Here is a 72,089-nt window from a genome sequence, read left to right on the forward strand (position 1 = left end):
AAAAGAGAAGACACAAAAGAGAGAGAGAGAAAGAGAGGAGGAGGGTTGTGTTTCCTTCCTCCTCTTGCCAAAGCAGATGTTTACCCGGCGATTAGCTAGTAACTCTGAAAAATGCAGATGTGCTCTAAAGTAGATCAACAGTAGCCCAAATGTCACAGGCATTTCTATAAATATCCTCCAGTGAAAATGAGCTTTAGGACAGGTGAAGGTGCGCATATCTGTGTCTGAATTTGCCTGGTCTTGGAACGTACTGAATGTTTCAGCCCCTCTATTATAGTTCCTTTCTCTCTCAACCTTTGTTCCTTCAAGCTCCTGAAGGCTACACACACTGCCTCGTCTGTGAAGGCAGGACTGAATTTGTATGTTCTGCTAGGTGACAACTCATTGTTCAGGCTCTCACCTTGGGTACGAATCAAGAGTGATTATCCCAACATGTTGCACAGCGAAGGAGTAAACGAGGTGAACGCTGCTCACACATCAACACAGACATGACTCAGCAGAGTCCATCTCATTGGTTTATGACAATCAAATGTAAATTGTATTTTCAACAAGGCTCCACTTATCAACAATAGCAGCTCACTCACATGGTAATGTCAGAGGGTACAGGGGACCACACTGGCTGGACTTGGTACTTTGGAAACTGTCATGTCATCCCACTCTGCTGCAATCTATGTTCCATTTTGCATTAGAGAAGGAGGTGACGTAAATGTCATCACTCTTGGAATCTTTTCATTTAGCCATATAATTAACCTCTCAGAACCTTTTAGTCATGCTGCTACTGTGCTGTCATTTCTTCAGTACCTTCAGTACTGGGGCTATTTTTACTCTCTGGAGGATTTTTGGATTTGACGTGTTTTGGGTGCTCGAGTTTCTATGGATGGTATCATAAATGACTGCATCTACTTCAGAAGGCCGTTTATCTGGTCAGCAGACTGTGAAATGGATTGCATTAAATAAAGGACTGAGGAAATCGGGTGCGGCTAAAATAACATTCAATCTCAGTGCTGGATTTGGGAGGTTTCACAGCCAGGTTCCCCCACCCGCACTGCCCATGTTTCATTTCACCATCCTCTCTCCCCTTCGACCGTGCTCGCAACCTGGAAAAAAAACAGAGAGTGCCGTGTAACACTGAATCATGAGGTGTGAAAGAACGATGTGTGGCCTTCGAGGCCTCTCCTCTCCACGAGGCTGAGAAGGTGTTAACAGTCTCTCCAGGGGTGCACGCGTTACACAGACTCCAAACCAACGACCCACTCCTGTCCACACAGTGCCTCCCTAATTACCACTTACTCCCCTGTGCCGTTCAAGGCAAAAGACACACAGAATTCACACAGAAAGCCAGAACTGGGTTTATTACTTTTCTCCCCTGCCCCCTCTCTATTCTTGTCATCTGCCACAGTGAAAGCAAAACAAACGTACACAGCTGGCCATATGCTAAGTCTGGGCATAGCATTTATCCAACCGCATGGACCCTAAGACACAGTGGAGGCATTTATTAAAAGTCAATAGATGGTGCATTAAAGTGGACATGGAGCGCAGGAGTTGTGTTTTCTGTATGTACACTGCAGCTGGAAATGTAACCAGCCCTTTAGCTAGATTTATGGATTTGAAGAGCACACTTTAAATTGGATAGGACTTGCACTTATAAAATGTATGATTTATGTATACCTGGTTTATTCTCAAACTGTACAGAATTACCCATAGAGAAAATATATATACAAACATAGTATGCTATGGCTAGCACATTGTAATACAGTTAGGAAATCTTCTTAATAACAACTGTAGTCTTCAAGTTAAATTCCTGGGTTGGGTTTTCAAAAACATCATAAAACAAAGAGCAAGTGGTACACTGAACACACTGATTTAAGATGATCTTAACACTACAGTGATTTGGGGGAAACATGGCCCAGATTAGGCACTCAGTACAGAAGATGCAGTTTGAAAGCATAATGTGGTGTTAATTAGCTCCAAATGCCTCTCACGATGTAAATCTTGTCCCCAGAGGGTATAGATGATGAAGCTGCTAGGTTTGGGCTCTGTTAGGTTTGGGCTCTGTTACTACTCTAGACGGGTCAGTGAAGTTGACAGAGTCAAAGTCACACTGAGGTCATGTCTGTTTTTGCTGTTTTTCTTTTTCCTTGTGCCACATTAGGTACAAATATCAAGGTGGACTACACCAAAATGGCCATCAAAACTCCAACTCACAATGGCAAAAAATTAATCGCTTAACAAAACAAAAACACAAACAAGTTTTACCTGGAACCCTCACTGTCCAAAAACAAGACCTAAATGAAAATGGCACCCAAGCCTACAAGGTGACTGACTTAGCCCCGAGTGAGTTAGCTAACATTAACAATGCAAGTTTAACATAGATTTGCTCTAGGCATGTGAAACAGCTAGCTTCCCTAGAGACACCAGCTAACACAATTACAGAAATATAATACAGAGAGCCACTGTGGAAGAGAGCCTTCTTAATTTCTACCTTGACACTGGTTAAATGGTGTGACCAACCATAGCTCAGCCAATCATGTTTCAATTTCCTCATGAGTTCGCAGCACCTCTCCACAGCTGATGCACATCAGAGAGAGAGAGAGAGAGAGAGAGAGAGAGAGAGAGAGAGAGAGAGAGAGAGAGAGAGAGAGAGAGAGAGAGAGCACAATGCTAAATGCTTGAATGTGCAACAAAAACATGACACATTCAGAACTCTTATGCTGTGCCTCCTAGGCCTTCACTGCACTAGTCTTTGGATAATGCATGCAAGGGAGCTATGCTGCAAGAGCAGGCTGAAAACAAGAACTCAGAAAAATAATCAAACTGATGCCAGTTGAAAACTGTTAGACTGATAATCGTGGATCGTCAATACCAGCACAGCATCTTGTATCAACACATCCAGTCCCAGTTCCCATGTGACGTCTGGAGCAGCAAGGAGTTAGAAGCCTGTTGACAGACGTCTGGATGAGAGAACAAACAAAGCTAAGATCAGTTTAAAGAGACAAAACGAGTAAAAGTGCAACAAACCTATAATATCCCAGCATGCCTAAAAAAGTGCTTTATGGTAGACACCGGAAACTCCTGAAAAACAACCACTGTGGCATTTACCAGGCAAACTTGGCCTTGTTAAACAAAATGACTGTAGCTTTGTCAAATTAATCTTTGAATGCGACGTGCAGTTTTTTTTATACCAAAATCAATAGCAGAATATTAGAATTGGGGTTATATAGCAGAAGTATCACAAGCTCAAGGGGTCAAAGGCACATGCCAGTAACTCAAATCCAAATTTTGCTGATCTGACACTATCAACACAATTTTCATTTCAAAATGGGTAAATTTTCATTTAGTTGGATCAAGTATAAGCACTCTTAGTTTTAGAAATGCAATGCAGTGCAAACTCAAAGGACTAGAGCTAGTTTTGGCCAAGTTGTTGTCAAGTAGGTGCTTAACTTCTAACTTCTAAAGTGTGTATTTCACAGACTCTCACTCTATGTTGATCAACAGTCCTATGGTCTTCTACATCTGTTTATTGTTCAGTAACACAAGTTTGTCCAGTAACATAAAAAATGGTCCGTGTGGTCAAGTGTATTGTCCTCTGTTTGTCAAAGGGAAGATGAGAAAGAAAGATGAGAACATGGTAAAAAATGATGACAAATCAGATAAAATGTCAGTAGATAAGTACGTGAGCAGAAAGTGCAGGGTCTAGGCGCATTTCCAAACCAACCTTCCTCACAACTTGAAGACCGGACGGACTAAGGAATGTCTTCAGGGAGACTAGAGCAAGACATAAAACACATGCATCTGCCATCATTAAGCCAAGACTCAACCCGATAAGACCTGGAGAATTTAGCCTGCAAAGTTGAAAGTTGGGGGGTTGGGGGGGGGGGGGGGTGGTGTGTGTCAAATGTATGTATTATATGTTTCCTCTATTCCTCTGCTAAAACTCCCCCACTTCCTACTCATTTCCAGAATCAATACAGTAGATCTGATGCATTCATGTAAAAGTCTGGAAGAACCTCTCTACACCCTCAAGAGGCTCAAGGTAACCAGCACTTTGGTTCACTTAGTACTATAAAAACCTGCCTGAATATTTTAGACATAATATTTAAATGTTGTGTCTCAACATACTTAGGAAGCAAGAACATGGAACAAAATCTCAACAAAAGCCTTAGTTTTGAGTATGGAATAGCCTCTAGGGAATGATGTGGAGCACCCCATGGTCAACACAAACTCCATCAGAAGTATTAGAAGTGAAGGTGCTAGATAATGGTTTGATTTAGGTTCTTGGCAAAAACAAGTGTGTCAAGCTTTACGGTGTGTCACAACATTTGATTTTAATCTTGTTCAAAAGAAATGGAGCATACGGTTGTGAGACTTGGTAAAGCCAAGATGTCCTGGCAAACAATGGTAATGAGCTCATCTCAAAACATGCTGTCTGTACTCTCTAGGAAACAATATGGTTAACAGCATTCTGTTCCATCTCAGCAGTTGCGGAAATTAATTTTGTGGAGCATCGTAGAAATAAGCAATGGGCTTCTCAGAAACTAAAAGTATGTCAGCAGTGCCCCTCTGCACTTAGCTTGCTGATGAATGTATGTTTCAGGTCCCAGTAATTGTTCTTGACTGACTATATGCTTCAATCCAAGAACAGCTGTATTCATATTACAGTAAAACACATTACCGTCAGTGTCATTACCACTGCTAAAATCTAGCTGGGCATAGACAGGACATACAGGTTCATCTACAAGTTTGAAAACTATTCGCAAAACTGAACAAAACTACTGGTACATATAATTATTCTGAAACTTGACCATACTGTAGGCTATACTGAGATGAAATCTGACTATAAGTAAATGGAATGTAAAGGTATTGGAAGACCACGATAAACTGAGGGTTTGGAGGGTGATTTATCACAATACGCTGGGTCATTTCACTATTTCACTAATAAATCAATCTGAAAGAAAATGCAAACAAATCTTACCCAAACTCTAATTAACCAAAGACAAGCCCTAAAAGAAAATGGAACCTTACCCTACAAAATGGTTGACTTGCTGACCTAGCTATAGAAATATTACACAGAGAGCCGCTATGGAGTCGGGCTTCCTCAATTCCTGCCTTGAGACAGATAGTGGGCCCAACCACAGCTCAGACAATCAGGTTCCACGTTCCTTACCAATCCATCTCTCCACTCCACACCACACGCGATCACGTCAGAGAAAGAGAGAGAGAAAGGAAGGAAGAGAGCACAGCTGGCCCCCAGGGATGTAAGAGCTGTGTGACTAGTTTTACCAGGCAGCAGAGAGAGAAACAATACCTGTGTGTCTCTTTATATGAAAGCGTGCCTGATCATTCTGACTGTCTGTGTGTGTTTGCACACCCACAATATATATATATATATATATATATATATATATATATATATATATATATATATATATATATATATATATATATATATATAGGCATATGTATTCATGTTATTGAGAGGAAGAACGACCATAATAATGTGTTTCAGAGAAGAGTTTGTGTGTGTGCGTCCCCATCAAGTGAATGAATGCGTGTATGTGTTTTGAGACACTAGCACTGATCCCCTTGCCTGGAGGTGCCGTTGTGTGCGTGCTGGTGCACATGTCATGCATGCTATTCAGCGTGCTGTCTGTCTGAGCGCACCTCCCCGTAAAGCCAGACGATACCTGGCGACGTGCCCGTTCCTGTCAACCCCACGCGGGACTGCACGCCGCCCTACCTGTGCGAGCCGTGTGCCCACAAAAACAACACCACTTCACTTTGCATGCCAGAAACCAGAAACCACAGCTGACACGCAACTTGTCTGAATTTCTTGAGGTCTTGTGTCTAGCTGGTTTTAGCTTCTAACAAACACAAGTGCTCTATGCGAGTGTCGGCACTTATAGGGTGGCATAGAAGTTCCTTTAAACTCTTCTGGGCTGTGTCTGGCTTTCAGACTTCCAGTTTGCTGATTAGGCATTTATGTTTGGTATTCCTACATAACGCCCCCATTATGCTACGATGCTCTCACACAGCAGAGTAAATTAAAGCATCAAGGATGGATAAATAAGCATCCCACAGCTGTGAATTATACAGTAAATCAGCAGTTAAAATGAAAGCTAAAATGGCTGGAAGGAACATGATTTATTGTATGGTAAAATTATTTAAAGGAATTTGATGGATTAGCCTGTTTACTTTTCTTTCAAATACTTGTGATTCACTAGTTTACAGTATGTGTTCCAGGATTAATAATTGTCTGTTAAACTGGCACAATGTCCTATAATTTCTAAGATTTTTCTGTTTGGTAATTTTTAGAGTTTAGGAATATCCTATATCCCATGTTAATGTCCAAATTCAAATAACAGCCTCAGTGATGTCTAAAATCCATATCACTCTGGCCTTCTGCAATCCCTTGAACTGCTGTAAATGACTGAAAATCTCATAGCTCATTAGCATTTTTTAAATTTCAGTTTTCTGACTTGGTCTCCATAAAGCTCGGGATTTTTTCCTCCTCTTTATCTTCTCATAGCCCAACATTTTCTGGGATTTATTTTTTTTCAGTGCCTCTCATGGTGCCTGTAGACCCCTGAGTCGTCTGTATTTACTTCGCCATTGGAGTGCAGTTCAGTAAGTTCAGTGGGTGGAGCGACAGGTTATTTATTTGATGACTGATGGCATTGTCCTGGAGTTTTTGTTATGATTTGTCTCCCCAGAGGTTCAGTAAGCACACTTAAAGTGAATCACAGCTCAACCGAGCTCCATGAGCCTTCCTGACGTGGATGACTTCTTCAGCTGTTAGTACTGAACTTGTATGCTCTGTGCAAACCCAACATGACACGTTCTAAATTCCTCTCCGATTAACATGAGCGCAGTCATTTGTAATAATCCTTCTGAGCTTGTACATAATGTCTGAATAGCTAGATTGATAAGTAAAGAAAGCAAAAGAATGAAACCCTTGATTTCAGCTGCAAGAGACTTCACGTATGACACTCCTGCTAGTTTCCTAAGAGCACTACTCCCTCTGTTGACAAAGCTCAAATCGTGTTACACTTTGATTGAGTCACACAGCAGATTTGGGCTCCAGGTGCACGGCAGGCAGGCAATCAGACCACTGCACTAAATAACCACTCCATCCTGGGCCTGTTTTCTCAGCTGGACAGCTGTAGTGTAATTTAAACCAAATGCACCTGTGTCGAGAAATAAGTACCATAACAAGACCATATTGTCTGATGGCGACGGTACATCGAATGGGGAGGAGCAGAACAGCTTTTCCCCGTGAATGTACTCCTGAAAGTGATATTCATGACCATCTGCTCCACTGAGTCCAATTTTACTTTCTCAGTAGGGGGAGATTACATATTCTTGGAGTGTGCAATCGGACCTGGGACGGTCCTGATTTTCCAATAAGAGGCTAAGTGCTGTTAAGCCCTCAGGTTAATGAACTGCTCTATAAATACGAAGAGAACCCTCCCCGGGCATAATGAAAAAATAATGTGGAGTATGAGAAGAGAAGGGAGCACAGAGAGAGAGAGAGAGAGAGAGAGAGAGAGAGAGAGAGTAGAGAGAGGAGGTGAGAGAGAAGAGAGGAGGAGGAGAGACAGAGAGAAGAGAGGAGGACGAGAGAGAAGAGAGAGAGAGAGAGAGAGAGAAAGAGATATAAGGAGATGTTGTCAATGATGAATCACGATATTTGGCAACGCTGACAACCGCCTGTTCAGGTGTGCACTGCCTCCCACGTTGCTCTCATCTATAACAAGGCTGATCATAGTTAACTTTGGCTGACAGAAGCACGCTGACACAAATTCACTGCCGACCCTCCACTTACATTTGATTGAAGTTGTGCCGCAAAGTGTGAGTGATTCGTTTTGATATGAATCAAGATAATATCACACCAGGAATATGTAGAAAAGGCAAGAACTAAGAGACACGGGCTTGCAACACGGTTGGTCTTGGCACTAATAGGTTACACAAAAGATAATTTGTAATGGTTAAGTAAAAAAACGACTACAATAAAACCAAGTTATCCGTTTGGCTAGCCAGGATGTAAGTGTCGCTTAATGTGAAGCCATATAACAAGGAGAAAACCAAATTCCCTCCATCCTTTTTTCCCAAAATGTCCACTTTTTTATATACTTTATATACTTTTATATAAATAGAGTACCTCTTTTTTTGTTTATTTTGTAGAAGAGCCTAATAATATTTTAATAACCCTTGTAAAAGAGAGCAGAAACAGGAAATGGATTAACCTGACATTTACAAGCTCTGGAAGAGGGCATACATATGTGGCACTCCCTACTGTAAATGACCGTTTAGTTGGGAGTGTTAGATTTAGAGCTATCATATCCACGGCTTACTAAGGAATGCCTGCTCTCTAAAACATTCCCAGACCTTTTCACAATCATTCCGCAAAAGATTTTAATGGAAGAGAGAGAGAGAGAGAGAGAGAAGACTGATTTCAGGCATGTAGATTGAGACCAAGCTCAGTTTTGTTTAATTCTACTATTGGTTTTACAGGAAGGTTGCAGCTGTTAATAATGGCTTAAAATTTTGAGCTAAAAAACTGGAAACCACATTCAGAGCTGCACACCCACTTTGACAGACAAAGCAGGACTCTGCAGCAACTTAGGTAGCAGTTGTTCCACGATGATATCACAATTCCCAGAGCGTGTACCTCTGATTGAGAGGTCAGGTCAGAGGTCAGAGGTCAGAAGCAGGCTGTGACAGGTGCAGGGTTGAACCAGCAAAATGGCAGCTAACTGTGAAGAAACTGAATAACTTGCCATGATGCTTGGGATTATGTTACACCAGCTGGAGTATTGCTGAAAAAAGGTGCATCGTTTTTTACATATACTTTGCTTTAAATTATTTTAAAAGTTCAACAACACTATGAGCTGTCACTGTAATCTGTAATCACAGAATTTTGTTGAAAATCACATTATTAGCTTTGCTGCTTGAATTCGGGGGGATTCCTGTCTTATATTCTCAAGTTGGATTCTGTAAAAACAAACAAAAAAAAACATATTTTTTTGCATATTCTAAGGTATCACTCTCTGTTTGTCAGAGCCAACACTACTCAGGACACCATAATTTGCAAAGCTGTTATTGGGATTGGGAGAACTGTATAGTCCCTCTCTCCCTGTCTCCCTGTCTCCCTCTCCTTACAGCAATGCTAGCCAAATGCTGGCATGTCTTAAGTCACGTACACAGAAGCAGACAGTTTGTGTTCTCCTCCCAGCATACTCAGCTGTCAGTCAGCCTTGTGCGAGCAGCAGCTCAAAAAGATGCTATAACCACCTACACGTGTCTTGCATGACACATGTCAGTCCACGTGTAACCCCACCCCCTCAGGTCAGTAGCTATCTTTTGATAGGGTGAATCTATAAAGAGATTCAACAGACATTGGCAACACTATGGGAAAAAAATCAACAAGAAATAAGCACTGCTGATTGTGGTTATTCAGATTAACTTTTGATTGCTTGGCTGCGTGACAAATAATGAACAATAAGTATCTCTAAGAAAATGTATGAAAATCGGGCATGTCAAAGAGAAAAAAGCAATGTGTCATTGTTGTTCTGGAGTATAATTGTTGGGTTTTAGATTCAAACCCTTTTTGGTTTCAGCCTACCAGCAAGCTCTGCTAATCTTTAGGTTTGTGCATCCAGCCAAGATGCTCATACGCTCCTCCACTTCAGGCTGGTTTTCGTACTTTGGGACCTTCAGGCCTGTTTTTTTTTTTTTTTTTTTTTTTAGGGAAGCTTGAACTCAAGATCCGCTCCTGAAATGGGAATTGTATGTTGTGTAGTTCCACTTTTAGAACTTGGAGGGTTGTAATATGAAGTCGATCACTGTCAGCTAGCCATAGACAGGGTCTTCCCCAACAGTTTCAAACGCATTAGAGCATGAGGGGCAAAGGCTCTTCAGGGATATGTTTAGATAGAAATAAATCATTCTTCCAAGTTATTTGTGGAAACAAAGTTCTAGGCCCAAAACTGGATTTCTCTCACATGCCAGTTCCATCACTTATTCCTCCAGGAGAGTGGGCATGAGAACTACTTGCATGCAGATATCTGTTTTAAGCACCTTGGAGTAAGAAAGGTGACATTGGATAAGCTCCCCCTTGTCCACATAACTGCATTCACTGTGAAGAGGCAAGCAGTAAAAAAAGAACGTAGATCATCATAATTATGTAGGCCCCACCGGTCTGCAGAGCAGTACTGCAGATACAGACCCCATCCCTTACCCACAACACACCAACACGTCCTATCTGCAGAGCAGTAGATGTTGATGACAGTTATGCCAACTTGGCACATATGCTACATCCATTTCCTCACGAACAGGAAGTAAGCAAGGCAGGGAAATTAAATAAATAAAGACCTAAACACTTAAGAAAGATTTTCATCTTGTTGTAACCTTCTTTCTTCATTTTCAAGTCTTTTGTGCAAACAAAATAAAATAATGGTGTTTATAACATCTAAAGTGGGATAATCGGAATAAGACTCTTGAACTGGCTTATTATCTTGTTCCCATATGCTTTCTTTACTCGAACACACTGCACCAATCAGTATAACCTGATGTACTGCCAGACTTGGGCTCACTGATGGCAGTATTTAGCAGAATGGGTCCCAGTGTGACTGCAGTTGCGGGAGCCTCATACCAGTCCCATACACACATGAAGCTTACTGGTGCAGTACTGTCTCCTCAGTTCAGAGGTCAAACCAGACCTGCACAACAAGTGAAAGAAGCACTACAAATCAGAATCACTAAGAATGTCAACCAAAAGCTGCTTTTATGTATCTCTTACGTAAACAGAGTGTGTCTGTCATTCCTGTGCAGTGATTTGTGGTAGTTAGGGTTCATCGGTTTTCTAGCACATTTTCTAACCCTCTTAGCGATTCCTGAAAGAGCATTTCACGCAGTGGGAGTGTTCGGGAGAGATGCACGGGGATTTACGGTGTCGAGCAGCCAGCCACACGCAGAGAGCCATAAGAATGGGCCACATTGAGTCCAAAGTGCTGAATCAGAAGTATCGTGTTAGCACGCATTTGAAGGAAACCCCGATCAGTGAATGCTTCCATTGTCCAGGGTCTTTATGACACCAGCCATTTATTTTCAACCCACACTGGTTCCTCGGAGTCACGCAGGCACAATGTAGTACGTGATTGGACCAGAGCACTGCACAGTCACTGGCATTCATCTTGGCCCCTTACCTAGACTCCGCCCATGCACAGACATGACCAGAGGTGCAAGCGCCTTATGGCTCTCAAACACTCTTCTTCTTCTATCTTGGCTTCAGAGGTGGGTGTGTGTGTGTGTGTGGGGGGGGGGTATGAAGACTTGCGTAGAGTATAATCAGCTTGTTTTGCAGGAAGGCTGTGGAAAGCGTAACCTGACACCCGATGATGTAATAGTCAAGGTTCTCCCATGGTTTGTGCCCATCTGCAGATGCCATGTAGATGACAGCCTCTTCCCGTCTCATGCACTAAGCTGTGTACCGGATTTAAAGTCCAGTGTTTAAAATATCAGCGAGCATGTATACTCAAATATATTAATGTAGGACTTGTTCCAAAATACATTTGTAAGATGTGTTTTGTATGAAATTGATATGCCTCAACATTAGATATAAGCTGTGTCTTTACCAGCTTAATGTTAACTTTGTACTAATGTTCATTTGATAATTAAAAGGCAACTATGGAAATTTCCTACTCTCTCTCTCTCTCTCTCTCTCTCTCTCTCAATCAATCTCTCTTTGTTTTTGTCTCTCTTTTGTCTCCCTCTCTGTCTCACCCCAGGTTTCGGGCGAGTTGGGAGACTCCAGCGTTCCTCTCGCTGCATGCCGTGTGTGCCCGTGACCCAGTGCTGAACCCCTGCTCACATGGGTTTTGTTTTGGAAAACACCCCTCACACGCTCCTATGAGGACCTATGTGAGGATGATGGGCTCTTTTCTGTTTTGATACCTGCATCCAATAGCGAGTCACAATCCTCCGGTACGATGACAGAGTCGAGGTAGGAAAACCCTGACACCGGGGCGATGCCCAGGCTCCGCCCCTGAGGGGAAGAGGCGGAGACAGAGAACCGAAGGGGCGGAGCTGAAACATAAAGGGTACTCTCGAACGGACTGGAAATGAAAGAATGAAAGAGGACGTAGAATCATTAGCAGACCACCTAGGGCTGACGTGATGAGAGACGTGGGGCTTTGATCGTCCCACGGAGTGCACACGCGGGGCTCGGCGGCCCCGCCCTGTGCCGGCTTCCTGCCACGTGCTGCCTATTTGATCTCTGAGCCACAGAATGGGAGGAGTACTCTGGTATTCCCCTCCTGTTACTGTAAGCGCTCTTTACAGGTGGGATTCCCGCTCTCCTCAGGAGTGAGTAATGATGCTGATCGAATAAGAAAACAGTCTGTGAGCGATTACTGTTTACGCACATACAGGCGTGGAGGGAAACGTGGTATTGCAGCCTGCAAATCAATTCAACGCATTGATTTATGTGAAGGTAAGTCAGGTAACAAGAACAAGACTGAGCTCCAGGAGTTACCAGTAAAGATCTGCACAAACACATTTCCATTCAGTTTTGTCCTTTACATTCTTTTTAAAATTCGTTTATATTTCAAGTAAGACAATCAAAGGATTATTACTTCTAACTGCAACACTGTAGTTAGCTTACTGACACAATGGAAACATTGGTCCCGTCTCACGAGTCGGCATGAGAACTCAGGCAGTCTGAGAGAGGCTAAATTCAGGCGTGTCTATGTCCCCATCCGAGACGCTAATGCGTTCAGCTTGGATGGGCAATTAGCCGCTGTTGATTCATAGGCCGTATGAACCAGGTCAGGACTTCCTGTCTGCTGTCTCTCTCTTTTTCCCCCTTCACTCAACAAACATTCCCGGATGCGTATGAGAGCATGGGGTGTGTGTCGTGTCCTGTTCAGTTGTTCCGAGGCTTCTGAAAGAATCTAGAACACTCTCCTCTGGGTTTTTTTTTCTTTTTCTCACACACAAAACGTGTGCCTTGTTTTGATGGGACATGTGAATCAGACAATAGACATTACAGTCGTTGTTTTTCTCAGTCCTCTCCCACCCCCGCCAAAAGACATTAGATATCATCTTGGAAGCAACATTCTCGTTTATTTGAATCATGTGTAAGCTTCGTGCTCCGCGATTCTTTAATGAGAAACACATTCATCAAATTTGAGGAGTCATACACCTAGTGTTTGCCTTTCCCTGTGGGGAAATTTGGAATTGACAAATTCAATTTTTATAGATTAGGATTCGGCCTGCTGAGGGAACTTGAGAGTTATAGTTCTCTGCCAACTGTGTGCTGTTGCTCCCTGATGTAATATACAAGGCAGAGGTCATGAAATAAGATCTTAGCAGTGAAGTCTTTAGGCACACTTTAGTGGTGTATTTTGGCCAGTGGAAATAATGTGTGCACTAGCAAATATCATTAGATTGTCAACATGGTTGTTATATTTTTTACAATGAACTAAAAGCTTGTCTTTTTACTTTTACCTGGGAAGTATGCTATGATAAAAAGCATCATAATTAGGTGTATATATAATGTTATTATGCACATTCACTCAAATTTCTTTGATTTCTCATGAGTACGAGCAGTGGTCTTAGGTCATGATGTTCCTAAATCCGAATTCCTAATCCTAATTTATGCGATCAAGCGGACAGCAGCAGTGCTGGGCAGAGTAAGAGAACTGTGTGTGTGTGTGTGTGTGTGTGTGTGTGTGTGTGTGTGTGTGTGTGTGTGTGTGTGTGTGTGTGTGAGTGAGTGTGTGTGTGTGTGTGGGAGGGGTGGAGCAGTGGAAGCAGGTTGCTGGAGGCAAGGCGAGCTGCAGGGTGTGGTGGCAGCTGTGTGGGAAGCCAGCAGCTCGGGGGACGCCCTGCCTGGTGGACGCCCTGCCTGGTGGACGCCCTGCCTGGTGGATGCCCTGCCTGGTGGACGCCCTGCCTGGTGGATGCCCTGCCTGGTGGACGCCCTGCCTGGTGGACGCCCTGCCACATGGACACCCTGCCCTGTAGACGCCCTGCCCCATGGACGCCTTGCCCCGTGGACGCCCTGCCCCTTGGACGCCCTGCCCTGTGGACGCCCTGCCCGATCGGTGTCCTGCCCCGTGGCCACCCTGCCCCGTGGACACCCTGCCCCTTGGACGCTGCCCCGTGGACGCCCTGCTCTGTGGACGCCCTGCTCTGTGGATGCCCTGACCCGTGGACACCCTGCCCTGTGGCCGGGGAGAAAGAGGCTGCCACTCAGCAAGCTCGTTCAGGACAGGCACAGAAGCCGAGTTCATGCTTGGAGTTGATGATTTGGCACGGAGTGCTACACCAGATCTTCCCTATACAGACATGCGAATGCAAACTGGAGGCCTTGCTCAGAATTAGTCAGTGTTGAACAATTAAGCGTGAAACAACTTTTCAAATATTCAATGTTCAACCCACTAAGATTAGTACAATAAAATTTATTAAGCAATGAAGCAATATTTTATGCCAATAAAGAACAGAAATACCTTAATACAGTTTTTTTTTGTTTTGGATACTGACTGAACTGAGTAAAGTTGGCCATGAGGGAGCGAATTACTGCATCATCTCTAACAGAAGTGAGTAAAACATCATCGCTGATTTTTTCAATTACTGTGTCCAATCTCCTGAGTCCCCATCTCCTGCACTGCAGCAACAGACAGCTGGAAGCAAGTCTCGTCTCTGGACGTCAGGCACACAAGCATTTTCACACGCTCGAGGTTCAAGTGTGTAGGAGGAACTTGTCACATCTGGGCAGATGTCCGGGTGTCCTTTCTTTATCGGTCCAAGGAGGACCACACACTGTGTCTGACGTGGAATCACAACCTATGGCTACCTATGATTCCACACACAGGTGTAGTCACCTGCACTGGGGGCTATTCCTGCATGCACAGAAGGCAAGGAAACATATTTGCCAATAAATGCAGAGAACATTGAACAATGAGGGTTTTTTTTTTGCTGTTTTCAGTTCTCCAGAATATCCCACATATGCCTTTGAAGCCTGCCAGAAATTCCTGGTCAATGACTTTAGAGACATAGCATTATCTAATAAGGGCATCTTTCATGTTTTCATAATTATTCGTCATGCCTCAGACCAAATTTAGAAAATATTCAAAACACCTTTCCCTCTTCTTTTTTTTCCAGATCTGTAAAGAAGTTAAGCTCTACATTGTCCGTATTCTGCATGAAACTCCTGAGCAAACTCAACTACCTTATTCAGGTCCCCAAGCCCTTGAGAAATACAGGGAAAAAAAGTCACCTCCTCCCCCCAAAAAAGAAAAAAAAAATCGAATAAGCCCCCCCCTTCTCCCCAGCCCAAAAACAACCACTAAGGGGGTTGCATCACCAGCGGGTTTATCTGAGCCTTTGGAAAAGGGCTGTGCGGAAAGGAGCAGCGTGCAGGCTGCACAGCACACACAAAGGGTTGTGACAGGGAGACACGGCATTTCAAAGGCCCTCATCTGTGCACCGTGTCACAGGGATAAAGGAGGTGAAATCCGATTATTTACTGCCCGCATCGCTGTCTTCTCCAAAACGAGCAGCAGTGCCTGGGAACGATTTGCTGAACCAATATCCCAGTACACTTAGGATTCTGATTGCGGCCTGTGCTTCAGGACTGCTTCGCCACTGGGGGAGGAGGTTAAAAAAAAAAACTTGTCTCTCTTTCTCTCTCTTTGCTGCCTGTCTCCATCTCTGTCTGTCTCTCTCTCTCTCTCTCTTACTCCTTTCCTCTGATGCTTGGATCTTTGCCTCACCAGTGTGCCATAACACCCACGGTCTCCACAACTCAGAATATTCTCCCACTCACTTTTAGTTCATAACAGGCCGTTCTAACCAACACGTTCAATTTCAGGACCAAAATTCTCTTTATGCATCTGCCAACAGTGGTCATATCATTTGTTTTAGTTATTGTGTTCAACAATAATTTAATACATAGTCAATCTGAATAATATCACCTACTATAATATGTTCAGTGTTTTTAAACAGATGTTAAGATGTTTTATTCAGCATTTCAAGTAATAAAAATAATAAATTATTGTAATTATATATATGGTAATTTCTCAGATATGAGACATCTTACATTTTATGTTTACTTTATCTTACATTTTATTATATTATCAATACTAATGTTACACGACTTCCTCTTCCATTTTAAAATGGAATCCTTGCTGCTCTGGAATTCCCCCATAGCATCATCACAAACCTTTTTTCCCCCACCAAATTACTTAAAACCTATAAATTTGAACTGCCAAACAGAACTGCAGCATCTCTAAATTATTATTATGCTACTGGAAACAATGACTTCAAACCTTTGAGCAGTAATGTTGCATGCCCTGGTGCAGAGTCTCGAAACCCTATGATGACAGGCTCGGCTCGGCTCGGCTGTTGCTCCAGACGGTACCGTTGAAGGCGGTGAGCGGAGAGAGCTGCCCAGACTTTATGGAAGAGTTAGAAGCAAAGCAGAATGGTGGTTTTACTAGAGCTGGTATTGTGCACATGGCTTGTGGGGTTGGTTTTTTAGGAGGCAGACTGCGGTCTGGGTTCATTGTCTAAATGCTCGGGGGAGTTCTTCCACCACGCCGCTCTCGTCTGCACCTCCCGTCTCTGTGTCCGGTTCTGCTGCAGACATCTCCGGGTTTTCTTAACCCAAGTGCACGAGTACCTGGCTGGAGAGGCAGGCTTGACTTTCCCCTTGTGAGGAACTGGCAAATTGCACACAAAGGAGACACAAGGTTGCTTGGCATGCAGCTTGGTTTTTGCAGCAAGTGGATTCTCCGCAGTACATGTAATTTCTGTCTGCTTCTTCCTTCAACTGCAGGAGAAATGTCAGAGCTATAAGTAGCTGTGCACTTGCATGAGACAACTATGAAAATAACTCACACTCTTTCCGGAGAGCCAACAGTATAAGATGTATACAGGAGGTCAGTGACACGATCTTCCTGCTGTAATATGAGTACGGGACAAAGATTAAGTCAAACACTCAAGGTGATTTGTGGCTCAGAAAACAACATGGAAATATCATCAGACAAGGTTTCCAAAGTAACTTTGTATTTTAGGGATCATTTCTGTCTTCATTCAGGATGCCTGTAATGTCTTTCTTTTTGTTTTTCTCAAGTTGAAGCACTAATGCACTTGGAGCCCAACTGCCTTCTGTTTATGACTTTGTAAATTCAGAAGAATAAACCGAGAAGTTGACTGTCTGTGCTTAGCAAAAAAAAAAAAACACCAAATGGCAGAAATCTATTCCATCTTGCAATAAAATTGCGTTCAAAAGCATGTGGGACTGTTTAAAATTCAAGACTGGTGTCTGTGTGCTCTCTGGGTTCACACACATTCTAATGAGCATGTGTTCATGGCCCTTGTTCATCAGTGTTAGTAAAGAACCTCCTGTAATGTCACCATGTTCTGGGGACCTGCTTTATCCAACCCCGCAAGTGTGCCACATCATTTTTCATAAAAATTCTAAGGAGTAAAAACAAAACCAAAAAATGTATCTGGAGGTTGTAGAGGCCTATGAAGTTAAGTGAAATACACCACGGCTTCAAAAGAATCTGAGACACACACTACATTACATAAATGCATTTTCATTTTGCAGATTCAGATTGCAATAAGATGCCCAAGATCAGTGGGGAGCAGCCAATGTGTTTCCAGGAATTAAGCACGCATGCCAGACAAATCCTCTTAAGATTGCCTGATCCTTCCTGGACCGTGCTCTGTAATCATGAAGCGCTCCCCGTGTGATTCAAAGACCAAATCGCCTGTCCGTGTAACAAGTCCATCATTAGTATGAGCAGTGGTGCTGTAAGCACGCTACCGGGAGACTTGTTCTGGGAGCCCAGCCCAGCAGATCAGACCTTCTGCATAAAGTTTTTAAAGCCAACAAAGGGACCTGCAGACTGAGACAGTCCACAGCAGCAGGGAAAACGTGCCCTACGCATCCTCGAAGTCGAATCGGAACTACGGTGTGATCATCGGACTCGGCTTTGCCCGTTTGCCGTCTCCTGCATGGATTTATTTGAATTATGCTTTGTCAATGTCAAAGTCAGAAGCCTCCGTGGAGTTGTGTTCTGCGTTAAGTGCTTGTTTGTGGTAAAATGGGATTTGTTTTACAAGTGGCTGGCTAAAGTGGCATTTTACAGCTTAGTTTATTGCTTACAGTACGTATAATGAATTGAAGGTCTGCGATGGCATGTTTCCTGAAATAGGTTATGAGCTACAAAGGCCTACAGTAGATGATTTATGGGCTCCGCATACAATCGCTCTAATGTACCGTGAGTGCTCTTCATTAAATAAGCGTGTCCTAGCTTCACTGGAACTGATGTAGCACTGCTGTGCTTGGCCTGGCCATGCTCCTGCTAGAACACAACTGCTATGAAGCATCTGTCCGTCCTCGTCTGCTTTCCAAGAATTATCTTTGTCCAACCACTGCTTCTTCATCCATTATTGACCTGTCTGTTCATTACATTAGGTCTAAATTTATGAAACATAGCATGTCATAACATTTGCAAATTCTAGCACAACAATCATCATGAATGTAGTGTGAGGAAGGTCATTATCGTGATTAGAAAATGACAGAATGTGTCTTAGGAAAAGGTTAAAGAGGTTTTGAGGTGATACGATTTTCACTGACAGAATAATAGTTAATTTCATGCTTATGCATGCACATTTTCTGATGTTCAAAAGTCTGAAAGTTTGAAAGCTTTTTCCTATTTTTTTCTATCCAAGCTTTCCTCATCAGCCTGAGATTTCAAAGATTTTTTCCACCGATTCTCCCTTGACAGAAAACTCCATCTGCCTCCTGATTTGACATGAAGTAAAAACAACGCTACTTTAAGTCATTTGGCCAAATCAGTCTTAGCATCAATTAATCAAGAGTTTTCGTGGTAACCATACACAGAAGACCTTACATGTTTCTGGAATGTGTTCTGGAATTTCCATTATTGACCTGACAGGGCCCTTTTTAAGTATGCATGTGCATGATTCTGTAAAAGATTCATAGGGCCAGTTTAGCATGCACGAGTTAAAACAAGTTTAGTGGAAATCGCTAGAAGTGATTTTCAATAGTCTCCATAGGCAGTGCAATCTTGCCCAAAAATATTTGCTAAAGCAGTTTCAAAAGTGATGCTTGTGGCAATGTTTTTTTTTATATTCCTTGAACATATATAAGTTGAAAAACAAACATATGTCTCTGAGTAGTTCATATTAAGTTCATATTACCATCTAGCATTTATCTTCATTATAGTTGCATGGCAACATATAATTATGACCACACTGGATCCTTTAATGTCATAGAGGAGTTCTAAAGTGTGTCTTGCCTGTGGTTAAAAAAGTAATAATAATTTCACTTATATTACAGGTAAAATGAGACCACTTTGCATGTTCTTTCCTGCTGTTTGGAATTGCAAACATCTCTCATTTTCTCCTGACGAGGTCCTGCTGCTGAGGTTCTCCTGGTTAGGTTCTCCTGATGAGGTCCCACTGGCGAGGTTCTCCTGTTGAGGCAATCTGATTAGGTAATCTCCTGATGACAGTCCTGCTGGTGCCGTTCTGCTGAAACCATGCCTCTTATCCTATTGGAACATCATGCTATGACCTTACACAAGTGTTAAACTATGTTCCGTCAAAGTTAACAGCCGTGAGAGGACTGAGTGAGGAAAAAATCAAAAATAAGCAGCACTTCAGCACAAATGCCTTCATTCTAACAAACAGAGCTAAAGATAGACTTTGCCATAACCAAAATATGGAAGCTGCCGCATTTGTCACCAAGCATGTGGTTTCCCTAATCAGTGGTGTGTATCTCCTGTGGAGGATAGCCAGGTCTCAAAGCTCACTGGAAAAACTTTCTCTCTCCCCCTCTCTTTCTCTCCCCCCCTCTCTCTCCCTCTTTCTCCCAATCTGAAAAAGGAGGACAGGGAAGATATTCTGCTGACACAATGACCCCCATCTGCTCTTTTCTTTTCTTTTGGATACTCTTGTCCTGTTTGGGAATTTTGGTATAATGTTGGTATGTGGACATATGTGGATGTTCCAGAATACCATGGTAAACTGTATAGTCTAAAATCTGAAGGTAGGAATTTGTAGATTATGAAGTATTATATTTGGAGCATATGGATTTATGTGATGTGAAAGGAATTTTTTAATATTTATTTTTCACAATGTACTTTTTAAACATCGCAGCTCAATTTGTAATTTCTGGCACCATTAAAGCTGTTCTTTTCACCTTATGTGGAAAAAACACTAAGCTTTACCTTCCAGAGAAGTGGACTCAGTGCAGAACAATTATTTAACCTCCTATGAATTCTGTGTTCAGAAATGTTCAAATTATCCCATCAACACCAACACCAACCTGTCTACATTGAACGTGTGAAAACGATGCCCCCAGCCGCAGACTCCCTACACCTCACCCCTCCCTCACCCCCCGAAGAGCTGCTGCACTCTCCAGTAATTTACAAAGTATATTTACAGTCAAATTTTATACTTTACAGATTGTTCTGAGCTTTGCTTCTTTCTCGTTGCTTACAGTTTGACTCAGCCAACTTGTTATTATTCTGCAGCAAAGCAACCATGAGAAGGCCACACCACCATGTCTCTGTGTAATGGACCGGTGCGGAACCAGCGTGGCGGACCCCCTCCGCCCTCTCCATGGCTCCTCTGCCCTGCGCCTGGGGGCTGTGCCAAGCGCTGCCTCTCCATCACACACCAGTGGTGTTGGGCAATGGTGCCATTAGGTACCAGCAGCATCGTGTCCCAGTACCATCGAGCACCTGTACCATCATGCACAAGTACCATTGGGCACTAGTGGCAATGGGTTGACACGAGCTAGTACTCAAACGTTACTGCACCCATAAATTAGGCCCTAAGTCGAGCATGGGGGAATCTGCTTTTAAAAGATTCTGGTTTTGGTGAATTTAACTAGGTGTGGCACACATGAAAGGCTTTTTCTGTCACTCTATTAAAAGGAAAAAATAAAATTAAAATAAAACAATGTCTTGTGTTCAATCCAGACAATGTGGAATCAAAAGGGGGTTATATGGCACTGTACATATTTGGTACTTTAATAATGGACCTATTCGTTAAACATATGCAGACATTTTTTTTATTGTAACACAGTGTGGGAGTCAGGAAACAGCCTTTGACTGACCGGCCCTGACCGTGGGCAAAAGCAAGAAAGTTGAAACTCTCCAAAACCGACTGCTGAAGAGAGCGAGGTGGAATATTCCAGCACCCAGGCGCCCGTGCTCTGGAACTTATCAGGATCGTGAAATCAGTCCTTGTTTTCCCATGGTAAGATCCAGCTGCTGAGTTTCACTTGTCAGTGTGTTTGTGGTCGCCTGGCAACAAAGGCTGCCACCTTCTTCATCTGTGTGCTATTCAGCTGGTTCACCGAGCATGGTTAAGGGTGATTCTGCAGGCATAATAACACAATCATATTTGAACCACGTACCAGTCAGTGGAAGCACTCAGGCAGCCGGGCCCCCGAGATCGAGAAGATAACACCTTTACAAAACCAATCACATACATACCGGCGGATACAAGCGAGGCAGGGCTGTGCCATCACTCGCCAACCTTTCTGTGTATGTCTGCCTGTTTTGCACAGCAGTTATTGTATCTTCCAATGTCAACATGCACTCTACTGAAAGCTGCCCCTGACTATATCAGTCTTCCCAGGTGATGATATCTGTTGTATTTGCTTTCCTGCTAGTGAAAAGACCAAAATGTGTTGGAGTTACAGAGATAGCGATTTTCATGGAATGTTTTCCATACAGTTTGGATGTTTAACCTGTCAGAGCGTTTTGTTTAATTGTAAAATGACGCCGGCTTGGAGGTAACTGGTCTTCTCGTTCAGCTGGAGGAGTTTGAAGAATTTCCACTTCGTTCCCCTTGTCTAGACTGGGATCATAACTCAGACGCACACACCTGAAAGGAATGGCACTTCTGTTCTGCAGTGGGGAGGTGAGGAGTGGGAACGTTGTCTTGTACTACAGACGGCTTAAGGAACAATAGAAGCTTGGAAATCTGATAGCACTCTCAGGGCCTGTTTATGTCTGGTTAGATTTCAGCCCGTGTAACAGATTCCCGTAATCATGAACTTGCTAGGTTCTATTTTTAGCCTTGAGGTCTGTCAGTTTGAATAACTATATGGAAAAAATACTTATAATCCAAGAACTGTCTCCTTTAAAAAACAAACACTTTCAAAGCAATGTTAATCTAAAAGCAATTAGACTTTATGGGGATGTGGGAGGCATGACTACTGATTTGTTATGATAACTTGTAAAATGAATGTGCATTATATTCTTTTCATGAGCTACTGGAACATAAAGCCGTTTTCTGTCAGTATTTGTGCAAAGTAAACAAGTGGTATTTCAAATGCCAGCCGACCACCTCAGCATGAAAAGACTAATGGCTCTTTCTCGTCAGCTGCCGGTCTCCACTTTTATTATGGTTCTCTGATGTGTGCGTATGGGCCTCACTATGCCAGTGAACACTGTGATTGAACCCAGCAGAGGCAGACTGGAACCAGTAGCCAGTAATGTGTGTGGGTGGCTCAGAGGAGAGCTCAATCTTCTCAAGTCCCATTCATGTGATTCCAGTAGGCATCATCGCATCCACACGTTCCACCATAATCCTGTGTGTTGAAGCTGGAGTAGAGCTCTCTTTCATTTGACACCATTTTATTAACAGATATAGGTCAAGGGTCAAAATCCCATCACCCGAAGAGCATATCTTAAACACACAAGTCTGAAAAAATTCATACACAAACATGCAGGCTAATTGCTATCAGGGCATTGTGAGTGACTGACAGCTAATGTCCCAGTGCTAATTTAAGTGTTGCGTTTTGGGCCATGCTAGTGAGTTGCTGGAAGGAGGGTCCAGCGTGATAGCCTCCAGATGGGAGCTAATGGGTCACACCTGGGATTGTAACTCCATGTCTGTGGGCTCAAACCTGACTCAGCCAAATACGTCCACCACGAGCTCTTCCCATTGCGGTCTGCAGGACGGACTGGTCACTGCCAATCCAAAGCTTCACTGCCATTGACTGCTTCAGACTTCAGCCTGTTTATGGTCCCCATGTCCACAGCCAAACATCAGGCAGCCCAAATAGGAACATGAATTCTGCATATTTTGGCTCAGAACTGTGGACTTGTGCAGTTCTGGGCATTTTTAAGGTCCATTTAAGACCTCATAAATTACGTATATTAAACTGGATGGTAATTGTCATTCTGTTTGTGTGCGTGTGTGTGTTTAAGTCAAAGAGGTTTTGGGTATATGCATGTTTCAGCGACTTGTTAACTACTTCATAAATATAAAATGACACACTAAGTGATAAGTAGATTAACAATTTAAAAAGGTTAACCCAACCCTTTCTAATAGTAAAGTATGACTATTCTTAGCCAGCACACAATTTGCAGAAAAATGCTTAGACAGCTTATCAAACAAAGAAACAAAACATTTAATAACATGGCCACAGGGAAAGTAGAACTAAAAACAAGGGAGACTCAGACTTGTTCACAATGAACGACGCAGCACTAAGTGAAGACACACACACACATAAAGCCATGAAGTATTCATACACTCGATAACCAAAACAGTGATTAAGAACAGGTGTTGGTGCCGAGGGGAGACCAAATGCTCTGATCGAATTGCTGAGATCAGGTCCGTGAGTTTTTTTATTTATTTACAGAGTAACATTAGTAACATAACGTATTACGTACTTAGCTACAGTTTCTATGTACTTAACATCGGAGCCTGATTTGACTGTATTTCATGTCTTTAATGGAAAAGCTACAATGGTTGAAAGCAAATAATGCTGTTATGACTTCAGAGTAATGAGTCTCCTTCCAATGGCTATGAAACAGCTGTCCAGCTCATGTTCATATTTGCACAGATTTCGGTGTACTTCTAACCTTAGGACAAGCATCACTTACATCTTTCCAGGAGTGCTCAGTGTGTCTCTCTAAAGCCGGGCATGTCATCGCCACTGTGGTTTGAATCTGAGTTGTATTGCAGTGTTGTGTATTAATATCTAAAAAAAACACAATAACTTAATGAAAATAACTAATTTATTTTGTCTTAATATGTGATAAGACACTACATCACTGCTGCTACTGAATTTGGGTTGCTGCAACATCCAGGACACATTTCTAAAGTTAGTAGCCATCCACAGCTCCACCATATTGCCTTGTTCAGTGGAGTGGCAAGGCCTGTTCCTTTGCCTGAGAACTCCAGGATCATGTGACCAGTTTCAAACGTCCACGGGGAGTCTAATTGGGTTTTCTGGCAGAGTTTCAGAGCATGTCCAACTCTGTCCCTGAAGATTCCCTTAAGTAGGCCAAGCAACATCATTCAAGTGAGGTCTTCTTTCTCCTGCTTTAAAGTGAGAGACGAGCACCCAAACGACCGGAGAGGATCTGCCATGGGCCCCTCCAAAGGCTAATTGAGGAAGAACAGGTTACCATGGCGACTACATTCTGCTCTCAATTTCAGGGAATTTTTCTCCCAAACCACATCTTCATTATACGGATGACAGCAGGCAGCTAACAGCAAAAAATAAAAAAAAACCTGATTATTAGTGATTGTAGGCATAACATAACACTGAATAGGTGGGATTGGTGGGTATTTATGTAAAAAGACCATGGCTGGAGGCAGATAGTTAAATTTTAAGCCATCTCATTAATCTCACAACTGTTTCAATGGTTTTATTTATTTATTTTTCTTTTTTTTTCTTCTTGGTGGATGCAAAGATCATTATATCCATGTGTACCCTTCTCCTATGAATTGGATGACTGATAATGCACATTGCTATACTTTATGAGGACATAAGCAGAAACTACAGTCTAGGGAAATCCACCATATGTTAAAACACCACTGATTTCCAGCCTGAAGAAACTAAGAACAGCAGAATGAAGAATGAAGAGCAGTAAATCAAAGAAGCACTAATGGAACAGACGGGCTGACACAGCCACTATTGTGCTAATCATCACTGCCCAACTCATTATATACAGTATGTTAGATATCTCTGTCCATATTGTTTAATTTGTTTATTTGTGTGTGTGTGCTCACTGCTCAGTCTTGCATGGACCAATGGGCACTCTAGAAGGCCTGGCTTGGCAATACCACCAGCAGCATGAACATTATGGATCTTGTGAACTGTTGTGCAGCTGTGACTACAAAATCCTTCAATACTTACACTTCCCTCTTAGTCACAATGAAAAAAAAGCCAGATGGCTCTGTAGTCTTATCCCGTAAAACCGATGGACTCTACTTCAGATCCTCCTCTCTCATGGTCTGTCCTTTCTGGAGACAGTTCTGTGCTGGATGGCAACATGTGCGGAGGCCACTCGTGCTAAGCCATGGAGAAATGCGTGGTCCTTCATCATGCCCTTGCCGTCATCAAAACTTTCTTTAATCAGTGCACACTGGGTGATGGTAGCCCCAGGGCTGGAGGACTTGGCTTGGAACCAGGATGTTGAGTATGATCACTGCTGATAACATCCTGCTACTCTCAATATGCCCTTGGGCAATGCATGTGACCCCATGCTGGGTCTGCTCATGCATAAAAGTGCATGTAAGTCATCCTGGGCAGAGCTTGGATGGCAGAGTGAAAAAGCACGGAACAAGGTGGATTTACGGGCAGTGAAACCGGGCGTGGTTTCTGTGTTTTTTCAGGTGGGGCAACCATGTGATTCATTCAGGTTCTGTTACTGAGAATGCTTTGAATGGACATATCTGCAATGTGTTCTCACAATAGTTATTTCAAGTGAAAAGGAAAAAGGGAATGTATTAAGATCCAAAACATGAACTTTCTGTATTCCATATGTTCATTTACTGCCCTGGACTTGAATGAGATCAACCTGTGTCCTGTTCATTTGAAATGATGACATACATTTCTGGAAATGACACCCCAAACGTAAGGGAATTCCCTTTATAGGAATGAAATTATTGAGTAATTCAGGCCAAGCTTTTACATGACGATTGCTGAAGTGACGTCAGATTGTCCAGTACATTAGACTGATTGCCTCTATTGTTGTTTTAAGTCACGTTGGGCTTTAACATTTGAAATTTATTGAGTTTTTGCTTCATGCACACTGGAGTCTGGGTTCAGGCTTTATGTTAATGTTGAAGGCTCTCGTTTTCGGTAAATAGCTCTGACCGATGGTAATAGTAATAGCTCAGCAACGTCAGGCCATTCTTCTGTTTCAGCTCCTCCCTAAATCCTGTTTAAACGTTACTTCAAAGCGGTGCTCTTGGTAGGCTGGTCACATGCAGACATGATACACAGCACACATGGAAGTCATTCAGGCAGCACTAAAATGGGATGGTCCTTGCGGTTGAACATGAAAGTGAATCCTCGATGAACGTGGGACAGGGTGTCTTGAAAGAAAACATTAAAAAAAATAGCTAAGACATGGTGACTTAAAAGGAATGTCAAAGCCTTACATGCAACTGTGCAGATGAGAGTAGGGACCTTTGAGAGCAGGGTCACTTATTTTTTGACTGGTCTGGGCCCATATTTGTATTGAGTCATGTTGATAGGGGATCAGGTCTCCTTTGTTCATATGCCTGCGTTCCAAAGGTTTAGGAAGAGAAAAACATGACTTGTACATGGTAGTCTCACCCTGATGTTGGATTAGTGTAACTGATCACAATTACACAAAGAGAATTGGTCAAAATAATTCTTATACTCCACAGAGACCACTCTTCTGTGTATCCGACTTGTTTCTGACATGCAAGCATGACACACATTTCAGCTCCTCCTTAATGGGCCTATTGTAATGGATCTAATGTAATGGGTCTAATGTGGCGGTTGAGCCTTCTGAGTCTATTTTCCCAGGAACCGCCACTTCAGTCCAGCAGCCTACAAGACCTGACAATGAACCTTGGAACACAACTAGAGTCGAGGATCATGTACAAGGAAACGTTATTTAATTTGAAACCAGACGATTCTGAAGCCATTTCTGTGCTGTCCACCTCTTGCTGGGGTTATAGACAAAGTCTTTCTGACGTGAAAACAAGGGAACTGAACTCTGTGTCACAGTGAGCATGGCAGGTCATGCATTCATCCGAAGCAGTGGCATTCCTGAGAGGACATGGCAACCCAGAGATTGTGTTGTTAGCTTGTTGCAGAAAACCAGTAATGCAAAAAAAATAAAAAACCCACAAACAAAAAAGATATCTGCCTAGCAACACTTTCCTTACATAAGAGAGGAAGAGAGAGGGAGGGGCCAAAAAGGAAGAGGAATGATGAATTGATGTTTTGACCTTGAAACGTGTGGGCTTCTTTCATTCATTTTAATGAGTGTTGGAGGAATTGGATGTCTGCCGCTAATATGCGTCAAGACTTGGAAACAACGACTACACCATATGTACATATTGTGAATGTTAGATCTGCCAAATAAGTACGATACAAATTGAAGGTGGATTCAACAGACCAGAAAACACAATGTGGTCTTCAGCTGCTGTATTCAGTTCAAGACAAAGCATGCTAAGCAGTGCTTTCTACATGCTGATTGGTTTATACGTTGGGTGTTATTTGTTCATTTGTAAGTGTTTACATCCATGGTTCAGTAATCTCCATTGACCTCTTTAATCCACAAACTGTTTTTGTACTCAGAGTTGCTGGAAATGTCTTCCTCTCTGCAGTATTCCCTGTAACCTTTTGGAATGGTTGTGTTCTCAGGACAAAAGCCATACATGGATGTCGGTAAACTCTGGTTTTGTAATTCCAGAATAAATACACTTTAAACTATATAAACATTATTTATTGTACATATAATCTGGAAGTTCTCAAGTCTTCAGATCAGAGCTTTGGATTCAGAGAATTATGGTCAGATTTCCCCGTTTCAGTTACCCTATCAACGCATTTAAGCACAATCATTTCGGCTACCTGAGATCTATGCTCTGTGGCCTTTGCTCTTGCATTTACAAGCCTTTTAGAAGCAGAGATGGACCATCTGGAAAAGAGACATTGCAGGATGTTGGATGGAAGCAGTGTCTTTGAGTCCTAATGCACCTGGTTCCCAGGTCAGGAAATGTTGTCATTTATACCCCAGATAAAATCTATCATTTGCTCTTATAGCCATCAATGGCTCTCATGTGTTTTCATTAATGACGCCATTATGGCTCTCCTCTGTGTTTTCATTCTTATTCATCATCAGCCCTACGTTTAGAGGCCATTACAAGCAGCACTTAGACATGGTTTATGAAACAGAAACTGTGATACCACGTCAGTCAGCTTCCTGTGGCTTGGATGAAGCAGAGCAGTGAGTAAGACTGAAGAGTAAGAGGAGGTTAAGAAAGCAGGTCCGGCCCACACCTCTGATCCTTCCCCAAACACCAGCCAATGCTTAGTTACCCTGGGAGATATAAGAGCATGACGTCACGGTTTCGTGTCTGCGGCCAGGAAGCTCTGGGACTGGGCTGAGTCACTTCCCCTCTCGTGTAACTCGCTCTCATCCTCCCATCATAAGGACACCAAAGCATCAAACGCCCCACGTGAGCCTAACGCCACGAGAACGAGAACAGTTGGAGAATCAATAAAGCAAAGGGGAATACACAGAATCCAGAAGAAAAGGTTACTTTCCCAAACCTCTGTTTTCAGAGAATATATTTCGCTTCGGGACGCTTTGAAAATGTGTTCATTTTGGATGACTTTTTGTGGTCAGAGCTGTGGACCTTGAGGTTACAGATATTGTTGCAGTTGTGGGATAGGGATGTCCTGAAAAAGAAAACAAGGGCCTTGCTACATTCTGGATATTGAACTTTGGACTCTTGGCTGCAGCATGCCATCTTTTGGGGAGTTTTACTTATTTCCTCCTTTTGCTTTTATTCACTGCATTTTGTTTTTGGTTAGGAATGAACAAGAGATTGGAACGTTGCCATGTCAACGCTTTGCAAATGGCAGTAACACTACACTGAATTACACTGTTTAGAAGTCTACATGACACATACATAAGCCCTTCAAAATCACTGACTTACAAATACACACACATTTGTAAAAGCTTACTCCAGCTGTCATAAAAGCTGTTTGACTATAAAAGTTATAGTCAACTTTGATGTCAGCATTTTTTTGTTGTCATAATGACTCAATGCTGATGACATGACAAGTATGCCAATAATAATAATAATAATGTTTGAGATTTTTATAGTGCATTGACTTCTAAAATGCCTTGACTTTGACTTCAAGGATGCTTCACTGTAGGGATTAGAGAGAAGTTAAGAAGTAGAAAAAGAGGAAAGTTTTAAGCAACAATTTGATAGAAGTGATGACCAGTTATGGAGAGACTGAGTCATAGAGTTCCAAAGGTAAGGGCAGGGACGCTGAAGGATCTGCCACCCATGGTTGAATGTCTAGTTTGGGAAACAGTAAAAAGTCCAGAATTTATAAGATTTCAGTGCATGAGGCAGATGATATGGGACAATAAGTTCAGAAAGATAGACAGGAGACAGACTGTGTATGGCTTTAAAGGTTGGAAGAATATTGTACTTTACCCATGAAATGAGCCAGTTAAATTGCAGGAGAATTTTGTAGGTGTAATATGTGCAGTGCGTTTGATAGAGCAGCTCAGTTTCTGATTTACTTGGGGGGGGGGGGGGGGGGGGGGGTGATCAGTTTGAGAGGCCATAGAAAAGAAAGTCAAGACAAGAAAAAGTGAAGGTATTTATCAACATTCTAGAATCACTGAGCGTGGGCCGTTAGCGTGCAATGTTGTGCAGATGGTAAAGTACAGTTTATGAATAACGTAACGTGAGACTCAAAAGTGAGCGATGAGTATAAGAGACAGCCAAGGTTTTTGATAACTTGGGCTGACGTGAAAGAAACACCTTCAGTGTCTACTGAAAAATAGAGACATGGGAAACTAGTAAAACTTGTTTTATTGACACAGAGTTATAGGAGTTTATTATGCAGTTTTACATCTGCAATAAGTCAGAGTCTGGGCAGATGCAGGAGGGGAAGCACTGCTGATATTGATCTGAATATTGCCTGCATAGCAGTGAGACCATGATAGCAGATCATCTGGCCAAGTGGAAAAATGTATTTAATGAAGTGGAGAGGTCCTAGAACAGATCCCTGAGCTACACCTCAACCAAGAGAGGCCACAGATGAGGATGAGTCTAATCCATGTTTCTTTAGCATGGAAGTGACCGCAGCTAATTTGAGAGAAGATTGGACAGTGACTAGTGAGAAACACTGATTTATCTGATGTGCTGAACCACAAGTTTTTCTGACGCACACGTTTTGAATTCTTCGAGTAAAATCAACTCCTGTTCTAAAGTACTGACTTTGCACGCCGTACACCATTTTTCCAACAAGGCTGTTTTTTCTCTTGCAAACTCCACATACATTTGAGTGGACGATTTAACATTACCACGAAACCGCTGGCGATAGGCTTCGGGACCTATGCTCTATTCATATGCTCTTAACACCGCCGTTTTTACGGTATTGTAATCTAAACTCTGCTCTAATGTAAGGGCAGAACAAACCTCTTGCGCTCCTCCAACTAATTTGCATTGCAACAATAGAGTCCAAGCATCTCTGGGCCACTGGAGTGTAGTTGCAATACACTCAAACACAGGGAAATACATATCAACCTCGGTTTCACGAAATAAAGGTACAACAGACAGATTCTTAGTGATGTCAAAACCAGGTAAAGGTGGAGGAGGTACTCTACGAGGAGCAGGGACAAGGCATGACGGACTAGAACTATGAACAGTGGTGGGAGGTCTAGAAAGAGGAATTTGACTGCGTCGCGTCTCAATCTCCAATTCAAACTCATGTACTTTTATATCTCTATGAGCCTCAAATTCTAAAGCCCGCACATGTTGTCAACTCAACTCCAGATCTAACTCCTTCAAACGGAGCGCTATCATAGGATTATGTAACGGGGGCTGATGTCAGCGACCTCAGCAACATTAACAACGTCAGCAGATGCCATACCATCCTCGCCTTTGTCAGCAGACCCCTCCTGCGCTGGAAGAACCTGACGCTGTACCAACTCGTCATACAGCACAGACTTTATAACTCGTTTAGTGGCTGAACGTGATACTTTAACATAAAAAAAACTCCACTACCATCAGCAGATTGTCCTTGCGACATAAGTCAAACTGCTCTACCGTAGGAAAAAACGTAAATTGCTCAAGATCGAAACGCCCCAACATAACTAAAGCAACTTTCCAGAATCACGCCACCACCAAAAAAAAGAGAAAAACACAGAGAAGAGGACAAGCTCCCAACTGTTATGTTCCCCCACTGTCTAGTTACTGAGGGACAACATGGGATAGTGGAATGAATAAAAGAGTGAGATTTATTGCATACATACAGCAACTGGGGCAATGGAAATGGAAATCGGCAGCTCAAAAAGAACAAAACAACAAAAAAAAAACATTTTCCAGATTATAAACCGCTACTTATTCCCTCACGCTTTGAACCATGTGACTTATAATGAGGTGTGGCTTTTCTGTAGATGTTTCTTTACCCGTCAGGGGTATAACAGAAAGTTAATCAGGTGGTAGGACAAAGTTGTAAATCAAAGAAGAAAGTGCTCGTTTTCATTTAACTCATGCAAGCAGGTGGCACGACTGAGAATTTTTTCCAAACGAACGTGTTGTGCCAAATTTCGAGTCCCCTCATTTGCACACGCATAAAAACGCTACAGATGATATTCCAGAGTTACAGTGATTTTAACTTAGTTCATTGAGCACTCTAGTTTTGTCCTAACTAGATATTTAGACATAATACTGCTGTAATACTGCGAAGTCGTGGTCAGAAGTGAACTTCGTATAGCCAGTAAGCTGTATGTCTGCTGTATGCCTATAATGCGTTGGGCCAGACAAGCAACACATGCATATTACGTAAACGGTTACTATCTGTAAGAGAAACCTCATTTTGGCCTGGCCCAGCATCATTTTATGTCTCAAATCTAACAGGAAACATGGCATATTGAGTAAAGCGCACAGGTGAAATGGTTCAGAGGGGCAAGCTCAGAAGCCTGCTGGATGCCTGTAAGGTCCTGGGCCAGTAACCAAACGAATCTCAAACTGCGAAGATTGTGGAGTGTAGTGGAGCGTAGTGGAGTGTTGTGTACGATAAGCTCATCTCGGCAACGCGATCGCTCTTTCTCACGCTGTACGCACAAGAACATTGTTAGCTTTTTCTATACTGTATTAATGATCAAAGCGTATCTAAATCTAGGGTCACGCTTAACGACGAAAGCTGCTTTACAACGGACATTTCAGTCTCTAAACCCATCGTTAAGCGGGGACTCATTGTACATTTAACTGAACTGATCAGTTTCTGAACGGTGCCTGATAGTTCAGAGTTCATGCCTGTAAGGTCTTTCGACCGGTGTTGTGTTGAATTCGTTCATCCGCACATAAAGACGCTACAGATTATATTGTCGATTTATGTTTCTATGCATAAATAAGAGCTAGACTTTAATTATCCATCACAGCAAACGGCACCACATTATCTATGTCCAAAGCCACACTGGCTCAAGGGTGTTAATTATTTTAAATAAAATACACACTGGCTATACGAAGTTCACTTCTGACCACGACTTCGCAGTATTACAGCAGTATTATGTCTAAATATCTAGTTAGGACAAAACTAGAGTGCTCAATGAACTAAGTTAAAATCACTTTGCAGGGTTCATCCACCTTTACAAGGTGGAATTCAAGCACATGTACGACACTTTCAAGGTCCATTTTCAATATTGTCCAGCACCTTCAGCTTAATTACGTTAAGCACGTAGTCGTCTGTAACTGCACCAGCCTCAATTTGTCCAATTAGACTGTTTATTTCCTCTTTTATTCTTTCGTGAAAAGACATTTCTGCTGCTTTCAAGTCCAACTACCAGCGATTGCTTCTGACTGGAGTCTAAGCCCCACCCCAAATTCAGGCGAGCGTTCCTATTGGACAGTGATTAGATTTCATTCTGGCATGAATACAGCTTCGCAGAGACACACAGTGGAATACAATGACGTTCAGTCGATTGCATTTCAAGGTGGCTTCTGGCATGAATTCAGCGTTTCTTTCTTTAAATACAAATCCATACACACTGGAGCTTTTACTTTTCATTGTGGCATGTTTTCATCACATCAGTGTTTAAATCAATCTCGTGATCATTACATTTAAAGGAGACATTTATGTCTGAAATACCGTACGGTGAAAAGCAATACCTCTGTGTCATGATTACATTTCGAGCTGTATTATATGCAATTCTGGCACAAATTCAGCGTTTTGGTTTTAAAGCAAATTTGTGTGTATTGTTTTTCAATAAAGAGATAAAGTGCATTGAAATGTAATGTAATAGTGCTTTTGCATTTCGTTTTGGCACGTATTCTGCATGTTTGTATGGAAAAGCAATGCATTTTGTGGATTGCATTTCCATTTTTGCCTAGTAGTGATTACATTTCCAATTGGCACTGAATCCTCTCCATAGTGGGGGGCTACTGAAACTTAGAGAGAGTATGAAAGAGAAGACATCGCCCAAGACGGGAGCTTTTTTGCTCGGACGTTGCTGGTATCCACTTGGGTTAGGTAGACTTCTAGGCAACTAGCACCAGTGCACTGAAGAGTTTGTACCACGTATACTTTGGCTATTTTGTACTCGCTCTTATTCTATATAAATTCTTGTTCTATATACACTACCGTTTAAAAGTTTGGGGTCACTTAGAAATGTTGTTATTTTTGAAAGAAAAGCAGTTTTTTTTTCAATTTAGCTAACATTAAATGCATCAAAAATACACTCTATACATTATTAATATGGTAAATGACTATTCTAGCTGTAAACGTCTGGTTTTTAATGCAATATCTACATAGATGTATGGAGACCCATTTCCAACAACCATCACTCCAGTGTTCTAATGGTACATTGTGTTTGCTAACTCTGTAAGGAGGCTATTGGATATTTAGAAAACCCTTGAAAACCCTTGTGCAAGTAGGTTAGCACAGCTGAAAACAGTTTTGCTGATTAGAGAAGCTATAAAACTGACCTTCCTTTAAGCTAGTTGAGAATCTAGAGCATTACAATTGTTGGTTCGATTAAACTCACAAAATGGTCAGAAAAAGACAACTTTCAATTGAAACTTGACAGTCTATTCTTGTTCTGAGAAATGAAGGCTATTCCATGCGAGACATTGCCAAGAAACTGAAGATTTCCTACAATGGTGTGTACTACTCCCTTCAGAGGAGAGCACAGACAGGCTCTAACCAGAGTAGAAGGAGAAGTGGAAAGCCCTGCTGCACAACTGAGCAAGAAGACAAGTACATTAGAGTCTCAGGTTTGAGAAATCGATGCCTCACAGGTCCTCAACTGGCAGATTCATTAAATAGTACCCGCAAAACGCCAGTGTCAACATCTACAGTGAAGAGGCGACTCCGGGATGCTGGCCTTCAGGGCAGAGTGGCAAAGAAAAAGCCATATCTGAGACTGGCTAATAAAAGAAAAAGATTAATATGGGCAAAAGAACACAGACATTGAACAGAGGAAGATTGGAAAAAAGTGTTATGGACAGACGAATCAAGGTTTGAGGTGTTTGGATCACACAGACGGACATTTGTGAGACGCAGAACAACTGAAAAGATGCTGGATGAGTGCCTGACACCATCTGTCAAACATGGTGGAGGTAATGTGATGGTCTGGGGTTGCTTTGGTGCTGGTAAAGTGGGAGATTTGTACAAGGTAAAAGGGATTTTGAATAAGGAAGGCTATCACTCCATTTTGCAACACCATGCCATACCCTGTGGACAGCGCTTGATTGGAGCCAATTTCATCCTGCAACAGGACAATGACCCAAAGCACACCTCCAAATTATGCACAAACTATTTAGAGAAGAAGCAGGCAGCTGGTGTTTTATCGGTAATGGAGTGGCCAGCGCAGTCACCAGATCTCAACCCCATTGAGCTGTTGTGGGAGCATCTTGACCGTATGGTACGAAAAAAGTGCCCATCAACCCAATCAAACTTGTGGGAGCGGCTTCTGGAAGCATGGGGTGAAATTTCTCCAGATTACCTCAGCAAATTAACAGCTAGAATGCCAAAGGTCTGCAATGCTGTAATTGCTGCTAAGGGAGCATTCTTTGACGAAAGCAAAGTTTAAAGTAGAAAATTATTTCAAATAAAAAAAAACATTATTTCTACCTTGTCAATGTCTGGACTATATTTCTATTCATTTTGCAACTCATTTGATAAATAAAAGTATGAGATTTCAGGGCAAAACACAAAATTGTCTAGGTGACCCCAAACTTTTGAACGGTAGTCTAAATTTATCTGAAAATAACTTTTGGTGTCAAGACTTTTTGGGGTCTTGACTCAGTCAAAACCAATAAGTTCATCGGGGCAGAGTTGGGACCCATCTGGGTCAGGAGAAAAAATCCCAAAAGGCGCAACCATTATTTTAGTTTTGTAAATAATTCGTATTTTTCTGTGAGAAGATTGACCAACGTCATGTCTGAGTATGTGTGACCAATGAAATGAAGCCGGTCAGTCACGTGATTGCATACGCAAACTTTCTCCACCGGTAGAAAGAAAGTGACAGAAAAACTTCTAGAGCATCCCTGACCTCATACAGCCAATGTTTACTTTACAAACGTGTAAAAGGACAGTTATATAATGCGCTGTAAGTTGTGTCTGCCAAAACGTGTGGACATTTCAGCCTACAAGAACTCAACGTCAAATTTGACTACGCTAAACACCCGGACACCGCTCTCATAGTAGCTGGTGATTTTAACAAAGCAAATCTTAAGAGAGTTATGCCCAACTTGTATCAGCATGTAGCTTGTGCAACGAGAGGAACAAGTACACTGGACCACTGCTACACCCCATTCAAGAATGCCTACAAAGCCATCACTCACCCGGCTTTTGGAAAATCAGACCACGCCGCCATTTTCCTCATGCCGGAATATAAACAAAGACTAAAACAAGAAGCTCCGTCAATCATAGTGATAAGACGCTAGTCCGCCCAATCAGAAGCCACGCTTCAGGACGCGTTGAGTGACGTTGACTGGGACATGTTTTGGTCGAGCTCTGATGACGTCGACGAGTTCACAGAGGTAGTTACAAGCTTTGTAGCTGGATGAGTAACGGATGATGAAGTAACGGATGATATCGTGCCCATGGTGACTGTTAAGATCTTTCCTAATCAGAAACCGTGGGTAGATAGAACAATTCGTAAGGCCATTAAAATGTAATGTGCCATATTTTGTCAATTGTGATTTTTTACACCGCAGTCGAAATTTGTCCTCCGCTTTTAACCCCTTTGTGCAGCTACATTCCAGCGGCCATTTTTTAAATTCCTCAGATGCCCGACATAGTCCACTATAAAACTAAATATCTCAAGTTGTACATATTTGAAAATGATCATTCATGGCTCAAACTGAAGTAGACAGTTGGGGGAACATATTGATACACTTCAATATCATATTCCTTGGTTTGTTTTATTTTTGAGCCTCTATCGCACATGCAAATATACCAGGAATGTCAGAAATGCACACTTGAACTTGAGCATCACAAGCATGTATATTCACATAGTTATACAATATGGTCTATAAATTTGCAATATATTCCGCTATGGTCTTTTCTAATAACACAGAAAAAATGAAGCAAATCCATGCAAGCATTGCAAAGTTATTCCACTTTGTTCCAAGGAATGTCAAGTTCACCACACCCTGTCCAAATATGCCACACCCGATACACACCCTTAGCCAACCAAGCTAACATGCTAACATGCATGTTAGCAGACGAGTGTGGCAGGACCATCACAGACTTTCACAAACAGACACACACCTCAACCATCACAGATCCCTCACTGGTGAAAGACTTAAACACCTTTTATGCCTGTTTTGAGGTTAGCACTGATTATGCTAATGCAGTTAGCATTGCTAGCTTAGCAAGTAACGCTAATGCTACAATGGCATGCAACCTCACCAGTGAGGACCACCATCTTGCCATTTCAGAGTCAGACATGAGAAAAGCTCTGAAACTGTGTGGACGGGTAAAACGCATGTTTAGGAAAACGCTGACGTCACATAGTGAGTCTGCGCATGTCTTTTTTTGTTTACATTCGCTCAACTTGTTCAGCATGGATACGCAGCTGATACGCAGCCGTGTGGACATAGATATTTTTGAAAACGCTGATCATGTGGACGGAGATATTTTTACAACAGAGACAAAAACCTCCGTTTTTAAAAATCTCCAGCGTCGTGTGGACGGGGCCTTAGTCTAGAACAGGGCTATTCAACTGGTGGCCCACGGGCCAGAACTGGCCCTTTAATGAACTTGTACCGGCCCGCGGCCCATCCCCCCATAAATAAAAATAAATATTTGATAAACCGCCGTAAAAATAAATAACATTTTATTTTCAACATTTTACGAAACCGTGTAGAAATTTACGTTAGAATTTACATTGGCGAAATTACGTTTACGAATTTACGTTCGCCACCCAATCAAACAAATTACATTCGATTTACGTTGTAGTGTTTGATTCAATTTTACATCCACTATAACAGTATTGGTATAGGTCTGAAAATTGTCTGGCCCACAGGTCAGAGCTCTCTGCCAAATCTGGCCTGCAGAAAAAATATAGTTGAATAGCCCTGGTCTAGAATTACTATTCTTAGTCTACATTACTACACGTTTCATGACCAGATGCAAATAGTGAATGATTTAGTTTTCCAAAATAATCTACGTAGCCACCATGCACTCCTTTGATAAAAACTGTTGCTACTGCTACCATTATCTTATCAACATCACTTGCCAGCTAGCAAATAGACTGTTGTCCTAGTTAAGCTATGCCACAAGACCAGCAGCAGTAGCTAGCTGGCTAAAACATGCCTGCAGCGTCTGTTGAACAAAAAGCTCAAAAGGTTGCATAAACAATACATACAATCTCTCAATATGTGTATTGGTGAACACACAATATGCTCTACAATATCTATAACCCTCAATATATTTTTGGCGACTCACCTTGTATTTCAACTTACCGTCTGATTTTTATGAGCGGTTTTCTTTGACAGTTTTACCAGGACAAGATGATTTTGAACTGGATTCAAAATTGTAATTTTGAACTGATTTTGAATTCGAAATTCGAATGCTTCCGTCTTTTCTTTGATCGGAAGATGACAGATGACAACCCAGCAGGCACAGGACGTCACTTCAACGTCAGCCAGACGTTGGCCTCCAATGATGGACAGAAGTTTAAATTTAGTTAAAAATCGGTTTGATGTCAAAACTCAACGTCATATTGGCATCAACATCCAACATTGAGAAGACATTGATGTAATGGAAGGCATGTTCACAGAACTTTTAATCTAACACACCAACTTAAAGCATTCCATCCCAGCAATTTCAGATTGAACCCACCTGATACACACTGATATAGCCTACTGATATACACATGTCTGGAATTATTCAACACACCTTCTTCGGTTCAAATAAAGGTCACAGCTTACTGTCATGCAATTGATATTTTGCAGAATTTGCATTGAGGTATCATATATTCCAAATTCAATAGAAATACATGAAACCACATATTGATTCACAGTGTGTAATATTATACCACATACACAAGCAAATGCTTAAAAGTCCTTTACTGTGCTTTATTGGGTGTCTCAGAATATGTCAGGTATTTTGTATACTTTGATTGCATAGCTTATATTGTAAGAGAAACTAATTTACTACTTAAAGTTATGTGAGATATTTTATTAATTGTTTCTTTTGCAGTGACCTTACAGTAATTTCAAGACATTTAACAGAAAAACTCATAAAAATGTGAAAGAATAATTTTGACTTTCAATTATTTAATTGAGCTAGGAGTAGACTGAGTCTGAGACAAAGTTGCAGTTGTGAATTACTTTTGGAAATGATCTACACTATATGGGTTTGGGAAACTGATCTTCAAGGAATCCCTACTTTACAAGTGTACAGTGTGTAATGTTTTGTTTTACTGTGTGTAATTTTGTGCTTTTCCTAATATTGACTTTTTCATAATTGCTCATACATATCTAGGTGCTACATGTGTATGTGTGCCAGTAGATGTGTGTTTGTGCGTGCGAGCATGTGTATGTGCATGCATGTGTGTGCGTGTGTGTGTGTTCGTGTGTGCAGGGCATTATTACAAAACCATTCTCACCTCTCCCTGTAACCTACACTCGGAGTTAACAAAGGGAAATGCAAACCAGGCACAAACAAATCATCTAGTCCAGCCAGGCTGTGAAGCGCAGGCCATGCCTTCACAGTGATCCTCCTGCCCTACTCTACGCCCCCAGCACACCCTGCCTCAGAACAGCCCTGCCACTCACAGGCCTCCATTATGCAGAGCCAGAGTAATTTACAGCCAGGCTCAGATAGACATCAAACCCTGAGTCTAATCTGAGCTGAGAATCACACAGGCATTCATGCCCACATAGCCCCTATTTCACTCAGCTGCTAAAATAAAATAATGTATATAGTGTTTCACCATTGAGTCCATTGTGTGAAGAGATGCTTATCTCTCTGCCTTAGGTAATCTAAGCTCTGAATTAGTGGTCTTCTTATATTCAAAGTTTAGCCACGGTAGGTTCACCTTAAGGGCAGGACTTTGGACCACAGTATTGCACATAAATCACATGAAGATATTTGTCCATCTCTTGGCTTAGATCCCTGAGATTTATTGTTTTGTAAAGGGTGACCGATAACAATGGCAACAATAAAAAACACATGCAAGACGATTCTCACTGATGCCCAGCTTGAGAGTGATTGTTCATTCTGCAAAAGTCTATAAGTCAAAAGCCCACATTTTAAAAAGTCATTTTTTTTAATTAACAACAACTCTGCTAAACGATGTTCATATATTTTGCATGCTGAATCCAAACATGTTTGCCGAATTTCTCTATCACCAATAATTTTGTTGTTATTCCAATATACTCACGTTATTATGCGTGTTGTGGAAAAGCAGTACCAGAGTTCCCCTTTATGTTGGCACACTACTGCTGGACTCGGAGGGATGTTCCGGAGGCTAAATGTAGGCAAAAAGCATACACTGTACATTTTACAAATACGTTTGTAGATATTTTAAGTGTAATAGTGGGTCAAGTATGTTATTATTAGGTAGTACCTACCTTATGAAGTACTATATAATTGATGTAAAATGTAATTGCCCTGTTACGATATGTGATTAAAAAAATTTGAAAAAATCAGATTCAAAAAACGTTATTTTATTTTAAACTGTAAACAAATGGTAACAAAAAGTATTTTTTTTCTCCTTTTTCTTTTATCACTTGGTTAGCCACAGGGTTGTAATCTCAGGGTTCCCTTGTATTCAGGGTTGTATTCTCACTAAATATGTACAGAATAGTGCTTTTGTTCTGGTCTTTCCTGTTCCTGTATTCAAAATAATGAGCAAATAATCAAAATTAGCAAATCTATAATCATAATCCAAGGTCAGGGCATAGGGAAACAGGAAGCAAGACACCAGGAATTGCACAGGGGAGAAGAAACAAGGCTTGATAAGTATGATTGATGCTAGCAAGATTTCTCCAGGAGTTGTAGGAAACGAAGTACTATATAACCAGTCTTGAAACATTCAGCTCTGAGCTCACACAGGCAGGGATAAGATGTGGCCTATCCAACCGGCTGCCCCAGCCATCGGAAACAGAATTCCTGAGTATTACACGCTCATGAGGAGCCCGAAAATAAATTTAGCATTTGTCCCACAGGTCTGTTCAGACCACTGGACCAACAGATTGCATTTTAATAGTACTTCACTCTCAGTCAGCAAGTCCTGCTGGCAAAATATGGGTCTCTGTGGGGTATTAAAAGCAGATGATTTTTTTCCTGCTATATAGATGTGGGTCATACTGCCATAACTTCATGTCACAAAATCTATTTAGATTTAAGAGTCACTGAATCTCCTTTAACACAATAACACCAGAAGCAGGATCTCCTGGGCCACACGCACCTGTGCAGGTCAGTGGAATAATGCTGCTTTTGGATAAACACATTAAACCCAGTCTGGAGATGTGTAACATTTGGATCGCATTTGAAAGTGCACCTGATCCAGGTCCATGTTTCTCTTCCATCCATCTATCTATCTATATATATATATATATTTCTCTCTTTCTCTCTCTCTGTCTCGTATTATGTGTCTATAGCCAAGTGCTGGGCTTGTGCACACAGGCTGTGGACAGGAAAGACTCCCACGCTGGGCTTGTCATGTTGGAGCTGGTGCTGGAGCCTCAATGCAGACTGAAGAGGGAGAGGCACAGATCAAGACCTCAGAAGTGGAAATGAAACTGCCCCAGTGGTAGAGTAAAACATGGAATGAAGCTGCCCCAGTGCTGAAGTAAAACAGGGAGAAAACCCTCCAGTGGTGGAGAGAAACACAGATTGAAACTTCCCCAGTGACACAACCATCCGAGTTCTGAAATAAAACATGGAATATAACTCAGTCCAATATATCTAATTGGCTGCGTGAAACCACACCCACTGGTTATGTGAAACCCTTACAGTGACAGAGCGAAACACGGTGTGAAAACACTTCTAATGCAAAACATAGAGCTAAACATGAATATTCTCCTATAACCACTCCATTGGTGGAGTGAAACGTTCCCAGTGACAGAACAAAAATAAGAGTGAAACCACCCTAGTCCTGAAATATAAGGTGAAAATGCGCTCATAGTAGACCTAAACTGCCCCAGTGGTGGCACGGAAAACTGAAAATGCTCTGGTGGTAGAGCAAAAAGTGGAGCAAAAGTGCCCCAGTGATGGAGAGAAAGACGAAACAACCGAAGTGTCAGGGTGAAGCATGGGACAAAACCACCCGAGGGGGATGCTGGCCTCCATCTTTGATCTATTCCTGTATCCTTGTAACCATAGCAATCATCTGACAGACATGTAGCATTTACATAGTGTTGTGTTTGCTCCTAAGAGGGTCTAATGTTAATGACTGTGGCTGATATGAAGTGGATTGTCTGTGATTGACTGCCTGTGGCTGATTGTCTGTGGCTGACTGTCTGTGGCTTTCTGTTCTTAACTGACTAACATATTTATTGACTTGATATTTATTGACTGTGAACTAGTCAAATGGTACCCAGTTCCATAGCATTAATCAATAATATACTGTATTACGAATAATATGAAACAATGTACCACATATGAGATCTGAATACAAAACGTATACACAATCTGAAGTGTAACATAAAAGATCAATCTCAGAGTGTGCCTCACTCTCTCTTGTGCTCTCTGCATCTCTATATTTCTATGTGTTTGTGTCGCTCTCTGTGTTTGTGTCTGTCCTGCAGTATCTGCGCATCTTTCCTTACAAACCGAGTCTGTCACGGGACACTTGAGAGAGGATATGTTTTGGATTCCCACAGTTTCTGGCTTTGTTTAGATATATAGGCTCTCGCTGTGCTTTTCTTTGGACTGGGAGCCCTTTTCTCGGATGGAACGCACACTGCTGTCTGCCGTCACGTCCAGCTCAGCCAGGCCCCGGGAGGGAACACCGTGCTCTCCTCGAGAGTCGGGCCTGTGGAAAATAACGCCACAGCACCACCACTTTGAACCGAACAAAGGCCTCACAGCAGACGGCAAGCCAGCTCACAACAGCTCCTCAAATTCATCAGCAAATCTGCTGCAGTTAGTGGTAGGTCTGTCTCTAAACATCATCTCTCTTATCATACGCCAATGTCATTGGAATTCCTATGAAACAACTTCTGGCTATTGCCTAAAATGACTTAAAAATTTTCAGGCCTGTATTTTCCCAGAAACGGCAGCATATTCCTTGCTAATGGGTCTTTCTGTTCAGTCAGCACCATTGTTCAGTTCTGACTCCAGATGGCTGTGTGCTCAAGTTGGCGAAGGTGCCAGGCGGAATCTGGGCACATGTGAATCTTTTAACGCAGAGCATCAGATTAGGGATGCAAATGATTAATCGACTTTCGATTAATTGTCGATCAAGAGGTTAGTCGATCAAAATGTATTAATCACGATTAATCGTTAGAGCGCGCTACTGTAGTAACTTGAACAGAGCGTAAGAACGAGAAGTGAACACGTGTCGCGAAAGACCAGAGTGGAAAACAAAATGAAGCGGGCGAAAAGACGTGCGGTGTGGGACCATTTTGAAGCGGGTTCGGGAAACAAGACAGAAACTGCGTAATCCAGAAAATCCCGAGGAGGGAAACTTTATTTTCCACGCAACTCAAACAATAGCACCGTTCTCTCTCCGCTCCCCCAGTGTCACTTAGGGAATTCGCTGCGAGGAGTAGTAGTCGCTACAATTTCAACATTGTTAATTTAGGCAAAGAAGTAAAATATTCTGTGTGTAATGCGGTATTGAAGTACAACAGTTCCACTAGCTCACTCAATTATCATTTGAACACCGTACAGCTGTCCTGCATATCACCACTGCACCTGGTCAACCTAAAATCACAGCTACACTGGGAAGGCGAGCGTTTTCGAAGCTCGCTACGAATAAAGAAGAGTGAGCTAAAAACAAAGCTAGCTACCGCTACTGCTGTAGCACTTACAACAGATTGTTGGACGGCTCTAACAACAGAAAGTTACATTACCGTGACGTGCCACTACACTGACGAGAACTGGCAGCTAAAATCTGCAGTGCTGATTACGACGAACACGTCGGATAGACACACCGCTGACAATTTAGCTGACAAGCTCAATGATGTTGTGGAGACTTGGGCACTCTCCGGTCGTGTTACAGCATGTGTTCACTACAACGCTAGAAACATTGTCCAAGCATAGGCTCAATAATATTCTGTTTGGCTCTCTATTTAATTTCTTCTTTTTTTTTGTCTAATGTTTCAAATGCAAGAACGGAGCCAGTCCTTAATTTATTCCTTTTTAAATGAAAGAATGTATTTTGTTATACCATAAAAATTTCCTAATGCATAATTACTTGAGCAATATATCATATAATACAATATAATTATCATAATATAATAAATACTTTTTGAACAAAGTGAACCATTTAGCTGATATTTTTAAAGGCCCTATTGAAACACTGAAATTCAGGTGAAAAACGCCGCTTATCGATTAATCGAAAGTCGATCGATAAGATCAATCAACTAACGATTAATGAATTAATCGATAATTTGCATCCCTACATCAGATAGATGTCCGTGCCCGCAGTGTTGTATAACCTGAAACTCAGCGACCATAATCAACTTCTCTTGCACCAGGCTGCCCCACATGTCTGACTGGGAAGGTCCCTGGAGGTCAAAGGTCAGTTCAAGCAGTAAATGAGAGGATTTCTGTTGTCCAAATTCTTTAGCAACAGCTGTGCATACACACAGATGAGATGGATACAAAAGGGGGAAAACAGGGCTCACAAATGACAGCATGTCTTCACCGTGGTTTTTCATCTCACCCCTATGCTCCTGCTCTACACACAAGCTCAGCACCCATGTTAAGTCTGTTAAACTCTTCATTGCTGGATCATTTTGATTGTTTTTTAATAAGTAGTATATGGATTTACCAGTGAACAAAGCCTGTCATTATTTTGAAGCATACAATTGATTTCACTAGTTCACTCAACCTGCTAACCTGAACTAATAAGAAAATACACACAGACCCTGCAGAGAACATTTCCATAGGTGATTCAAAAAGGACAGAGATTTACAGATTTTGGGGAAACCAACACAAAAAAAACATAAAGAGGAAGTGAAATGAACTGAAATTCAGTTGGGGGTTTTTAACCATTTTGTGTTACTCATTACATACGTGTCCCACATTATGGACTGTATATGACTAACTTAATACTATAATACATGTGCCCTAGTGTGCATGAAGCCAATAAGAGATTCTTCTTCTGTTCTTTGTTCTTTAGCTCAGTTACATTTTAAAGATGCACGATCTACCTGTGGGTATCAGTGTTATCTCTGTCACAGCATGACCACGTGAATTAAACATTTATGAGAGATCTATTTTTCCATGACGATAGGACTTAATTATGGGGGTCAGTGATACTCATGGGTAGCCATGTCATTCATGGAAAAGCTAAGTACAGCATAGTGTCCAAATGTGTTGTAACACTCATCATTAGGACATGGTAAATTAAGCATGACTTTAAACACTCCCTTTTACAGCTGAGAAAAATGAGGCACATATCCTAACATAACCCTTTTGTCTTGAAGGTATGTTCTTTTCCACCTTCCCCTGAAGAACCGTGTTTGTGCACACAGCTCAGGGATGCATTAGGGATGGAACAGACCAATGTTGTCTTTTCATCAAGCAGCTTCCCGTGTCTGGGTCTACTGTCCGCTGCGCACGCCGCAGCGTGAATCGCCAAGTGCTAAAGGTGCAGCTTGGCTAGCAAAGTCTCCCCTCTTGGCCCTGCTGTTCAAAATGGGGGGGAGCAAGTCTGTTGACTTCCCACAATCCCATTGGTAGGGCCAATGAGACGACCTCTGAGCAGAAAGGCCAGCGACACCTGGTACTCTCCCCAGTATGAGCAGCCCTCAGGCCAACAGCGGTCAGTAAGCAGGCGTACAGCCTTCAGCACTTAATCCACACTTCAGAGCCCCGCCTGTCATGACCCAGATCCCCTGTGCACGCGGCAGCTCGGGGTGACGACCCACCCCTGCCATTAGAAAGGGTGTTGGTCCTCCTCACAGATGTCAAGTCGTGTCAAAATACTGCCTCCTGCTTAATGCTGACGTATTTTTCTCTAATGCATGATAAAGAGCCAATACCATGCAATGCTTCAGCTGGGACTGTGTACTTAGTACTTAGATACGAGTACATACAGGTATCATATGTCAGTCACCATACCTGTGAACCACACCGTACACCTGGAGAATGAAGAAGGTCTCAGCAACAAAATAAGTTTTCAATTTTTACACCTGAGATAAGCATAAATGTCATAAATCTTCAAGCTGCACCATTGTTTTTTTGCTAGCTTTCGAGATGAGTATTTCTTTGGGTTTCACTACAAGATAACCAATCAGCATTCACTCGACATGCAGCTCTGCACATATACGCAGCATGTTGAGATGTGCATGACGGTGTGTATGTCAGTGTGTGTCCACCCCTCTGTGAGCTATGCTTACCCACAAACCCCTTCTCTGCATCATGACCAGTGATGTCAGTAACGCGTTACTTAGTAACGCGTTACTCTAATCTTACCACTTTTTTCGGTAACGAGCAGTGTTGCCATAGTTACTTTGAAACAGTAATCCGACTACTGACTACTGACTACTTCTTTAAAAAGTAACTCAGTTAAGTTACTGACTACTTGCTTTTAAAAGTAACTAAGTTAGATTACTTTTAGTTACTTTCAGCAGAGGCTGATCCCCCGCCCCTATAACATGAAAATGACTACCAGTTCTGCCAATACTCACTTTATTGACATGTATTTTAACCGGAACATCAAAAATGACACTGGCATTTGTAAACTTTTTCTTGAAATAGGCTTACATGTTTTTTAAATAAATAAATAAGACAGTCTTTCTGTTCAACTCCGCCCACTTACAGGGTTGCCAACTGTCACGCATTGAGACACACGCATTTGACTGTCTTCACACGCTTACGCCACACTTCCGATATCTCACGCCGAAAAAAAAATCCAGTTTATTTACCTCTGATCCACATCTATGATTCAATGAGTTACTAGTTCGATCTGGCGCCAACCACCGGCGATCGATCGATCGCGATATAATACTGAATTTAGTCAATTTTACACCCCGCCCGGTAACAATTTACGTTCGCCGCCAAGCCCCGGTTTTTTTTTTTTTTTTTTCAGGTTTGACGTTGTGTTTTTGAAAGTAGACAGCACTCTGTCGCCAGGACAGAGTGTACAACGGACCTTAATGTTGTCTTCCTTAGCCGAAATAAAATCAAAATAATGCCTGTATTTCCAGCTGCTAAAGGCGAACCTCTCCTTCCATCTGACTTTGGCGCCGCAGAGCAGAGATGACGTAACCGCGTAAGAAACGTGTAGCCAAAAAATAAGAATGAATAAATATAACCTACGTTCCCCCGAAATGCAGAAATAGTAACGCACGATGTTTTAGATAAGTAACTTTAATCTGACTACTAGTTTTTAAATAGTAGTTGCGTTAGACTACTCGTTACTGAAAAAAGTAGTCCGACTACAGTAACGCGTTACTAAGTAACGCGTTACCGGCATCACTGGTAACGAGTAATATAACGCGCTACTATTTCCAGTCCAGTAATCAGATTAAAGTTACTTATCCAAATAACTGTGCGTTACTATTTTTATTTTCCCTAGTAAAATATATATATTTTTGCTTTCTTCTTGGCTCAGTTCTACTTTTGCGCCTGACCGTAGCGCTCGACTCCGCACGCTGCGCGCGACCCTGTGAGAGCGCGAGCGCGTTTTACATGTCATTCTGTGCAGTGTCCTCCCGTAACGATGTGTGGTAGTATAAAGAAACACCCCTCAAAAACAGGGGAATGAACATTTACATGAAGAATTTTAATGTTGCACTGTGTTCCACGTTTGAAAAGTGCTGGAATTTTGACTAACGTCGCCTACTTTAAAATGCTTGAAATTGTAATGGTATTTCGTTTCACAAGCTGTCTGTCTGAACAGGTGTGGGTTTCCCGAAACGTACGTTTCATACGAGGTTACGAAGTACTTGGCGCTACGAACGTTTCGGGAAACCCACCCCAGTTCGCTTGTATTACGTTTACAAATAAATTTACAAATAATACCGCGCAGCTACACAAACGTAATGTCAGGAGATACTGTAGCGACTACTACTCCTCCTTTAAGTGACACTGTGGGGGCGGAGCCTGCGCGCGCCAGGGTTGCGTTATCAATAAAGTTTCCCTCCTCGGGATTTTTGGATTAAGCAGTTTCTGCCTCGGTTACCGAACCTGCTTCAATACATTGTTACTGTTAAAAATGCACTTCCAATAAAGTGAGTATTGGGAAAATTTATTTTGCTGCTGAATGTAACTACTAAAGTAACTTGTAATCTAACGTAGTTACTTTTAAAATCAAGTAATATGTAACGTAACTAAGTTACTTTTAAAAGGAGTAATCAGTAATCAGTAATCGGATTACTTTCTCAAGGTAACTTAGCCATCACTGATCATGACACATATACTAAAAAGTATAATTCTGCCTTAGGCTACAACATACCATTTACAGACTTTTGGCAGTCAAGGCAATCACAATTACACCAGCGTAGTACCATATAGAGGACTGAGTCCAGTAGCAAAGATATAAACTGTCTATTGATTTTAAGGGCAAGTACAAAATGCAGCTTGTGCAGACTGCACAGTATCGGAATTCCACGTTTTCGGATTTAGCTTATGTGGAACACACGGACCTTAGCATGCAAACGATCGGGTGTGAATTCACTGTGCACGATAGAAGTTGCTTGGATATTGTGCAGAGCAGCAGGTCGGCAGCAGTATTAATGCTAAAGTGCTGACAGTGTTTCTACCGAATCACCGTGTTTTTGATAATGTAGAGCTGAAACGCAGCTGGGGCATTTCAGGGCCTGAACTGGGGCCAGCAGCTGTGGGCGGGGGCAGGAGTGCAGCCTGGAGTGGCCCATTATGATTAGAATCATTCATTAGCCTCGTTTATCACCGAGGACATGTTCGTTATTAGTGCTTCCCTTTGGCAGCCGGTCCGCGGTGGACTGAGTAGGTGAGTGGTGAGCGTGCGGATGGATGGGATGAAGTGTGTTTCGTTTGCACTACCCTTTCCTTCGTTTCCCTGTTGCCTTATCCGCTGATTTAAAACAGGTGCATTTTCTGACTCCTCCCTTAACTTCGCAGATAAAATTCTTTTACTTCTTTGAGAAAACATGTTCTCCACATTTTTGTAACAAGCTGCAGGTTTACTGGGCAACTTGCTCTCTCTTATAATGGATGGATTGTGCCCATTTTCCTCTGTTGGCTACAGAAATCTTATCTGGTGATCCCTGTCTTAACAAGTTGTGGAAAAATATCCATGCTACATAGCAATCAGCTACACCCACATCAAATCTGAGCCGATCTGGCTCAAGCAGATATTCGTTCTTTTCTACGACAGTCTGCAGCACCTTTGGATTTTGTAACCGTTCTCCAAGTAAAACAGGAGCTTGGAGCCCAAACAGGAAAGTGCTGGATTGGTACCAGGTTCTATGGCAGGTGACTCAGACGGTGAGGAATTTACCTCGCAGTCTGCCTTGTGGGCTACTGAACTTGAGCTGGACATGGAAAAGGGGGGACCGCGCCCAGCTCATGGATTCCTCTGTGTTTCATTAGTCTGCAGCTCAGAGATCACAGCCGCATCACCGCTTCACCAACGAGCCACAGGGCCACCTCCGTCAGCTCCACTCACACAGGGCCACCTCCGTCAGCTCCACTCACACAGGGCCACCTCCGTCAGCTCCACTCACACAGGGCCACCTCCGTCAGCTCCACTCATACTGGGCCACCTCCGTCAGCTCCACTCACACAGGGCCACCTCCGTCAGCTCCACTCACACTGGGGCACCTCCGTCAACTCCACTCACACTGGGGCACCTCCGTCAGCTCCACTCACACAGGGCCACCTCCGTCAGCTCCACTCACACTGGGCCACCTCCGTCAGCTCCACTCACACAGGGCCACCTCCGTCAGCTCCACTCACACAGGGCCACCTCCGTCAGCTCCACTCACACTGGGGCACCTCCGTCAACTCCACTCACACTGGGGCACCTCCGTCAGCTCCACTCACACAGGGCCACCTCCGTCAGCTCCACTCACACTGGGGCACCTCCGTCAACTCCACTCACACTGGGGCACCTCCGTCAGCTCCACTCACACTGGGGAACCTCCGTCAGCTCCACTCACACTGGGGCACCTCCGTCAGCTCCACTCACACTGGGGCACCTCCGTCAGCTACACTCAAACTGGGGCACCTCCGTCAGCTCCACTCACACTGGGGTACCTCCGTCAGCTCCACTCACATGGGGGCAACTCCGTCAGCTCCACTCACACTGGGGCACCTATGTCAGTTCCACTCACGCAGGGCCACCTCCGTCAGCTACACTCACACAGGGACACCTCCGTCAGCTCCACTCGGCCCTTGCGTAGGCCTACGCCTTTAAGAAAAAAAGGGGGTTGAAGTTCAAAGCTGGCAGGAGTATTTATTATTTATCTTTGTAGATAAATCAATGGCCTGTGGAGGACTGGGAGGGTTCAGTGACAGGCGAACAGGCTGTTAGAAGAATACAAACAGGCTGTTAGAAGAATACCAACAAGGCTTGTGCCTCTGAGTTTTTGCTCTGATTTTATCAGACAAATGCTGAGGCTCAAGGTCAAAGCACCCCAACCAACAGTTACTCTTCCCTGCTCGTACATTAGAATTGACACAGACGATGCCGTGTGCCATCAGAATCAATCATTTCAGTAGGATTTTTTAACCGATTCAAGGTAATCTATTTCATCAAGTAAAGTAAAACAGTATCTTGCTCAATATTGCTTAAGTGTACAGTCCCTGATAAAAAATGAACCAACTGACGATGAACAGATCAGACAAACGAATCCAGGACTCATATCCAGCATTCTTAAGTTGATGTCTGGATCTGGTGCAGTTTCGATGTGAAATTGAGCGGGTGCTCGCTGCGTGCATCCACTGTCTGCTCCAGAAGAGTCATTAGTGGCAACAGTATGTTTTGTCCCTTCGTTCAATGTGTTTTGAATAGACTGTGCAGGTTTTGTGGTGATTGAAAACGAGATAAGCGGAATGCATTTGGCTCAACAGGGTGTGTGCCATTTCTAACTCACATATAACTGTCTGTCTTACATCTGAGTTGGCTCAATGTCAAAATGCACACATTTACCTATATTCACACATTTTAAATGCATTTATCAACACAGGCAAAAATGTGTGAGATGCATCATTGTGAGGAATGCTGAAAGCGTTGAATAAGAAGTGTGCAGGCATGTGACCGTATATCTCCATCAGCATGGAGAGAAACAGGTGTCAAACAGACAGAAGAACCTTGGAAACACAAGCTGATAACATCTGCATTCATACACATGCTCCTCTGGGCTTTGGTTTCCACTGACTACTAAGTGCAAAAACAGGCAACAAGGGGATGGTACATTGAAGCTATTCACAGCTTCATATTACATTACATTATTTATGTTAACAATAAAATAAAATTGCCAAAAAATGAGTCAATTACAAAAACGCTCCTATAAAAAGTACAGTTCCAATCAACAACACAAATAAAAAAATACAATACAAAATAATAGAAAGCCAGTGCAATATATACAGCACAATTAGACTTTTATTACAGCTGAGCTTTACAATTTTACGTCTTCTGGCCTTGCTCTCCAAAATGAGAGCTTTTATTTTGCTTTGTTTTCACCCCAGGGTCTGTTCCAACTGCAGTTTAAAGTAATGCAAGGGTTAATCAAAAAGAAGCTTGTGCAACTCAGTTTCCTTGGAGAGGCAATGCGAATAAAACCTACAGTGACTGCCTCATTTGAACTAAATAAATTGTGCTCAGTACAAATCATGTTAATATTATTTTTCAGCCTTGCATAATGCCAACAGCGAATTTCTCATACTGCCTTCAAGATTGTGTGCAGAGAGTTGAGAACATGGTTCTGCCGATAGTGCACTGAAGACATTTCCAGCTATCGCCCCATGAGGAAAATGTGATCGGCCGTCACTTTGGCTTCACAGCGTGCTGGCAGCTCGCACGGATATACAGTGTGCCTGTTTATTCTCTGCCTACATCAACAATCGCTGTACGCTCGGTCAAATGCTGCGCAGGACGGCGAGCTGGTCTAGTCAGAATTTCCCCTCGCCCCGCGTTCCCTCCAAGCATCGTGAGACCTCACACTTTGAAAATCTATATCTCCCACACAGCCGCCCGAGACTCCACCACTCGCCCCATTGGACCTGTGGAATATGCTAAGGCATTATGGCTACATACGTAACGGGCCTCAATCTTCAGTGCCGCTTCAGCTCGGTCCAGACTTTGTTGACTTTTTCACTCGGGTGAGCTAATAATCGCCACAAGAATCAGGGCTTGTTTTGGGAGGGGAAGGGTAGTGTTTCCCTAATCCATCACAGCTCTTTCATGTATCACATGCTAGCTTCATAAGGATGAGAGCGGCCATTGCACAGTGTAGGAGGGAAAAAGCCTGGGGCAGAGTAAATCCTCTCCAGCTCTTCCTCTGTGGCCGGATCGACACGCATGTCGTGCAAATGGACTTGGCGGCAATGACCTCACGTTTCACCAAGGCTTTTCATCTACACCCTGCAATATATTTTACAACTACCAGCCTTAATATATAAATGAAAGGAGGCCACGATGCTGAAGGAACTCTACAGAAGGAGCCTCGCTGTGCCCAGAAGCTTCGACCAGGCCTCTGACGTTAAACGGATCAATCACGTTCCCTCTCAGCGAATGGAACTTAACAACGAGTTTCCTTCAGAGAGCCCCAGAGGGGTTTGGATTGACTGTTCACAGTCTTGAATGACACAAAGAGGATTTGGCCAGATGAAAGCACAAGCGTGTGACTCTGAAGAGAGTGGTGAGTATACAGAAGAGCAAAGCAGACTCGTGTGCAATGTTCAGCACTAACAACCTGAACCACTTAAAAAGAGAGACAGAGCTTGGGTGCTGGGATAAGGCCCAGGTATCCTGGCAGTTATTTTCAGTATAAAGTTTGAAGGAAAATTTGTTTTATTTGATACATGAACTTAGCAATAAGTTCTCAGAAAAGTAAATTGCAGGTCTCATTGGCTGACACCTCCATTCTGACCTTCTGATTAACAAAACTACATTTCTTTGAACACACAAGCAGCTGTCAAAGGCAGTAATTTTGATAGAGACAAGTACCTGGCCCTTTACCAGTGTCTGCAGCAAATCACACAGATGGCAGTAACCCAGCAGTCAGAGCCTGTGCCCAGACACCGTGGACCAAAAAGATTGAGGGTTTGAGTCCAACTGGTAACATCCTGGATCATCAAGCCCATTAAAGACCTCAGGTTTACTTCCAGTGCTATAATAATTCTGTGTCCACTGTTATTTACCATTAAGGGATCGACAACTGCCTAGATGACCATACATGTATTTTCTCTGACCAACCATAATGTGACATGACACCTTCAAAAGCCAATACGGGAATTGAAAAATGACAAAGCTTAAGTTGACCATTGCGTTTTCTAAACAACAAAGCGCATTGACAGCTGACAGCAGAAACATTTACACCGTAGGCTCGCTGGCCTGGTCATGATGGTTCTGAGGCCTACATGTGACTATCAACCCCTTCAATATGTGAGTGCTTCAGTGTTTTAAAGCAAGAGAAATATAAAAATATGTCCATGACATGAGAACACCAGTTGTTGACCTGAGAAGTACCAGTTATATCCAAGCACTAAAAATGTAATTTCTCAAATAAAGCCATTGATATGTGTTTACATGCACAAATACTTTCATTTGTTACATTACAGGAAGAAAGAAATGTTGATGTTTTCAGATAAACCCAGCAATCTTCACTGCACAAAATAATTATAGAGCTCTTGAATGATTAGCCTGTGGTTGTGGTGCCTCTGAAGTTTTCTGTTTATAGATCATTAGTTATTTGAGAAAGTTAAGTTTTTCTGTCTTGGAGAAGTCCGTTTTTTTCTTGCGGTTTTGTTCTTGCTGCTGCTGGTATCCTTCAGAAAAAACTTTTTTTTCTGTTGAAAAATGTGTCCAAGCAGCAAACAACTGACTCAAACACCAGTGACTTGTTTACTCAGATGGTGACAGAGTTCCTACTGAATTATTACAGAAATCCATCATGCTTGAGACATGTCCCACTCCTCCAGCACCTGGGACCATGAGTCTGCGTCCATAAGTGTTTGCTGGGGATTTGAACTCTTCCTCCCTCCCTCGTTTCCCCAGTGAGGAAGAATCTGTTCAAGGGAGAATACGTTCAACCCATCCACAGTACGTCTCGGGCTCGTGGGGTCATCTGCAGAGGGTGAAAGGTCATTTACAAGGCAACAACCGAAGTCTTTAAGTGCTTTAAGGTCATTAGAGAACTGCACATCCTGTTCCAGGAGGCGTCACTGTACACGTTTCTGGCTCCAGAACCCCAGCTCGCCCACAAGTCATTTGTACAAAGATGAGGCAGAACAAGATGCAAGACTATGATTTGAGATACAGTACCTTAACAGTACAGCTTTACATGTCCAGTTCAGGGTGGCTAGGTGTGACAGAGCCTATACAGAAATCACATCTTAACATATCAGGGAGTCCATGCACACTGACGTTATCGATTGCAGTATTAATATTTTATGTGCACTGTTTAAACGCAAGTGAAAAATCTTATTTCTTGTAACTGTTTACACACATAAATCATATTGTAAGTCCCACCAGCTGAGCTTTTAACAAGGGCCGTGAAACCCCAAACACTTTCATGACTGCATCCACAAACCATGTCCTTTGCAATAACTCATCAGACGAGGAGAGATGAGCATTACCCATTACAGTATTTAAACAATATCTGTTATCCACGGCTCACACGCCATTGCTGAAGGCCAATCTGGAGAAGGCTTATTGTTCCCTGTGGTGAGGTCAGCCATAAGTGGCGCTGACCAACTGTTATGTTTAGTGGTGAGGCAACAGTAAACCCTCCAATGATAATTTGGTCCACCTCATTTTGAATAGGGGACAATGTACCATTTGCAGGCCACACCCAATGACATCCTAGCCAGGGGCAAACGCCCAGACTCCCAGCAGAGCCCAGCTAGAACTTGGCCCAGGGCACTTCCAGATGTGATACACAGAGAACATTTGGTCTTTTTACAATTGCAATGTTCCTCCCCCCTCCCCTCCTACCCTGACTTGATATCCTCTGTATCCCATGAAGAACTTGAAACAGAATGCTATTTCTTTCCACACACACTGGCCAAGTTTCATTCTTCTGACCTCAGGATTTTTTCTCTAGCTGTCATAATAGTACTGCTTTGCATAAAAAAGTTTTCTTTCCTTTTTATTTATTTTTTGATCTATGCTTTAATTTTGCTATTTGTTTTGCGCTGTTATACAGTGCAGTGGAATTTGTGCCTGTTTTATTTTCCACATTACGTAGTGCAGGTTTCATGTCCAGAGGCTATTCCAAGCAAAAGCCTTACGTGAGCCATTGACCAGCCTAGATAATCTCCACAACAATCGTGATAAACCCACAAATGATCTTGCAATCGAGCAAAACTCTCATAGATTCATCTCCCTCATAGCCCTCCCAAGAACTTTATTAATGATATCATAAAAATGATACATCCTAGACTTATAAAAATGTCATGCTCCCACACAGACTAGCCCCCTGCTGTATCTGTTGAAATGCCAGCTTTCTGGTCACTCCCTGTTTACAGAGGACCCTATAGAGACTACAGTTTCCAGAGAAAAAAAAACCTAGCTTGTTTTACAAGAAATTTGTGTTTCAAGAAAACGGATGTAACAGCTCCCCACGGATATCATCATAAACTTGTGAAATAACAAGAACTATCAGAAGCAACGCTGTCGGTTCAAGTTTTGTTTACTCCTAAATCAAGATGTTAAACTGTTATGTAACACCTCGATCATCCCGTATGGCTCTTGTCAAAAGCTCTCAGAGAGTATAAAGCATGCTTCAGAAGTGCCTCAATTTATTAACTTTTTTCTCCCTCTGATGCAAGTTGAAGAGCTGACAGAGACAGGAAATAAAAAAAGCGTCTCTCTTCCCACACTGCTGGAGAATCAGCGGTGAGTCCCCGCATTCCACCTTCGCAGTGTGTGATGCCAGCAAAGCCTGACTTCTCCCGCGGCGACGCCAGGCCGCATTCCAGCAGTCGCGAAATTCGGCCTGTTTCCAAGCACCTGCTACCTTGGAGACTGGGTAACCAGGGAAACACAAACTGTATGCACGGCACTGCAACTATTCTCAGACGTGGAAACGCCCTTTGAGATGTATAATTCCATCCTGAGCGCTATAGGAAGTAATCATGAGACGTCCGTATCGGAAGTTAATTTTGGCCATATGACCCAATGCGAACGTAAAAGTTTCTTTATGCATTTGTCCTGTGAGTTCACGCTCCAATGATCTTGTAAAAGTGTTTCCGTCAGGTTTCCGCAGTAATTTACACGATGTGTGTGCATGTGATCACTTCAAAAAGTGTACTCTTGGGAATTAGGTGCAGGGCGTTTGAGTCTCTGTTTCTGTTACAACAGAGCTAGCGCACACTTTGGCATAACAGATTTACACACCGAAGCTAGACGTTCTTCTGAGCCGTGACCATAAAAAGCAGCAGTCAGTTCTGTTTAGTGAGCACAGCACACCGCAGGGTAAACAGCAATCATTTAGACCTGGATTTTGTTTATCGCCTTGTGTGCTTCTGATACAACCAGCAGTGAATATTTCATTGTTGATCTCGTCTTCTTTTAACACTGAAGCCCCAACTATAACATGACCATTTCTTCTCAGAGGGTTTGTTTTAATTAGTTTAGCTTATCCAAGTCTTTCCATGTGTAGAAGAGGCTGTCAGTCATTTGCCATCATAAGAATGTGAATTCTGTTTGCCAATGTTGTCTTTGGATTCATTAAGAGATGTAATGAAATCAATACTGTAATGTAATGAAATCTGAAAGGATGTTTCTCCTGCCTACTGATTCACCGTTTTAATTTTACACCGATGTAGTGCAATCTAATGCCCTGTAATTGGTCTCTTAAAAGTTGCTCGCCGGTGTGCACAGTAGGCCTATATATATTTTTATTATGTGCACACTGTATTTTCAAAAGGGCAGGTTGCATGTCAAACCCTGGCACATGTTTAGAAACATCAACACAATCAACCACAAAAGATGAATCATCCCTTACCCATCCATCCATCACTTAACATTCCTCTCTCACGTTCCTGTGATTAAAACTTCCCTTAAATGCTGCAGTAAAAACCCAGTCATTAAACAGACAGCTGAGTTCCTCACTGCTCACTGATAACATCAGCAGCCTGTATTTAATTCCCACCAGTGACACCGTTTCCACCCCCTACCACCACATTAATGTCACAGACAGTTCATTATTATGTGTTGACCCTGTAAACAAACTGCCTAAAGGAATCCTTCAACCTGCCATTCCTAGTCTCTCTCACATATTTGGCTCTAGTGTCAAAATTAGATTAATCTCATCAGCGTATCAGTTGACATTGTCAGTACTGTAAGTATAGCTGATGTGAAGAGTTAGCTTGAATAACAAATTCACAGCCAAGAATATTAAACTCTGCTCCTTCTGTCTGAGCTGCAGGGAGGGTATAAATCCCGTGGATAGAAGTGAAATGCATACTTCTCATAACACTAACCTACAATCAGCTTTTCTGCTTATGCTTGTAAACGTAACTGTGTCGAGGGGTATGAGCTGAACTGGGTCCAGTGTAATTAAGACCTCGTGCACAGGGCGTGGATGCTCGCTGTCGTCTTATCTGCTAGTTGCCTTCTGTTAAACACGTCACTTTCCAAGAACGCACAGCCGGATCTGGAGTTTCTGCACTTATCTCCACATGCTTCGCTTTGAATTGCTGTCGGAAGCCACAGATAAGTGAGGCCATGCAGACGCGTAGGTGGACCGCTACCTACACGCATGCAACCGACGTGTCCCTGTTGGTCTTGCTGCTTCCTGCCTTCCAAGCATGACTGCAGACGCAGGACATACTTTACCTCAGAGAGGCTCACTGCGCAGACCTTTGAAATAGGCTACTACGCACCATGTACTTAGTATATGTAATGGTAGTATGGATTATTCTCATTACTTAGTGCCACTTTCAGACGAATGTCAGAAATTTCAGTTTAATGTTACTTCTGAACGCATGAACTTTGAACCTCATGACAGGACAAGTGATAAGTAAAGCGCCCATCACTTCTTAAACTCGTGCTTAAGTCAAATGGCTCCAGTGACAGTGACCATTCTAACCATATTTCCATGGCCATATTGGCATACAAACGGCTATCAGTATGGTTTTCTCGGCACGGTTAGTTAACAGGGCTGCATTCGGCGGGATGGTGTAAAGGCATAGATTCACTAATTGGTCCTTTGAGATAAGCCTCTTTTTGTGGCTTTCTCTCTTGTTGCTAACGTTTGACATTTTGAATATGGCCCGAGACAAAAGAAAATTGCAAAAACACCTGCGAATGATCCATCTAATTAGACACCAGAGTTGTTTACGGACATAATTATGATAACAAGTCATCGCCGCCACAAATACTTTTTGGTCCCAATTTCTAGCACTCCAGTCCTGTGGAAAAAGGAATTAAAACCAGTCTGGGGATTCTAGAAAGTTACAGAGTGAACCGTTTGACCCTACAGTGCCAAAGAGGCTATCCTGCAATGAATCCTGCAATGTTTTTTTGTTTGGTTGTTTTTTCAAATAACAACATCACACAAAGACCAGAATCTGGTGTTCAATGTAACATGAACCTAGAACAGTTAGCTATCGGTTGTTTAAACATCATTAGCTTGTGATAATCAAATAACTGACATCAATATTTTAATATCCTCATAATTAGCACAAATGTTACTTAATTAGTTTTTACAGAATATGTGATGTGAGTCTCGTTCTCTCTCCCTGTCGGAGTTTGTGCATCTTCCTGTCTCTCTGCATGTGAGTATGTCCTGCCAGTACTGCTGCCTGCTTTAATTAGTTCGTTCTGACAGGCAGAATTCGGGTGTGAGCGTTTAACCACAGGCAAGGCAAGGAGGCATATTAGGGAGTCAAAAATGGAAGTTTAATTGACTCATATTTGGAAGGAACTTACAAAACATATTTCTGGCCAAAGGTAAGTCAATTTATTAAGACATTTTCTGCCTCTAGGCTAAGAGATTTCATTGTCAGAATTTTCACCAGCCAACTGTCAAAACCTATTCAAAATTGAGTTCAATAGATTGTAGGTTGTTGATCAAACCATTTAACATAAGATATTATATTAACATTCAAACTTTAAACTGTGCATTAGTTGCAGTTTTTACAGAAAAAAAATCTCTACTTTTCTTTTATAAAACTTTATTACACTCTAGAACTCATGACAGTTCTATAAAACCTGCAATATCTCTAAATCACCACCCACTGGCCCATGCTACAGATATAGATCTTGTTGAAGAAGATGGCAGAAATGGTAATATCAACATATCAATAAATATGAATGTTTCAGTGTACCATGCGCCCCAACTGAGGAACACACCAACTGCCGCTCACACAGACACCACACCGCACCTGCCCCGCTCCCAATCACCTGATTAATCATGTGCACCTGTGCCTCATTTGACTCCTTTGTTTCTCTTCTTATTTAATGCCCATAGGTAGACTTGTCCAGCGCTCGTGTACCACACTCTACTAGACACCCCGAGGATCACTGCTACACCGTAGAACCGCGATGCCTACTGCTACCACTTGTTGGTTGATCTATTTAGCCAGCTCACCGCCTGCCTGTCTTTGCTTTGTCTCTTTATTCCGATGTGGAGAATAAAGACACGATGTGGAGAATAAAGACACAATAAAGACACTCCCCACACTTGCGTCTCACTCCCTCCCTGCCTGACATCACAGTCAAGACCATCATGTTTTCTGATTCTTTACTGGTGTGCACTCCTTGCAGTAAAAAGAATATTTTTACTAAGAGATTTTAACATGGGTCATTGTTCTAATATGTCAGTAAGGAATTTTAATGGATCACATTTAAGATTTTCACTATGATGACCCAAATACTGGTATAACAAGTTAAGGGTGATTATAAACCACTGAATTATGACTCTCAAAAAGTGGTAAAGGTCTGTTAGCTATAAGAACTGAATTCTGTGGTTGCTAAAGCATACCTTTTAAACCAGAGAGAGAAAAGTGAGTCCACTCCATGCAAGGAGTCACGTCTGCATGGCTTTGGCCCCTACACAGCCGAGTGACTCAGACTCAACGGGGGGGGGGGGGGGGGGTGGGGTGCGTGTGTGTATGTGTGTGTGTGTGTGGGGGGGGGGGGGGGGGGGGTGCGTGTGTGTATGTGTGTGTGTGTGTGGGGGGGGGGGTGCGTGTGTGTATGTGTGTGTGTGTGGGGGGGGGGGGGGGGGGGGGGGGATGGGGCACAGACCCGTCACCACATAATGAGTGCTAACGGCTGGGGCTCTGCAGCCCACGTCTAATATTACACCCACCTCATTAGATGGTGATTAATCATTTTGGCCAGTGACGCGGCGGCAGGGTCCTGAGAGCTGAACACTGCACCGTCTTCAGCGCCGATGGAGGCCGCCTGACCAGGGGTCTGCTCCGGGCCTGGAGCAGGAACGCGGAGGTGCTTCTGTGTTGCATGGAGACGGCCATTCTAGAACCTCCCGCAGCAAGATGCATGACGTCACTGGAACCTCTTGGCGTATCTCATTATTTATGCAAATGTTTCCTCCCTGCATACAAAATGCATGGCCACTGAATGGATGGTAACACCTGGGCCACTTTTTTTTCACTTTTTTTTCTTGTTTCTTTTTTTTTTTTTTTTTAAGCAGGTAAGTCACTAGAAACTAATTAAGTTGATCACTGTTACACTTAAGTTCCCTGTGCAGGGGTATTGACACCTAGCCAGTGAGGTCAGAAGGTACATTTGGATGGAACAAGAAACTAGTCACAGACGTGCGTCAACAACCAAGAATAGTTACTATTATTGTGTCCAGCGTATTATGTCACTTAACGAGGTTCGAAGAACTTTACATGCCAGGAATGAAAGATGCTCGGTAAGCTTAAAATTCTGACTATCTGCTTGTAAAATGGCTTTAGCGTTTCTCACTTACAGATCTACAAAAAAAACACTGAGTAGCTTCAGTGAGGCCACTGCCATAATCCTCTTCTGTGCAGTATTAATTTGGAGAGACGACACCAGCATCCTAGAGTATTTTATGGTACTAAAATAAGTATTTGTGATCCTGTGTATGGTTCAGGCATTGTAGCAGTTACTCACAACATGCATCCCAAGTGGTGAAAGTTTAAAGCATGAGGTAACATGTTCCAGCGTTTCTCACCCTCTTGCAGCCATAGTCACACCTGTTGAATATAGTGCTATAGCCTAAGGGGGTGACTGAATGATGTCAACTTTAAAAGTATAATTCAGATTTCCCCTAGTCAGCAGAAATATCAGTGAAACGCTAGGCTTGATAGAAGTACTAAGACCATGAAAATAACAATTTTCTCATTTCGTCCTTTCTGTGTTCTTTAAATTGATAATGATTTAGTTTGATATGCATTTCAAGTTATTTTCAAAATATTAACACAGCAATGAAAGAGACATGGCTGGCAGTTCTACAGATATCAGTGCTATGCTAGGCCCTGTTCCATTTTAAAGCCTTGCAGGTCCCTCCCCCATTAAGATGCTCTTAAATCATTGAGGATTTTTTTCTCTTATATCTCAGATATAAACCTGCCTCACCTTGAGCTCACAACTACAGAAAGTTAATGGTAGCAGGACCCTTGCGATACTTTGGGCTGTGCTGGGAAGTCAGTGGCTAGCATCAGAGCTGAATCACAGGGGCTGTCAGCAAAGGAACCCACAGCAGAACGTGCACTGGGACCCAGCGAGACCTGCCCCGGGGTCAAGTGAGCAAGGTGGGTGTTTTCCCAGCAATGGCGTCATTTCAAGCAGCACCGCGACTTGCTGCGGGACAGGGTCTAGCCTGGCACGGCCACACAAGGAGCCCCGCGTGAAAGTTCGCTAACGTGGGAGAGGGCTTTGGAGCTGCTCGCGGGGTGACTAGCCAAACCACGGCTAGCACGCTGGCTCCCGCTGGGATCGGGCCACCAGCCAGTGACAGTGTCAACATCATTACTGTCAGCTGCAATAAAGACGCGGGGCTTTTACAAGCCGCCCGGCCACCACCCACTGAATAGCCCCCTCTCCCTCCTCTCTGCTGCACAAGTGGCACTGCCTAGGCCTACTATGGGAATGGAGAAATGTGGAAAAAAAAACAAAACAAAACAAAAGGTCACGGCCGAGGTTGCTATGACATCGTTCATTTGTACACAAAGCCCAGAGGCAAACGGTGCACCGTTCTCCATAAACATCCTGTCCTCTGGCAGACTACAGAGCTAGCTGTGGGATGCCATAACACACAAGAGGAAGAGGAAGGTGACAGCTCAGCGTCGGGCTGAGTGCCCGTCCGACTGCGGGGGTTGACCTCACTTCCCCCTTACCTGCTGCGCCTTTTTGGGACAGTGAACTCCGGCATGGTGTGTAAGTGCTCGACCAGTGGCACGCCTGCTGGTTCACCTCCAGCTCACTTTTGAATTCAAACCCTGACAAACACTGTGAAAAATATGTGGCACTGTACTAGACCAGGCTATATTTTCACAGAAATTAATTGCATGTTTAGACTGTGAGGCGAATCTTAAAGCAAACAATTCGTATCGAAAACAATGTTCACTAATAGACTAACAATGTTTGTGTTTCTTTGGTTTCTTAAACTTCGGTATTGTTCATTTCAATTCACTGGACTATATCGTGTGTCTGTTATAGAATGGGCATTATATTAGTATATCCAGTTATATATTTGATTAGATAGCATAAAACCGAACTATGTACCTAAATACATTGCATAGTTTAGAAATTGTCCTCAACAGTATAGAAACTACAATTTTAGATAAAATTTCCACACATCAGAGTCACCTTGTAAAATTCTCTAAAACCTTTAATCTTCCTCTTTTGTCCAACTTCCTGACAGTGGCGGTTACCTTGGTAACCTCGACAGTGTTGTGTTCATCCACAGAAGGCATTTTACACGGTGGCATTTTACATGAGATCCACTGACAACACCCGTTTGTCACTACCCTGACACGATCTTAAAGCCTCCGATAAAACCCTGTCTGAAATGAGGAGGGGAGGCAAAGCGAGTGAATCAGAGGGAAGTTGCTGACCTCTGCACTCCTGGAGGTGTCCAGCATAAAACCAGCTGCACCTGTCCACAATGATTCATGAGAGTCCCAGAGAGAGACGGACACATGGACAGACAGACGGACAAGCACGGAAAGCTGTGGACAGAGCATGTTCCATGGAGGAACAACTTCAACCTTCAATCACGATGCTCACCATCAACATTCTTGTAGACTTTACCTTTTAACAGCTTTCAAAAAAAGACATACTGAGCAAACAGAAAATTAAACGCTTACTCTACATCATAAGTCAAATTTTTCTTTCTGGACAGTAAAAGCACAGTGATTTCAACAGCACGGTTTCCGTGATACATGGTGTAATGGAAGTTGGGCAGAAATACACGAAGAGGAAGATGAAGAATTCACGTTTCTGGCTGCCAGCTGTGTGTGTTCTCCCCTTTCTCTCTAACTCATGTGAAACAACACTTTGCATCTGGGTACCATTCCACGATTTACTCCACAGCAAAGTACTACGACGACTGGTGTTCTGAAGGGCTCATCTGCAGGATACTGCCCCGAGCTCAGAGGCCTGATTTATTTCCCCTAAATGCATAGACTGCCAGTGAACACTGCACAATTTTTTAGATTTGAGAAAAAAAAGACAATGTGACATTTAGCAGGAACTTACCAGCCAGAGAGAATGCTTGCACCAGTTCTTTCTCTCCCAGCTGGTCCAGACCTCATTATCTCTTGCACATGGGTCCTGTTAGCCCGGTCTCTGTGCATTAAATCTCTTGCCTTTTTGCATATTGCAAAGACTTGTTTGCATTAGCTTGTTTGCATTTCTCATGTGTGTGTGTGTGTGTGTGTGGGGGGGGGGGGGGGGGGGGTCATTGTGGGTAATTTACTGGTTTATACCGCTGCTTCTGTTTTGGTCTGTTATGAATTCACCTTTATTAATTACCTTCTTAACTTTTCTGAATCCCCTGTGCTATAAAAAATAGTGGGTGCTCTAATGAATGTTGAGCAAACTGAAGACTTTTATTTTGCTTATTTTGTATTTATTCATACGAGACAGTATGAAAAGCTGATTCTGTTTGCAAAAAAGATCTTAGATGTCATTGGCCTCGTCATTTTGGTCTGTCGTCAGAGGTAATGGAAACACATTTAGTGTGCGCTTGCTTTTTTACGTTAATTCTTCAGCAGTCTCCTCACTCCACGATGTTTACCATCATACTGCGTCATAATGGCAGAGTGATTCAAAGTTGTTGAGCAACCACGGGACTCCACACTGACCCCATGTATTGGAACTCGAACCGAGAATGCCGTAGCTCATTCGAACCTAATAAAAACGTGTCCCACTGTTGTGAACGAGAGGGAACATTCCGAGATGAAAACGTGCATTCAGCTTGGCAGCTCATTAAACACTGCAATAAAGGCCGGAAGAAAAGACGTGCGCGCAGGCGTGAGACAGATGGACATGCTGCTTGAGTTCGCCTCAGATTAACTGAAGCAAAACGCACTGAAGCATGCGCAGTGACTAAGAACAGGAGAAACAAAGCAGTCATGCATCTGCGGATTCAGCCCAATTTCAAGCTTCCAGCAGGATGTAGGAATGGTCACGTGCGCTTCAGCTTGTGTGCGCGTAAGACAGAAAATCCCATACGTGGGCGGCCCCTCCAAGAACTAAGGCTTTGATCACCTGGCCAATGGAGACTTCAGCTCTAAAATCAACATGGCTCACAAACATAAATAAATAAATAACTAGGTGGTTAGCGGACTGGATGTCCATGAGTAAGAAAGCTAAAGATGTTCACGTGCTTCTCCCTCACCACTTTTCATCCCGGGCTGGACCGGCCCAATGAAGCCGGCTACCGGCACCATCTGGCTCCTCCAGGAAGGTTACGGGAAGGAAAGCTAATATAGACAAGTAATGCTTTCACCCCAAAAGCTCAAATCTCTTTGCCAGTACATACAAACACAGGTACTCCCACAGAGTCATGCACACACAAATCCATTTCCTATTTACTGGTCTATAGAGCACCATAGTAACATTACCTTTTTGCCCTTTTCATGCAATTAAATGTATGTCTGATGATTTAGATTATGCATAATAAAAGCCCACATAATTTGGCATTTTGTCTCACTGTGTATCCTTAGCTTCACTAAGTAGAATAAATTGATGGCATACTCCACTGGACCTCTCTGTGAAAGCAGCCAGTGTAATTCAATGAGCCATAGGATGACACGGCCTTGCTGAAAAAAAAAGCGTTTTCAAAGGGCTTCGTAATCTAATGCTGCTCCTTTTAAGCACAAATATAGAGCTGAACCACCCTGAACAAGGCAGGGTGGCACAGCACATCTGAGCGAGGATCATAACAGCACTCCAACCACGGCCATGTCAGTCAACGGCAATCGGGCCTGACACAAAAAACCACTTTATAGCCGGACCCACCATCCTTCTGCTGGGAGGCACCTCAAACAGTGGAAAACACGTCCATCAACGGCACTTACTGGGTATTGTTATAAATGCAGGAGATTCCAATGTATACGCCCTGATGGCTTACTGTAGTGTTACACCTGGAGAGTGTTATTGTGGAGAAAGCCAGGGGGTGGGGGGGACCACTGTGTTGAATGGAAAAGGGGGAGGGGGCACAAATGGAAGTGGAAGTGCTAATTTTGAAGGACGTGTGTATCACCATCTCGTCTCCTCAGAGCAGAAAGGACTGCAGGGAAACAACAGCACTTATTTTCAGCTTTCTGGACGAGGATCAGGCATGTGGCTGACATGAGATCCAGACGCCAGCGTGGGGAAGCCCCGCCCTGCAATAAAACCAAACCCTGACATCTATTCTCTAGGAATGGAGGGAAGGAAGAAAAAAAAACATTGATTCCTGAAAAGTTGCTATGTGGTTCTAAAAGAGCCTTTTGCCTGCCAGACTCCTGTAGACTCCTGGCCATTGACTAAAGAGGGATGGGGAGTGCTTTCAGTTCTACCTGTCCTCAACAAACACAAATGCACTCTTACATAGAACTACAGACACATACACACACACACACCACACACAGGCCCACTTGTCTGCCACTGCCAAGCTGGAGTGTTAACTGGGCCCAGAGAGGCCGTGGGCGGAAGTGGGTGAGGTGACTAACCCCTGGGACTCGTCTTTCAGAGCCGGCCAGAAGGACGGCCTCTTGCGGCCGTTGCAGCATTGCTGGCATATCTGCGCTGACCAGATGCAGCTGCCTCCACTTTCCAGATCCCGCTTTAGTGGGCGTCTTGTCCTGTGCTGTAGTTCCCAGGAATAATACCTCTCTTTAAATATTTGAAAGAGATATTTTAAAAGAAGGAGCGTGCAGGAGGAACCTGCATAGCACCTGCCTTATGCTGAAAAGCAGGTCAAACATCCACTTAACTATAAACCCAGGCAAGCGCGATACTCCGTTTAGTCACATTTGTTCAAGATAACAGGTTAAACAGCAGTGACTTGTAAGCAGTGCAGGGGAGTGTGTCTTGCTCACTTCCGCTGCTTTTTAAATGGCAGATTGTCAAGAGCAAATGCAACCTGGCGAGCTTCCATCGCCCACGACATTTGTACTAAAAACCACATGAAATTGGAGTGCCCGCACGGTGCCACTTACAGCTCTGTGTCCCTCCCCCTCTGATTGACTTAGCGCCTGGCTGTCCTGACGCCATCTTTCCCGCATACCTCGGAGATCCTGTTCATGATCCAACCCCCCTCAAGGAGGCCGCCGTTTGCCTTTCTATTAGCCTCTTTGTTTGCCCAGCATTAAAAAATAAAGGAACCCACCTGGATTGTGTTTTTGCAGGCAGGCTATATATAGACCTCACCTCTAAATGTGAACCACCTGTGCTGGAACAGGGCAAAGGAGCCCAAACACGGGCGGGGAGGAGGCCGGCGACTTGGCCAGCTCTTGCGTGGAAAGCTGGCACTGACTGGGCCCTGGAGTCAGCCGGAGAGGTAGGCTTCCAGCAAGCGGCATGGCTGGGCAAAGCCCCACTGGGCACGCCACTCGGCTGGGCACAGCTCCACGCCACTCGGGGTCTCCCCGCCTCAGAAGCTCGGAAAAGGGCAGAACCTGTTCCTGCAGGTACAGTGTATTAATTAGAACTGTCACCCTTAACACGTTGGAAAAGAATGCGATAAGCATGGATTTAGACCAACGTGCCATGGGAATTTGGTGAATTTTGCGTTCTACAGAGGTGCACAGTAGCGTTCTGTGGAGTCTGTGCAAGAATCTGTGTAGGGTGGTATAAATAAACTTGCAGTTTGTATTCACGTTAAACCTCTTCTGGTTAGTAAATATCTTCCTTGAAAGATTTATTCTTACCATCAAAGTATGTGAACACATTTACCTACTCAGTCCCAAGTTCCTTAGGTGGGTATATAGTTTTTGTTTAAAAGAAATACATCAACAGAATTATTTCAGCCTGGTAGAACCAGATGGGGGTGTGCACAGTGGGGGTGTGTGTGAGACTGCAGTTTGACACAATACATATCCCAGGGGCACAAGTGTACAGGTGACTACTTAACAGCTTAGAAACCTTAGGCAAACACGGCCTACTTAGAAATATGGTACGGCAGCAAATGAAACAAACGCAAGTGGTCCAGCACACAGAGGGATGGACATGTTTGCTGGTCGACAACACAATCGTTGACAGGCTGGTACATGATTAATAGGTCAGCTGTGTGTTTCTGTTTTCCCCCTGCACAACAGCGTCACAACAGTAACCTCAATGCTGGGAGGAAAGATCTCTCTCTCTCTCTCTCTCTCTCTCTCTCTCTCTCTCTATATATATATATATATATATATATATATATATATTATATTATATATAATATAATATATTATATATATATATATATATTCTTTTTTTTCCTTTGGAATTGGTACAGCTCCTGACCCCTCCGTCGGGGCGTGTGTATTTGCTTATATTTGTCCATATATGGCCAATTCGGTGTCTTGGTGTGTGTGTGTGTGTGTTTATCTGTGTCGTTAGTGGTGTTCGTGTTATTCGTTGCACCTGTCTCTTGTTTTGTCTGCGTTATGTGTTGCACTTGTTTCTAGTTAGTATGATTAAAACATATAGCCCATGTTGTTGGCATTTTTTGTCAGTCTTTGTCTGCCTTAAGTGTGATCACTATAAGTGTGATCACTATATGTGTGTGATCACACTTATATACTTCACGAATAAAACGAAATTAAAAGATACTCTCCACCTGGTATCCTGCTTTAAGCCTTGCGTTACAATATTAAATGCAAGGCTATATCGTATAACCATCAACAAGCTTCTTACACCACTCAGCTGGAACACTGGACCACTCTTCCTTTGGAAACTGCTCCGGGTCTCTTATCTTTGAAGGGCGCCTTCTCCCAACAGCAATTTTAAGATCTTTCCACAGGTGTTCAATGGGATTGAGATCCGGACTCATCGCTGGCCACTTCAGAACTCCAGCACTTTGTTCCCAAAGTATGTTTGGGGTCATTGTCCTGCTGGAAGACCCATGACGTAGAACGTAAATCCAGCTTTGACACTGACCCCTACATTGAGACCCAAAATCATTTGGTAATCTTGTGATTCTAATCTCTGGTAATCTTTTATGATTCCTTGCACACAGTGAAGGCACTCAGTTTCAGAGGCAGCAAAACAACCCCAAAACATCTATGAATCTCCACCATATTTCTATCATATTTGGCAAACTGCAGTCTAGCTTTTTATGTGTCTGTGTTAACAGAGGGATTATCCTGGGTCTCCTGCCCTAGTGTTTCATTTTATTCATTCTATAGGACAGCTTGAAATTCTTTGGAACTTGATCGGGCTGCTTATCCACCTTTCCACCAGGATCTCTGGAGATGTACTTGTAACCGTAAGACTGTTGACATTGTTGATAGATTGTTGATATTTTCCACACTTTTGCTTCTGAAGGGTCACATAGACACACAATGCAAAATACAATAATAATATATATGTACACAATATAATAACGCTGCACATTGTAATCATTCTGTGTCCTGTCCGGTGCTGTTATTTGATGAGTGAGTGCAACATGTACTAAAATGGTAGACTGATCTCAATGGAAGGACTGGCTTTGGACCAGGTGCACTCTGGGAAACGTTCGGGCTTGGTAGAGAGGGCATATTTTGGAAGTGTACCTGGAATACTTTGGTCTTTAAATAGCACAAGGTGTGGTCCATTTCCTCTCTGCCTCCTTGATGCTGACCCTTACTGAACTACCGTGTAGGGAACTACACTGGAAATTATGAAGATGAAGTGAAAACAGTCATTTTGTGTAATTGCGGTCGGTTTTTGAGCACAGCACTTGCGTTCCACGAGCGAAAGTGTGTTGGGTGAGATATTTTGTTTGGGCTTTTCGGTCCCCATGGCACTACTTGCCTGCACAACGTCCCTCCGCTGGTGCCTTTCTGTCCTCACTACGAGTGTTTTCATGTCTCTTTTGAGTCCTGGAAAAGGGCCAAAGGGCTGACTTCCCCATGGGTCACAAGAATGTATTTTGCAGGACTGCTAGTTCAAATGATTCAGCAGAGCAAGGCATCGAGAGCTCTCTTTGTCAAATTGACTCGCTGTGCCAGACCGAAAGTACTGCCGTGTTTCTCAGGGCTTTAGAAGCTAAATGAAAACAGAGAATAAATCCATGTGCACTTAAGTTTTGAAACTTGAAAGCTCTTGAAAGTAAAGTCAAATTTAAATCCATTTCCCTTACACTAACATTTAGAAAAAAACAGCTTGTGTAGTATTTCATGTGGGTCCAGACAGGCTTGGAAGTCCGGGCTCATTTTTTTTTTAGGCAAAAGATGTTCTGTGTGGTCCTCTGGCAGCATTTTAAGTTCATAAAAGCTTTCAGAAAAACAAACCCCACCAAAGCAAACAAAACCAAAACACAACAAAACAAAATCAAAACAATAAAGACCTAATTAAGTCACTTGAATAAGCAATATCAACATTTCCTTGTTTGAATTCGCCCTTTGTTGAGCCTGATATAATGAGCAAGATATTATATTGGTCATGATGATAGATGCCAAGTCTGTATGCAAGGACTGCACATTCAGGAAGAAAAGGATAAGTTCATCTGTTCAGTTACAATACCACACCCTCAATGTACAGGTTAACTGTGGCAGTACAGCTAGAATGATTTAGCATCCCAATATATTAGTTGTTTATGTTCTCGTCAATAGTCACACAGCACATGGCACAACTGGGAGACAAACCTGGGTTTCTAGTATAAGATGTAGTGTGTACCTTAGGTGGAAAGTGAAGTTTATTTCTAAGAATTCTACTGTGTATCCTAATTAAGTATTGCGTGGATAAAGTATTATGAAGGTATCGCTAAACTAAAGGAGACTATGACATATGAAGTGCAATGCATTTTGGGACTAACTGTGACTTGTCATGAACTATCAGTCAACTATCTATGTCTGTGTATTAGCCACTCTCTCATACTGGTTTCTCACACACACACACACACACACACACACACACACACACACACACACACACACACACACACACACACACACACACACACACACACACACACACACACACACACACACACACAGCAATCATCTTCCATACCACTGACAGTGTGATTCCCAGGAAGCAAGTCCTCTGCTCTAATTCCTGTAATCCTCCAAACATGCTCCTTAAAACCTCTCAGGGCTCTCTTTCTCTGTTGCATGGTTATGAAATTGCATTTCAAGTAAGCCTAGCATTAAACGCTTACTTTGAATAGTCATCATTAACAAGGTAAGAATTGCAGTATTTATGACATTAGTTTTGACATAAGCTCCACCCTATAACAATGTATTTAACTAAGCAAATGTTGAATGCATAAGAAATTTGCTTGTATAATGCTCACATAACAATTATACAATAAAAAAAAGAGTAATTAGCTCATACTACTCAAGTGTCGGTGTCTTTTACAATTGGTAACTGAGGCAGCTTGTGAGTGACTTATTTGGAATTTAAGTACTGGTATGCTGTAACGTTAACGGCTCTTTGCCTTTCTAACTCGACGACCGTGCTGAGCAGGCAGCCTGCAGCAGACTTTGATATAGTCAGACTTGCTTCCTGTGGGGATTAGGTCAATCACCACAGCTCCTACGGAGAAGACTGGTGGACCTCATTCAGATGAGCCCCTGCACCTTCAGAAGGGTCCGTAGCCAAAATGAGATAATATCTTGGAAGCTGTGGATGAATTGACCATCTGTCAGGCTCCTCCTCCCGGACAGGCCGCGGCGAGGCTTGGCTGGCTAGAAGATGACAGGCTTCTAATACTGAAGACTAATTAGCATGAATAAGCACCTTCTGAGCTCCTCCATCCCCTAACAAGTCAAGCGCAAAATTCTGGAGACAGTACTGGCAACTCACAATTAGAGAGTTGTCTCCACTGTAACCAAGCAGCCTTTCCCCATCCTTTCCCCTTTTACTTGAAGGAAAATAAGCCAGAATATGCGTGAACGTTCAGCACCAGGTAGCGCCATACACGGTCTTCATGCTCACGGACCATCCCAGCATGTCATCAGGGTTCCATGTTAATCTGTACGTGTCTGTTGCGCAGCTAAATACCCAACTGCCCCAGCACCTAAAATAGGATTAGGCCCCTCTCTCTCTCTCTCTCTCTCTCTCTCTCTCTCTCTCTCTCTCTCTCTCTCTCTCTCTCTCTCTCTCTCTCTCTGTCTCTCTGGATGACATTCAAACACTGCATGCCCAGCAAAACCCATTTAGAATGAGAGCTTTTGGCAAACATCAGCTCCAGTGACAGGCCTCTCCGCTGAATGCTCAGGGTTTGAGCCTGGCCAGTGCACCCCCCCCCCCCCCCCCTCCTAATCTCCGTCATAGTTCATTTAGGTTCAGTCTACCTCTATCAGTGAATTTCATGCCTCTTGCACATGACATGGAGAAGTATGAATAGATTCTTATTGAAAGCAGTAAATATTGCCCAGATTATACATATCAGTCAATCTCTGGCAGACTGCGCAAGTTTTCAAGTCCACAATTTTAAATAGATGACTGAAAATACATGTAATTGTTAAGGTTATTCAGAGTGCAGCAAATTATTGCTCAATTCATAATTCCATAACAGGAATGCCACGGAAGAGTAAACACTGTGTTTACATGAAAAATGGGCCTTCACTGCTAAATGTGCTATACCTGAAGAATGAAGGGTCTTCAAACGCACACATCGGTTCTTCTGTCACTGATGATTTCATCCAAAGA

At 42.8% G+C, this 72,089-nt stretch overlaps 3 long non-coding RNA genes across 6 annotated transcripts; 2 read left to right on the plus strand and 1 right to left on the minus strand.

Moving 5' to 3' along the window:
- The first annotated feature begins 11,229 nt into the window (after nt 1-11,229).
- LOC143512323 (uncharacterized) lies at nt 11,230-17,265 on the plus strand. Its single transcript, XR_013130434.1, has 3 exons — nt 11,230-11,292; nt 11,363-11,547; nt 11,787-17,265. It is a non-coding gene; the product is annotated as an uncharacterized LOC143512323 (long non-coding RNA).
- Nucleotides 17,266-19,143: 1,878 nt separating this feature from the next.
- LOC143512324 (uncharacterized) lies at nt 19,144-20,919 on the plus strand. The gene is made up of 3 exons (XR_013130435.1): nt 19,144-19,535; nt 20,333-20,475; nt 20,577-20,919. It is a non-coding gene; the product is annotated as an uncharacterized LOC143512324 (long non-coding RNA).
- Nucleotides 20,920-21,089: 170 nt separating this feature from the next.
- Nucleotides 21,090-57,319, minus strand: LOC143512322 (uncharacterized). 4 transcript variants are annotated; one of them, XR_013130433.1, is made up of 4 exons: nt 56,824-57,319; nt 39,927-40,013; nt 23,949-24,046; nt 21,090-21,427 (listed from the first exon to the last, which is right to left on the minus strand). It is a non-coding gene; the product is annotated as an uncharacterized LOC143512322 (long non-coding RNA). The 4 variants fall into 4 exon arrangements; XR_013130431.1 differs by having other exon boundaries at nt 23,928-24,046; XR_013130432.1 differs by having other exon boundaries at nt 21,546-24,046.
- Nucleotides 57,320-72,089: the final 14,770 nt, after the last annotated feature.

The sequence above is a fragment of the Brachyhypopomus gauderio genome, chromosome 4 (assembly GCF_052324685.1).
Source record: "Brachyhypopomus gauderio isolate BG-103 chromosome 4, BGAUD_0.2, whole genome shotgun sequence".
NCBI classification, from domain to species: domain Eukaryota; kingdom Metazoa; phylum Chordata; class Actinopteri; order Gymnotiformes; family Hypopomidae; genus Brachyhypopomus; species Brachyhypopomus gauderio.